This window comes from Protopterus annectens, chromosome 9.part0 (genome assembly GCF_019279795.1).
Source record: "Protopterus annectens isolate FY-2018-M chromosome 9.part0, PAN1.0, whole genome shotgun sequence".
Classification (NCBI taxonomy): Eukaryota; Metazoa; Chordata; order Ceratodontiformes; family Protopteridae; genus Protopterus; species Protopterus annectens.
In genome coordinates this window covers 1,643,016,967-1,643,089,055 of record NC_056743.1, presented here as the reverse complement: position 1 = coordinate 1,643,089,055, position 72,089 = coordinate 1,643,016,967, and positions in this window count along the sequence as shown.

Sequence of the window (72,089 nt, the reverse complement as noted above, 5' to 3'; positions counted from 1 at the left end):
TTCAGTTTATTCTCAGCCAAATAAAAACACTTTTCACAGTCAAAAAGACAAACAAATCAAAAAAGGAAACTAATTATCAAACCCAAACAGCATGGCTCAAATGATGATGATCTTGTTACTACAACCAAGTCTTTCCTTTATACCATAACTACTATGGGATGTAGGAACTAAGCATGTGTGTGTGTGTGTGTGTGTGTGTGTGTGTGTGTGTGTGTGTGTGTGTGTATAAATATATGTGTGCGTGCAAGTGTGCGTGTGTGTGTTTGTGCGTGTGTGTGTGTGTGTGTGTGTGTGTGTGTGTGTGTGTGTGCAGTGTATGTGTGTGTGTGTGTGCGTATGCATATATGCATATATATATATATATATATATATATATATATATATATATATATATATATATATATATATATATATATATATAGTTTTACTATTAAAAAGTCGGCGTAGCATTGAACGCCTATAGAACTATTCACACTACAGATGTTCGAATAGTTCACGTAATCGAATGGAATCTTTGCAAATGGTCTGTGCATTCGCAAATATAACATTTGATTATGTACAGGGATCATGGTACAGTGCAGTAAGGCAAATACATCCCTTTCCTCACTGTAGTGCGATCTCAGAGTTGGAATATATAGTTAGGGGAGGTGTGGGGGGCACAGCCCCCACAGGGGGGTGCAGGGGGGCTTACCCCCTGCCTAAATGAGATGTTAGGCTTCCTAGTTAGAGAGTTAAGGGAAGGGTGGGATTGCTGTTAAGTGCCGCAAATGTCGTGTTCAACATTTTCGGCATTAACAGCTGTTTTTCGGCATTAAGACTGTTAGGTGATGTGTACTTTCAGCAAAACACTTCGCTCATAAGTACTTTTTTTTTTTCATTTTCGAGATTTTAATAGTAAACCATATATATATATATATATATATATATATATATATATATATATATATATATATATATATATATATATATACCCCCTTCTAATATTTAAAAGGCCATATCATCGAATTTCATTTTCACAAGATGAAAATCATGAAAATGAAATACCCTAATGGCGAATTTTTCCCATGGTAAGTAAACACTTGCCCAACATGCCCTTTTCTACACTGTAGTGTGATGCCAGAGTTGGTATATATAGTAGGGGTGGTGTGGAGGGTGCGGCCCCCCAACAAGGTGAGTTTTATTTACTCTAGGGTGTTTCATTAGAGCTTGGCCAAAAGTTTTCCGTTCGGGTATGTCATTTTTGCGATTTTTGCTTTGCAAAAATGAAATTCCATGATATGGCCTTTCGAATATTTTATAGATATATATATATATATATATATATATATATAGCATTGTCGCCTCACAGTTAGACATTGCCCATTTGATTCTCAGTTAGAGTGTCTTCTGTGTAGCGGCATGCGTGAATGGCTTTCCTTTGTTGAAGGTTGTGTGTTAGGCCCTGCAAGCCAGTACGTAAAAATCTACTGCCAATCATTAGCGGACAGGAGTTCCGCTGTGGCGACCCCTGAACGGAAAAAGCCGAAAGACACAAACAAATAAATGCACACACACACACACACACACACACACACACACACACACACACACACACACACACACACACAACCAATTAAAACCCTTTTTTCATGTCTATGTTCACTTAGATGCTTATGATTAAATTAATGAAAAAATGCATAAATAATGATGGAGAGCTGTATTTCAGCTCACTTCTGTAAGTAAGATACAGTTAAAGCCATTACACATCCATTCCCTTCCAATGTCTTAGTTCAAGAATCAGAGACAAATATCCAACAATCAGGAATAGCTTTAAATATTTATCTTATATAATTAAACATTTACGAAAATAGCTAACTTTGCATTAGCAAGCTTTTTATGAAGGGTATAAAGTTTGAACCTCACATGCTTGTCATTATTTATTGATTACAGTCCACATCAATTTGCCAGAAAGCTACACATTTTACAAGGAATTAACCAAAATACTTTTTAACTTGCTTACTCATGAATTATGAAAAAAGACAAAATGATGGGGGGGGGTGAACAAAGGCCCCAAAAGGGGATAAATTTAAATATCGTTTTGTTTTATCTGTTTGCTAACTGGGTAAATCCTCTGGATAAACTGTTTGTTTTCATGGGTGACCTCTGAAGCACTGTTTGAGTAACTTACTTAAAGTCACACAGTAGCCAAATGAAGATGGAAGGATTCCAACACTCTACTTTTGACTATAGCAAGCAGTCCATTAACAGGCCACAGCCTAAAGTGCCAGGTAACTTTAATTCAGTTAAAAAGGTTGGCAAAGCAATGGGTGATGCATGAACATGCATTTTCTAAATAATAAGACCTATGAAACTCTTATGAGTGGTATTATTGACAGACTGCAATACTCAGTAATTTAATAGAAAAACGTTTGTAAGTGACATGGCATAAATATGACATACAAATCTGAGATGTTCTACAAACTTGACGACAGATAGCAAGCAGAGTACTCTAATTCTCTTAGATATTTAACAGAACAATAGATTTTGCATTCATATGCATTTTCTGAACCAGAACTATAAAACTCTAAATGACTGGCATCACTGACTGTAATCTTCACTGAGATAGCAGCAAATTAATTTAATGAAGTTCCAGCAATTGGTTTAGAGTTTTAAGGCTACAAGCTTTTATTGAGCTGCTTTCTGTAAACAAGGGTACAGTTCTCTTTCTACTTCCATTGTGACTCTGAACATGTTATTTGACTGAATAGTGCTCTCAGACGTAATTAAACAGACACACACACACACACACACACACACACACACACACACACACACACACACACACACACGCACACTATATATATCTATATATATATATATATATATATATATATATATATATATATAGATATATATATATATATATATATATAGATATATATAAAATATATATATATGTGTGTGTGTGTGTGTGTGTGTGTGTGTGTGTGTGTGTGTGTGTCACTTAGAAATATACAAAAACCAAACACACACATACTTCTATTCTGATTCTGAAGAGATAAAGTCTGCACTAAAGAGGTGGCAAGCTCTGTTCTGGATGGCTATTACTTTCCTTTGGGTTAGACAGCTATGGCACAAAAATACCACTCTGCTCCTGGCTGCCTGTCCATTGGCCAGTAACTAAAACTTCCTGGTAGAGCAACATTCCAAAGAAACATCCTGTAAGAGCTGAGCTGAGCAGTACTCATGGTTAGGTTGCATCAACTGTGCTTTGGATTGATGGCATATTTTTTACATTTTTATGCCAGAAACAGTTACACTCATCACAGCATACCTTTCCATAGGGAGGTCATATGGCCCCTTTGTGCCCTACTGCAGTGCTGCCCCTGTTGATTCTTCCAAAGTATTCTTCCAAAGTAAGTCTAGTTTCTTCTGACCAATGTGGGTGAGATGCAGGCTTACTGCTAGCCGTAAACTCTATCCTTGAAGGAACTTCTCTCAAAGGATGTACAGTACCTTTTAACATATGTAATGCCGATTCAGACTTGCTGCTACAGTCCTAGGCTCTGTTTGAGATGTGGGCACTGGGTGAGTCTCAGGCCTATTGCTTTCCCAGTGCACTTGCCTTTATATCTGGCTACATAGTATTTCATGTACTCAAGGTACTGTAAAATCAGACTCATTTCTTATTATTACATTTGCTTGGATTTAATCAAACACTGTCAGCTGCTTTTTTCACTGCCCCTGTTCCAAATCCGTAGGGAATTCCATTGCATCTGAAAAGGAGTCCTTCCCCTAGCCCTACCTGTAGTCAGGTATACGTTCATAGGTTCATAGGTGTGTACTAGGCTAATGGCCCTGGTGCCTTTACAAGTCTAGCCCATAGGATTACCCTGGCATCATGCCAACCCTACCTTAGTTTACAGTGTATCTGTTGAGTAGAGCCACTGGAGTGATCCCTGGGATGAATTTTCTATTTCTCATCCACTCATCAAGATTTCTCTTGAAGAGAGCCAATGAGGTGCTCTGTTTGACATGTATGGGAAGTCTATTCCATAACATGGGCAGTCTCTGGGTTATAAAGATGTCCCTCCAGCACGTTCTTTTGATTGTAGTAATGAGGTTGAGGTCTCTGGAGCATGTGGTGTGGAGGGATTGGGATTTCTTTAGATGTAACATTTCTAACAGAGCTAGGTCAGATTTGGCTTTGTAAGTCAAGCAGAGATTGCCTCTAAGTAGGAGATATGAGGCAAAGAATAGTTGGAGAATAGTTGGAGTTTTTTGAGTCTGTCCATGTAGGAAATGTGTTTAAGGCCTAGGATCCTCTTTGTGGGGTACTTTAGTGGCCTCTCCAGTAGTTGCAGGTGTCTGGTGAGGTACATGCCAAATGGGGTGATGTACTCAATGATTGGCCTCATGAGGGAAGAGTAGAGGGAGACAATGACCTCTTTCTTCGTGGATGCAAAACCCTTAGTAATGAGATGTGCCACATAGAAGGACTTTCTGACCATAGTGGAAGTGTGGTGGTCAAAAAAGAGGTTTCTGTCAACCTGTGTTCCCAGATCTCTTATAACGCCTTCTGTGTTCAGTGGACTACCATTGCTATTGCTCAACTCTAGGCCAGATAATACCAATGCTTGATGAGGTATCCCTCTTTGGAAGAGTGATTTTTTACCCTGCACACAGACAAGGTACAGACCAATGAGGTAGTTTGGAAGATGGGGTATCTCTGGAAAACTCCCTACTATCATGCTGCTACCTCTGTTAGCTGTCTTACATTGCTTTTGTTCCCATGCTTGTCATTTTAAGTACTTGTATCATGCATGCCTCACTTGGTTACACTAGAAGCCCTTATTCCCATGATCTTGATGTGTACTAGAGCCTGGCATACTATACCTATCAGAAAACACCTTTGTTGTTTATGATTGCTGCTCTACCTATATTATTTGTAGAATACATAAATTAATCTTAAAACTGACCTTCAACTTATACATACAGTGGTTGTTATTACAAAGCACTTGTAATAGGTAGAACTAAGCTATGTATGTGTAGACTGCATAACAATGTTGCAATTAATTTTAAGTTTATAAAACATTACATACTTTATCATTTTATATATAATAAAAGCTCTTTATTAACCAACATTGAGCAACTCCATCAATGTATCACACATGCAAAACGTAGAACAAAAAAACAACAGAAGAAAGAAATGCTAAACACAAGCTTTGTACTTCTACTTATAAATAGTTTCTATCCAAAACAAACAATAATAATGACCATGCTTTATTCCAGCACTTCATGTTTGGATGTAAATTAGTCCATTTCTTCAACTTCTAACTTATTTTGTCAAAACTGTCCCTCCAGTTCCTGGGTGTACTTTTCCAATAATGAAAAATTAAGGTCACCAAAGCCAGTATAACATTACTTATCCTAATAAATGTAGGATTACCCAAATAATTTAGCATTTTATGAAATAGTCAGCTGATTTAGACAAAACTGTTGCTGGTTGGACCCTGAATGTTAGATCAAGCAATATAACAATTAGAAAACCCTGCATTGCTGTTAGTATTTGTTTGCAGCAAAAATAAATAAATAACAACATGCAAAATGAAGTAATTTAAAAAGATTTTCTATTTAGGTAGCAATGAGTTTAAATAAAGACATTTATTATTTAACATCATGGCTTTGTTTAAAAATGTTGCTAGATTGATTGAGATCCTGCCAGCTGGTCACTGATGACACTGACAAAAAAAAAAAAAGCATCCATGTACACACATGCACAGATAGAGCCACACACTCACAAACATGTTCAGAAAAAAACTGATATGACATGTTAAATACTTCTCATCTGATGTACAGACCTCAGGTTCCTACATGGAAATCAGAGTTAAGAGTTGCATGTCCCTGCATAGCACTAAATGGAATGGAACAGACACTGCAAAGTGGCTCAGATTTAATAAAAATATCTGTTATGGCCAGCATAACACTGAAATACCAAGCAAATGACTACATTGGTAATTGGAATGGCCATTCTATGAGGAAGAGCACAGTTTAGCTACCACAGTATTGGAATATGGTGGTGGTCATATGACAGATGTAGTGGATGCCATCATCAAAGCAGGGTATCCCAACCATTCCTTTCAAACTCTAAGTACAAGAATTCTGGACAAAGCCAAAAATCATAGGGGAGGGATAAAGACCCCAAAATAGAGACAATTTTTAAATATTTCTCTTATAAACTTAAACAAGTTGATAGAACAACAGGTTTTGTATTAGTATGCATTTTCTAAATAGTATGAATTAAATTGAAATGTCTGTCATTATTAAATGGCCTCAGTCCTCTATAATTTGGCAGAAAACCATGCATCTTATGAGGAACAGACCAAAAATATTAATCAAAACTATGGACATTCAGCAAAAATCTGGAGAGTTGAGAGGTATGATCACAGTGCAGTTCCACATGTGCAACAAAGTATCACATAGCTGCTACTGCATATACGCTGTAGGTGGTCAGCACAGCAAAGTGCTAATCCAGGTCATTATAGAAATATATATTTTTTATTTGGGTAGAGAGTCACATTTTCAATTTATGAAGGAGAAGAAATTGTTAGGTAGGTATAGAGGAATTATTAGGGAATGGAGAGAAGAATAGGTAGCGACGTCAGGGAGATAGATATAAAATGCAGACATGCATCGATTGGCATAGTATACACATGAATGGTGGGGATAACAGTGGATGAACACAATCTGAGAGGTTAGACTGCAAGAGATGGAAAACTTGGACAACAAGCATGGTATGGGGAATGACAAAATATGAAGATGAGCACAGGATGAATATAGGGCAGGGTCCATGGCCAAATTCCAAGCTAGTACAAATGAGAACAGCCTGTTAACTATTATCTCTGTGACTGATGCCATGGACAGGCTGTGCCTCTCATGGCCCAAAAGTCAGGTCTTATCAGTTCCATGACTTGTCATGTCAGGAGGCAATTCACTGGTGCAGGCATCCATCTGCTTGTGGTCTTTGGATGACGCCTGTCATCACAACTGATGCTATAAGATAATGGCACTCTCCTCCTGGCCACTCACAGAAGACAAACTCCTACCCTCCTCCTGAGAATATATAGAGGCCACTAATATTCCTTCAAGGACGCCTTCATCAGAATGATTTCTGTCCCCTTTGCTGACAAGCAGATCTGCTGTCCACTGACAAACTGACAGCCCAGGTCCAGAGATACCTCCTTTTTCATGCTGAGGTGACCACAACTGCTCCATAACCCACACCAGAACTAGACCTGAGGAAAGATGAAAAAAAAAAGACAACACAATAGTACACTCATATTGTACATAGAGAATGGCAGTTGCACATTGGGGTGCCAATACATACATGTGGTACATTTATAGTGGCAGTTAAAGCATGTGGTACATTTATACTGGCAATTATAGCACAGGATACCATGTATGGCATACATACCCTGCTGCCAGGAGATTTGCTTTGATCTCCTGCTACAAACTGTTGCATTCAACTTATGCTTGTTGGTCTCTGTAAATATGTACAGACATCCATATGCATGTATGACACGTAATACAACAACAGGAGGAAAAAATTGCTTAGAATACATGTTCACTCTAGCCTCTGCCTCCCACTGCTGATACAGGTCTCGCTGGTGTCACTGCAGTTTACTACACCAATGCCAACACTGCTCCCCGAATGGGTGATGTTTTTGACATCACTAACCATGACGACAAGTTCATACCAGAAATTGACCATGCACAGGGTCCATCCCACCTCCCCTGTCAGTTGTATGAAAAATTTCTGTGCAGTAAGAACCAATACAATTTTGTCCTCTGAAGCACCAAACTATAGTCTGTAGTTCATAGCATCTGAGGAAGCCATGACTACTTGCCCACTTGAGGAGCAAAAGAGTAGCCCTCTGTGTACAGATGCATATTTAGACATCACAAAATGTGCATCACAATGCAGCAAAAGGGCACTACCAAACCTTTCACAACATTGTGCTGTAATGCTACATGGTCACATGGCTGTATGAATAAGCATGCTAATAATATGTTTCCTTATGGCTGTACTGATCATGGCTAGTACCAGATGAGCTGGGTAGTGCATTGTATCATGGATATGATTCAAAGACAGTGGTGTTAAAGTGACTCATTAACATAACTAACATGCTAAAAGCCTGTTATTAGCATGATAAAAATTGTAGGCACTGTTTTGTGTGAGAACCCTTACAGACAGTCATCAGTAGCATACAGGGCTAGCTTGGAGCCTTCCACATGAAACCAGTATAAATGTTCACTTGAAGCTTGACAGCAAAGGAAGGAACAGGAAACTGTGGAAACTCTGATGCAGTCAATGTTTGAGGAGTGATAGGCTAGTGAGTTCCCATATGACAGACCAATGGATGGCACAGGATGTAATTGAAGAGAAGGTGCCACATGAAGATGCTATAGAACTTTCTATAGAATGCCTGCAGGAAATGGAAAACAAGGGATGTGCCCTCAGTCTGGAAGAAAATAAGTTAAGAGAAGAGTTGTTTGATTTAATAGACATAGACAGATATATCAAGATCAGTGAAAGAATCAGACTGCAGAAGGTTAATAAAACCCCAAAAGTCAGAAGTTTGATAAAACAAATGAACACAGTAATTAGGACTGTCCATAGAGATTCATGCAATACAACAGAAGTAAACAGAATACATTACTGTGCTGCTAAATTAATAACTGATAAAGTTCTACCACAGAAACACAGGGGTAGCAAAAGAAAGGAAGGGGCAAAAGTGAATACCATCATGGAAATTTCAAATGGAGGAAACGATAAAGCAGCTAAGACAAGAAGTGTCACTGTTAGAAGATTATATAAGAGGAGACAGATCAATAAAAATACTGCTTCTTCTGGCTTTTCCCGGTTAGGGGTCACCACAGAGGCTCACCTGTCTGCTCATGATTGGCAGAGGAGTTTTATAGTGTTGAATTGCCAGCCCGGTGCCCAACCTTCCACAGAAGGCACACATATGCACACACACCCACCTAGGGCCAATTTAGGGTATCCAATTAACCTACAGCATGGCTTTGGGATGTGGGAGGAAACTGGAGCACCCAGAGGAAACCCACGCAACCACAGGGAGGACATGCAGACTCTGCACAGAAGGCACCTCAGCCGAGGATCGCACCAGAGAACCTCTTGCTGTGAGGTGGCAACTCTAACCACTGCACCACCGTGGCTGCCCCAGATCAATAAAAATACTAAGAAAGATATATGTGATAAAAGCAATGTGCAGTATTAGAACAGAGCAGGATCTATCATGTACTATCGCAAATTAATTATAAATTTCAGCACAGGCGGAAAGACTTAGAAGATAAAAAGATAAATATAAAGGAAAGGTACAAAACAAGCAATTTATTGGGTATCCAAAAAATTTTAAAGAGAATTATGAACTAAGGTAAAAGGAATTGAAAGACTGCCAGAAAAAGAAGAAATAGATACATTTTGGAGAAATATATATGAAGATCATGTGTAACATAACAAAGATGCTAAATGGATAGAAGAAGTAAAAGAAAGAATAAGAAGGTTAAAGGTACAGGATATGAAATGGTTATTAAGTAACAGCCAGAGAGATTGAAACAAAGTTAAGCAAAGCCTTTAATTGAAAAACCCCAGCCCCAGATGCAGTACCTAACTTTTGGTTGAAGGTATTAACATCTTTGCACGAGGATTTAGTCATGAGTAAGAACTATTTGTATGCACACCCCAAACAGACACCACACTGGTTAACAACAAAAAAAATAATGCTCTTACTGAAGAGTGAACCTGCAAGCTACCCTAAAAATTATAGACCAATAACTTGTCTTCCAATGACGTATAAACCATACATCGCTCGTTCTACCAAACACTTTAACTTAGAATTATTTCAAACTGAACTTAATGCCTGTGACTGGAACCCTTTAAAAACCCTTCCACTTGAAGAGGCTGTAAAGTACTTTAAATTCCTATCTATCCTAGATACGCATGCACCTAAACGGTCCATCAGAATGAAGTCCAACCCAGCCCCATGGCTCTCTAATGAAACCAGACATCAAATCCTGCTTAGAAACAAAGCATGGGCTAAGTGGAGAGGAAACAGAAATATCTCTGATCAACTAAATTTTAAGCAATTGAGAAATAGTACAAAAAAGGCAATACTTACAGATAAAAAGAACTACTACTTTAAGCTGCAGCAAACACATCAACATAATCCTCAAAAGTTTTGGGCTAGTATCAATAAACTCCTTTCCGCAGGCCACTCTCAAACACCTACCCCACTTGACGCCGATCCAAATACCCCCCATCAAACTGCCAATACCTTTAACTCTTTCTTCACAGACACCATACAATCTCTAGCTAGACAACTTATACCAGACAATTCAAGCCTTCCCTCTACCCCATCAGGCTCTCTACCTACATTTAAACTACAACCCATCTCTACTACTCTCATCTATAAATTCATTCAAAACCTGAAGCCATGTACTCCTTCTGCTGACCAACTACCATTACAATATCTCCAAAAAGTAGCCAAAGCAATTGTCCACCCTATATCTATCCTTATAAATAGAACAATCAAAGAGGGTACCGTTCCAATTATTTGGAAAATCTCTCATATTATTCCCCTACATAAAGGTGGGAACTCAAATGACTACTCAAACTACCGGCCTATAGCTCTCTTATCACCCCTAGCAAAAATTTTTAAAAAATGCATTCACAAACAACTTTTACATCATCTGTCAAAATATAACATAATAGCAGACTGCCAACATGGCTTTAGGCCATCTCATAGTACCACTACTGTCCTTTTATCCTTTACAGATACTATTAATAGAAACCACAATAAAAACATCCTCTCATCTGCACTCTTCATCGACCTTTCAAAAGCGTTCGACATGGTAAACCACACCCTCTTAATCAATATTCTTCAATCGCTTTCCTTTGACTCTCAAGCTGTTAAATGGTTCAGATCCTACCTCAGCAACAGGCAACAGGCAGTTCTCTGGGAAAATCAAATTTCATCTGTTCTGCCAGTTACCCTCGGAGTCTCTCAAGGCTCTATTCTTGGACCACTGCTTTTCTCATTATTTATCAATGACCTCCACATAGCAATTCCTCAAGCCACCTGCATTCAATATGCAGATGATTCAATACTTGTATGCTCAGCAACCTCCCTATCCGAACTTTATTTGCTTACTCAAAAAGTTTTTAATACTGTAGAAACATGGTTTACAAAGTGCTGTCTCCTCCTTAATGCCAAAAAAAACAAACTCCTTCTCTTTTCCACCACTACCAAGTCCTCCCCCTTACATTTCCCAGTCTCTTCCAATAATGGCACTGTCATATTCCCTGACTCTACTACTAAACTGTTAGGAATAACCATTGACAACTACCTTACATTTGATCACCATATAAATAACACCATTAAAACAGTAAACAGAAAAATAGGCTCCTTATATAAAATAAAACCTTTCCTAACTCCAGTAGCCAGAACCAGAACTGCTCATTCCCATCTAATCTCTACTCTTCTGTATACCTCACCTATTTATACCAACCTAAAGAAACATAATCTCAACAAACTAGCAACTTCCTACAACAACATCGCCAGATTTGCCACTGGCAATCCCTTTAGAACCTACCACTGTTTGAATCTTCGGCAACTAGACTGGCTTGAATTCCAAAACCAACTGACAATCTCCCAACTTACGATTACCCACAAAATATTTTATCAACCCAATGCTACCCCTATACTCTCCAGTCTCCTTATCCCCTATAAAAATCTGAATTCCCTACGTTCTTCTAGCAAACTCCTCGCAACCATTATAAAATCTAACAACATGGCTGGTGACTCTCTGTTTACTAACACAGCAGGAAAAAAATGGAACTTGCTACCTACTGAACTAACCTTAATCGCATCCTTGCCTCTCTTTAAACAAAAATTTAAAAAATACCTCAAAATTCACTGGTTATGCCCCTGTAACAACCCCGACTAACCACCCCTTCTACCCTCTCCCAACTCTGTACTTTATTTCACATTCCTTACTAACTTCAAAACTTTTAAATTCTTATACTTGCAAGTAAGTCTTGCACTGTTTCAAACTCTAATCTATAAACTGCTGAATAATGTTCTACTAGAAGTGAAAACTTCCTTATGTATCTTACTGTGCTACATTCTATTGTTGATTTTCCAAGTATATATATTATTTACTGATGCTTTTTCAAGTGTAAATACTTTTATTATGTTATAATTCTTGCTGTATTTTTTAATCAATCCTTTCTTTTAACATGTAATTACATTTTAATTTTTTTCTATCTTGTTGGAGCTTTTCACCCCGGGCCTCTACTGAAAATGGAAATATATCCAGCTAGACCAGCCCGGTTAACAAATGTAAAATAAAATAAGTAAATAAAATAATTGACGCCGACAGAGTTTATAATCATTTGGAAGAAAACTCAATTATGGCAGTAGAACAAAAGGGCAAGAAAAGAAAGTCATATGGAGCGCAGGATCATTTGTTGTTAAATAAAGTTATAGTGGAGAATGGTAAAAAGGGGAATAATCTAAGTATGGCATGGACTGACTACATAAAAGTATTTGATAGTATCCCACATCCATAGATAAAAGAGTGCTTAAAAATGTATAAGATACACCCTACACTGATTGACTACATTACAGCAACCATGAAACAGTGGCAGACCTGCAATCAAGCCATAATAAAGGACAGATTATTATCCCAGGGATAAAAATTCAAAAGGGGAAACTCCAGGGTGACTCTCTGTCACTGTTGCTATTCTGTCTTGCCATTAATCCATTAAGCTGTTTACTTAACAGCTTAGGTCATGGCTACAATCTGGCTCCTAGAAAACAACAAAGTCTAATGACTTCTCATCTTCTCTTTGTCAATGATTTAAAACTGTATAGTTCATCAGATGAGGAATGGAAAGCATAGCTGCAGGTTGTCAAAACTTTTTCAGATGATATTGGAATGTCATTTGTTCATGATAAATGTGCAAAAGCAACCTTTAATAAAGGAAAACGACAGCATCAGGAAAACATCAGTTTGGGACAATAATGCGACATAAATGAACTTGAGCAAGAGGGATTGTATAAATACTTGGGAATTAATGAAGGATCAGCAATAAACATGAACAAATGTGAATAAAACTCAGTAAGGAATACTTTAGAAGACTTAAATTAATCCTGAGAACAGCATTGACATCTACGAACAAGATCCAAGCTATAGATCAATTTACTCTTTCTGTCCTAACTTACAGTTTTGGAGTGATTGACTAGCCGCAAAAAGTGTTGGATAGATTGGATATTAAAACAAGAAGGATGCTTCATGCTCACCAAATGAATTATAAAAATCAGTGTATACCAAGATTTTATATTCCCAGTTCCGAAGGTAGGATGGTTGAAACTGATTAGACGTGTAGATCTGCAATCATGGGACTCCACACATATCTACTGACGTCACAACATCCAACTGTAGTGAAAGTTTTGAAACATGAGGAGAATAAATCTAAGATGATGTCTCTGCTTAATGTAGTAGAAGCATATCGATGTCAAGCAGAAATGGAAATCAAACCAGAAGTGGATAAAAACCAGGCAGCAACTGAATGTGCCAAAAAACACATGGTATAGACTATCTGTAGGCTTCTGAGCCCCCAAGCCCTTCTGTGTTGGAGGGAAGCCTTCTAGCTTAGTTTTTTTTTCTTTTAACTAGCCAGTTTTCTAGTTTCAGCACTCAAATCTGTTTCTTTGATCTCAGCACTTGTTCAGAAAAAAAAAAAAAATGTCATCTGCTTTTACTGTACTTGTGTTTCTACCTACTTTTTTTACTTTTGCATCATCTTAAAAGTACTCAATTGTATTTATTACTGCTTGGTGTAACTCATTCTAAGCCTTTTGGTTTTAAACACTTGGGCTTCAGACCAGTTGTTTTGCACTGAGAGGGTTTGTGGTCTGCACTGTAGTGGCAGAACAGGTAGCTTAAATCCTTCTAGGTTGGGAACTGCTGATTGAGGGCTCAGTGTCTGTTATTCTAAAAGTGTATTAATTCTGGTTTAAGCACTTGGGCTTTCAGGCCAGTTATTTTACATTAAGAGGGTTCGTGGTCTGCACTCTTGTGGGAGGAGAGGCTGGACTCTGCCCTTCTGAGCTGGGAATTTCTGGTTGAAGGCTTGTAGTGCATGCATATCTGAACTGCTTCTTACTGAAGTTGGTGCGCCTTGTTTGCTGTGGCATAGACTGGATTCGGGCCTGCTGGATCTAGCTTTGTTTGTGTAACTTGAGCACTAATCCAGGCATTCTCTAAAGTATTCAATTGTATTTACCACTGCTTGGTAGTAACTTGATTACAGTGTAGCTATCATTCTAAGTCTTTTGGATTAAGCACTTGGGCTTCAGACCAGTTGTTTTACATTAGGAAGGTTTGTGGAATGCACTGTGTTGGCAGGGCAGGTAGCTTTCATCCTTCTAAGTTGGGAACTGCTGATTGAGAGCCCAGTGTCTGTTATTCTTAAAGTGCATTAGTTCTGGTATAAGCACTTGGGCTTCAGGCCAGTTATTTTACATTAAGAAGGTTTGTGGTCTGCACTCTTGTGGGAGAAGAGGCTGGACTCTGCCCTTTTGATCTGGGAATTTCTGGTTAAAGGTTTATAGTGCCTGAATATTTGAACTGTATCTTACTGAAATTGGTACACCTTGTTTGCTGTAGCATAGACTAGATCCAGGCCTGCTGAATCTAGCTTTGTTTATATGCTTGTTGACTGTTTGCTTGTTATTTCCCTGGAATGCTAATTCCACCTAATACGCGGCTTCTCAGCGCTTCTGTGGATCACTAGTGATATCTGCATTGCTTACTGTACTTATTTCCTTGTTTCACTTGTAAGAAAGTTACTGTTTGTCGTTTTTGCATTTAAGTTAGCTGTAACACATTGCACTTAAGTTACCTGGCACTTGCTCACTAAAGCAATCATATAAGTCAGCACTAAAAATTAAAAGCACTACACCCTCACTCCCCACTGGCCCTGGTTGTCAATTATTAAGGAATTCCCAATATTATTCTAGCATGTCCAAAGTTCAGTTGTCAATCTCCTCTCCGGTCCAGCTGGTGAATCTGGGAATCTTGAGGCAATATTACAACTGCCTCATGTACACAGACAACCCTCTCCTCCTCCCAACAAATTCCAACACATGTGAGAGATGCAACCATATAGCCAAACTGGAGGATAAGCTCTCTCAACTCAGTACTGGCATAACCAGTCAGGAGGAGAAGGAAACCACACTCACTACAATTCCAGTCTCGCATAGACCTACCACGACAGCAAACCAAACACATAATCACACAAAAACATACTCGGAGGCTCTAAATAAAGATCTGCCAAAGCAGCAGAGACCTCCAAAGCAGACACCCAAGCAGCCGCTACCCCAAAACAAAACACGTGCAACACATATCTCACAAAGCCAGTGTGCCAAACAGTCACAGCCCTTAAGACTAAACAACACACCTGATACACTTGTAATTGGTGACTCTATCGTCAGGCACACTGACGTCCCGCTCACCAGGCTGAAAAAGGAGAGGGTCACGGTGAGCAGCCTGTCGGGTGCTAGGATCCACCACATAACACAAGAACTCAGGTCACTCCAAGGCAAGTACAAATATGACTCAGTCATTGTCCATGCTGGTGTGAATGACCTGAGACGTACCTCCCTGGACTACATGAAAAGAGACATAAAGCAGCTCTCTGAGCATGTAGCCCAGGCCAGTATGACCCTGACCTTGAGTAGCATCTTACCCTCACCAAGAATGATGCCACAATATGAAGACAAGATGATCAATTTCAACAATTGGTACTGGTGTCATTCAAAGGGGATCCAGTGCCTGTCAGCTTGGGATGATATGCTCAACAAGCCACGATGCTTCGCTAGGGATGGCTTGCACCTGTCACCCCTGGGCTTTCGGATATTGGCAAAGGCTCTTGCTACCCCCATAGTGCCTTTTTTAGGCAAGGCTCAAAAGACAAACCCACCTCCATAGGTATCACAAGGGATAAGAAACGAAGAGTAATACTACTCAACTCCAGAAGTCTAAACCTCAAGATGCATGCACTCGAAACTCTCCTTAGCATGGAGAACATCGATATCTGTGCAGTAACAGAAACCTGGTTCAGGGCTCCCGAGAGCACCCCAGCACTACCAGGTGATAACTCATACCATACTTTTCGGCCCCAAAACTTGGACTGAACCACAAAAGGAGGGGGAGTATCGATATTCATCAAAGATACCCACACCTCCAGGTTGGTGGCAAAGCACGAAGTAGCAGAGACTATCCATGTGCAACTAACAGTGGGTAAAACTGCCTTCCAGTTTATAGCCTGCTACAGACCACCCTCCCAAACCCAGGAACCCCACTTGGCCTTCCTGAGAACACTGGAAAATATGAAGGTCTCTCCAAACACCATTATATTGGGCGACTTCAACTACCCAAACATAGACTGAGAGCATTACTCTAGCTCCAACACCCTAGCCCAAAGGTTCCTAGAATTTATAAACTCAAATACTATGGAACAACTTGTTACCACTCCCACAAGAGGGGAAAACATACTGGACCTGATCATCACCAACATGGGGACTCTATGCTCCAGACCAGAAGTGTATCCCTCACTGGTAAGATCAGACCATAAACTAATCTCACTGGATATTCACATCCCGACCCCACCCCTTGCCCAGAAAACCACAGTGAAAAACTTCTCTAAAGCAAATTTCACACTCCTCAAAACTGAGGTGGAATCCTTCAAAGCCCCCGGGCCTGTGGAAAATACGGCCCAGACCGCAGAATCCTTTATAAATGCATTCTATGAACACCTTCAGGAATGCATGGATCATGCGATCCCAAATAAAACCAAGACCCAATCCTCCAAAGGCAGACATCCTGTCTGGTGGACCCAAGCCATAAACAAACTATACAATAGAAGGAGGAAGCTACTAAATGATAGAGCAAAATCCCAAAAAGGGAAGGCATCACTGATCAGTATTAGCAAAAAACTACGGGCACACATAAAATTGTCTAAGGCCAGCTTCGAGAGAAAAATTACACAGGACACTAAGGATAATCACAAGGCTTTCTTTAGTTATGTTAGGAACCTGGGTGGTAATTCCCAGATATGCTCAGAATTAGTCCAAAATGACAAAAATACACCGAACTCACAGACATTGCCAACATTCTAGCTGACAGGTTCAGCGCAAACTTCTCCCCCCCCTCCCCACCAAAAGGGCAAATATCTATCCCAGCAGAGTGCTGCCCCCCTGACATCTCAGATGCTCAGGTAAGAGCCGCCCTCTCCAAAGCAAAAAACACAGCATCAGTGGGACCAGATGGTGTCCTGGGCTGCGTCCTACATAAACTCCAAGAAGAGCTAAACCCAAACATAAAACTACTGTTCAATCTCAGCCTTACTACAGGATATGTATCCAAAGAGTAGCGTACAGCAACAGTGGTCCCTCTCCATAAAGGTGGTGCCTCAACAGATCCTGGAAACTATCGCCCCATAAGCCTGACTAGCTTGGTCTGCAAAGCTATGGAAAGGATCATCATGGACCTCATAAATAAAGATATTGGGGACCTACACACACTGGATCCTACCCAGTTCGGCTTTGTTATGGGCAGATCCTGCCTCTTAAACCTGGTTGATTTCTTTGAAACAGTCACCAAGGCCATTGACGAGGGGAAGGTGGTCCACACAGCCTACCTGGACCTTGCAAAAGCCTTTGATACAATACCCCACTTGGGCATTATAGATAAGCTCACCAGCTTAAATATAAACCCCTATGTCACTAGATGGATTGCAAACTGGCTCAAGGACAGAACCCACATGGTTAGAATTGCTGGAGCCATGTCAGACTCCAAACCAGTTACAAGTGGTGTCCCAAGACTCAGTCCTGGGACCTCTCTTCTTCGGTATATATTTCCGAGGTACAGGCCAACACGGAAGGACTGTGGCTGACCAAGTTCACAGATGACTGCAAACTGGGCCCATAATCGACTCTCCAGCCGACACAAGCATCCTCCAAAAGGGCCTCATAGAAACAGACAACTGGTGCCAGAGCCATGGCCTCAAGCTAAATGCCAAAAAAGTGTATAGTCATCCCTTTGGCAAAAACAAAGTGCCCACAAATTACCACATAGGTGGTAATCCATTAAGTACAGAAGAAGTAATTAGGGACCTGGGGACCCAAGTTGATAGCAATCTCTCATTTGACAACCACGTGGCCAAAGTGGTTAGAAAAACATTTTATATAGCCCACCTAATCATGAAGGGATTCACATCTAGATCGGGGAGGTCATCGTGCCTCTTTACTCATCCCTCATCAGGCCCATAATTGAGTACAATGCCCCTTTTGGGATGTACCTTACCAGACACCTGCAGCAACTGGAAAGACCCCAAAAGTACCTCACCAAGAGGATCAAAGGGCTCAAACAGATGCCATATGCTGCCTGGTTAAAGAAACTCCAGCTCTACTCAGTGGCATACTGCCTGTTCAGAGGAGATCTGTGCCTGACGTATAAAGCCATGTCCAACCCGGAATTAATGGACATGCTGCACCTCAGAAAATCCAAATCCCATCGAGCTACGCGCTCGAGAGACTTGAACCTCAGCACTGAAATAATAGGACATGCTGGAGGGACAGATTCATAACCCAGAGGCTCCCTTCACTCTGGAATAAAATCCCAGTCCAGGTTAGGCAGAGTCCCTCATTGACTCTCTTCAAGAGGAATCTTGATGAGTGGATGGGAGATCGTAGGTTTACCCCGGGTATCACTTCTGTGTCACTGTTAGACAGAGGCACAGTATACTAACCTTGAAAAAGGGCATTGCAAAATAAATTTAAAATGGGTGGCAAAAGCCAAACACATTCTGGCTAGGCTTATAAATGCCCTAGGGCAGATAGCCTAGTATGAACCTATGAACCTATGAACAAAAGAAAGAATATAAGGTGAAGGACCAGATGAGAAGGCAAGAAATGTGGCAAAAACATAAATATAATTGCAAGTATAGAAAACTTCTGGAACAGCCTCATGTTGATCAAGAACGAATGCAGGAATGGTTAAGCAGAGGCGAATTTAAACCAAGAAATGAAAGGTTAATATTCACAGCCCAAGATAGTGGGCTATGTACATGCTGGCTTACAAATTCCATTGAAAATTTGGGAGAAAGAGACAAATGTAGTTTTCGTAAAACCGAATTGGAAACAGTCACACACCTTGTTGCTGGTTGCAACACACTAATGGCAGAAGGACTGTATACTGAAAGGCATATTAATGTAGCTAGACTGTTGCAATGGGGATTGTGCAAACATTATGATATCAAAGTAGCTGAAAAACAATGGAAACATGAGCCACAAAGCATCATAGAAAATTATAAAGTTTATATCACATGGGATCACCCATTACTAACAGTTCAAAAGATAGATGCTAGAAAACCGGATATAGTGGTCCAAGAAAAGAAGACAAAAGTAGCATTGATCATTGAAATTGCCACACCCAGTGACTACAGTGTCTTGCGTACAGACATACACAAAGTCATAAAATACCAGGATCTGCAGGTAGAAATGAGAACCATGTGGAAGAAAGATACCCAGACAGTTCCATAGTAGTAGGAGCAACGGGTCTTATAAAAAAAGAATTTAAAATCGTATTTGGATATGTTACCAATCCATGTAACCCTGTATGAATTGCAGAAGGAGTCATTACTGGGCTCATTACAGGTGCTGTGAAGAGCACTACTAGCTGACATCAAAGATTGAAACAATACTAATTTCATGAACTTTAATTGTACTTTGACTTAGGAATGCGGTCCATTCCCGTCATGCTATTAGAAACCCAATAGACTTGGAGAAATGAAAAAAGGCTATACATATTAACTCTGGAATTATGTATACATAGCAAACCCCCATAATCTACCTGGTAATGTAGCCCAAAAAAGTATTCAACATGTGTGGCATGTCTGAGGTGTCATGTCCAGCTGTAATGGTGTTACAGGCCATGGACACTGGGCAAATCAGAGAAGAAAGAAGACAAAAGGCAAAAAGGGCCATGTATATAGTAATAGGGATGGCAATGCATTAGAAGGTGGCTGGGGCACCAGGATATGCTTGCCACTAATGGGCCCAATTCAATAATGCATGATAGGATGTAAAGCGGGCAAAGTGTACATGGGGATGGGGGGGTTGTGTAGAGGACTACAGGCATCTACTAACCATCTGCAGAATGGGGGGATTTAGTGGCCATAAATAGATTACAATCACCGAGTACATGACATACCTATTCATTAGCATGAATAATTCCCAGCTGTACTGAGTTTGTTATAAGCCTCTAGGTGAAGAAATGAAAAAGTTGAAATATCTATACATGGCATGTGCATCCTGGGAAAAGGTGCCATGAACAAGCTGTATAAGCTGTATAATAATTTACTATGGCAGGGAGTAGTATACTACATGAATGTTATAAGAAGCCACAACAGGTGTCTGCAACAGGTATAATGAAGGGTGACCATTATAATACCCCATGCAAAAGACAAGTCATGAGATAATGGCATGGCAGAAATATGTTCATCACATTGGGTGGACGTCTAAAACTGAAATGACCTTTATGTGTTCAGCTGGCCTTGCAGTGACCACACAGGTATCAGTACTAACCATTACACATCTGTTTGGTACAGTGGACTATATGAAGGGACTGATTCATCAAGGAACTTTTGCGCCACTTTCTTTTCCTGTGCTTATGGGTTGCAGATGCAACAGCCCCACACATCAAGATGTGTATGCCTTCAAATGCTATAAACATGTAGAGTTATGATTATGCATGACACAGTGTGAATATAGGTATATGTCAGGATGCTTCCATAGGCGATTATTTGTTCATGCTTTCACCGGTCCTTTTGGGTGCAATATCAGCCAAACAGGTCATCACATGCACAATCTCAGCAGGTCTCCTGTGGCAGATGATGATAATGATGATGGTGGCAACATTCATATGGCACAGTCTGATAATATAATGGCACTTTCTACAATACTAACATAGGAGGGCTTCCTCATATCACCAACAGCACTGGCTCCTGCAGAAGTATTGGCTGAAAATCACAGGATTACTAATGCAATGAGTATATGTCAGTCATCTTGTGTGTGAGTCTCAATTGAGGTTCTCATGAATCCCCATCCCATGCAAAATTTGACATCTGCATTGCCTACGACATGTGCATAACTACCGTAGGGGAGAGATGGTGGGTTGCAATACTGCCAATACTCTAAATCATTCACTGATCTGGGTACAGTACTCCACAAAAATCATCAAATGTACAAATATATGGATACACAAATATCACATTTTCAGAATCCCGAGATTATAAAGCCGAAAGCTCAAAACTCAGAAACCCCAGGAGCATGAATTTCAAAATCCCTTCTGGTGTTGGGGTGTGTGAATGGATAGGTGGAAGTTCAGGTAAGTATTTATGTGTAAGGGTTTTGATTAGGGGCATTAGTGTGTGGCAGTGTGTGCTGTGACTGTGATGTGTGTGTGTGTGTGTGTGTGTGTGTGTGTGTGTGTGTGTGTGTGTGTGTGTGTGTGTGTGTGTGTGTGTGTGTGTGTGTGCGTGTGTGTGTGTATGCGTGTGTCCGTGTGTGTGTGTGTGTGTGTGTGTGTGTGTGTGTGTGTGTGTGTGTGTGTGAGAGGGGAATGTAGGTGTGTGGTGGTGTTTTTGTGTGTTTTTCTGTGTGGTGCAACCTTGGAGATAGTATATTTAAGTAGGGGGGTGTGGGGGCACAGCCCCACATGGGGGATGCAGATGTGATTGCCCCTCTGCTTTTATGTAGTGTAGGTTTGTGTGTTTGTGGGTGGGGGAAGGTGTGTGTATGTGTATGTATGTGGTGTATGGTTAATGTAGGATTCACTTCTGGGGTTTCGGGATTGTAAGGTTTCAGCTTTATGATCTCAAACTTCTGAAATTCTATATTTCAGAATTTTAGGATTATAAAGTGAACATATATATATATATATATATATATATATATATATATATATATATGTATGGGTCTACTTAATTTGCCCTAGCTTTCAATTGCCCGACACCCAGTGGACTGAGACCAAATGACTTAAATTTCATTTGACTGACACTTCATTTGACTGACACTTCATTTGACTGACAAGTATTATTGGCAGTCTCCAATTAAATTGTATATGTCCCCTTCCCCACTGTAGTGCGACCCTGGAGTTAGAATATACAGTTGGGGAGTGTGGGGCACAGCCCCCCACAATGGAGGGTGGGGTGTAGCCCTCCACTTAATTTTGTTTTACTAAGCAATATTAAAAAAAACAAACAATATAACATGAAATTTAGTGGGGAGCTTCACCCCATACTCCCCTAACTATATATTCTAACTCTAGGGTTGCAACACAGTGGGGAAGGGAACATATTCTATTTACTTGCCTTACAGTGCTCTGGAGACTGCCAGTAATATTTGTCAATCAAATGAAGTGTCAGTCATGAATTTCAGAAGTTTGAGATCATAAAGCTGAAACCTTACAATCCCGAAACCCCAGAAGTGAATCCTACATTAACATCAGTCAAATGGGGTCAGTCAAATGGGTGTCAAGTGGAAGTTAGGGCAAATGTAGTAGACCCAGATATATCAATATATATATATATATATATATATATATATATATATATATATATATACATATATATATATATATATATATATATATATATATATATATATATATATGTAGTTTCATTTCAGAATCTCGAACTACTGAAATATTGAACTTCAATATCTCAACACTGAAGTGTCGAAACTGCACTTGCACAAAAGTGCAGAATCCTGAATGCGAAAATGTCAAATGCGTGGTTGTGGAGTCATGTATGTGATGCGGGATTTCCTGTGGTCATGATGTGTGGTGTGGTATGTGGATGTATGTGGAGATTAAGGTAAGGGATGTTTTGCTAGGGGTTTTGGGTATGGATTTTAGTGAGTGTATGTGTGTTTGGAGTTTTGAAGTGTAGGTTAGGGTAGGTAGGTGAGATTGTAAGTGTGTAAGTGTTGAGAGTGGTGGCATTTATATGTAACTGATGTGTGCAAGGGGAGTGTAGAATGTGTAGTCATGGTTTTTGTGTGTTTGTGCTTTTAGTGTGAACTTGGAGTTCATATATATAAGTAGCAGGGGTGTGGGGGGAGCAGGGGTGCTTGACTTCCTACTTATATGTAGGGTACATGGGTGTGTTTGTTTTATTGTGTTTGTGTGTGTTTTTTGGTTTGCAGTGTAGGGTGGAAGGTGTATGTGTGCTTGTTTGCGTGTGGAGTGTATTTGTGGGCAGTCGCTATTTTGAATTTTGAGCTTTTGAGGTTTCAGGTTTTTCAGTTTTCGGCTTTGCAGTCTTGAGATACTGAATTGTGATATAGATATATTGATATATATATAGATATAGATATAGATATATATTGATATATTTTTCTCTTTCTACTTTAAACATATTAAAATCACAACCACCAGTCCCTTTTGTCATAAACTTTTGCAGTGTCCAGTTCTTCTTTAAATAAACTTTTCAAATGTCCTTTCAAATTCTCTCTTTCTTCCTCTGTTCAAAATGTACATGCATTTTCTTTTTTGTTTCCCTGTTAAATGTTGTTATCACATAAATATTCCATGGGTTGCGGTCTTTCTTTTTTCATATTCCCCCAGAACATTTTCCATGGAAAAATCAGTCTCAAGCATAGTGTCACAAAATGTCTCTTTGTTAATAATAATAAATGATCTTACCACATGTGTTTTTAACCCAATTAAGCTATTAAATTGTCCCATACATCATATCTCTCCATTTCTATGTCTTATTTTTACATTGGATCCTTACCATGTACTTCTGTTTTTCATTTTTTATCTGCCTTCTTTTTCTAATACTCCACTTTTGTCTTCTTTTATTTGGTCTGCTTATGTTTCCTTTTCCATCTCACCACTATTTTTCAAGATTGTCTCTACATCCTTCTTTTGTTATTTATCTATAATGTCCCTTAGGACATATCTCTTTCATTTTCTGTCTCACTCATTACCACCATTTCTTTAAGCAAATCATCCTGCAACTATCCTGACTGGTGGGTTGTAATTATACATCCATGATTTGCTGACTCCTCTCTAACAAACAGATTTCTTTGGAACATCACCTCAGAATCCTGCATACATTCTCTGATATTGATATTTGCTTTCTCTGTCATTTCTTTCACAACTCTGTCATTTATTTGTCTCTCCATCTGCTTCCCAGTTTCTCCAAGCCACTTCTGTACCTGGAATGGAATCAGGAAGTGCTCCTGCAAAATTGGCCACATGCACAACAATGAAAAGTAGGCGTTCTTTATTTATATACAAAATATTACTTATTTACAAAATATTTACACATTTACAATTATTTACATATGTACAAATATATAAATATACAAATGATTTACATATATTCATAATTTCCTGCACAATCATGCTAAATATTCATCTTTATTAGAACCCCACTATTTTTTCCATAACCACTATCTAATTTTACTTGATATTGTTGCTAAAATTAATTTACCATTAAACACAATTTAATTTATTCTTTTACTCCATATAACCCATATAAAATAAAATAACTTTGTATCTATTCTTTTAACATATTTTTTACTTCTATTATTTAAATATCCATATTTAATCATATCCATATTTTCTTTATCCTCTTCTTTTATATCTTCAAAAAAATCTTCTTTACATATTTTCCCCATAACTCTTTTTACTCTTTTACATGTCAAAAACACATGTTCTGTAGTTTCTTCTTCTCGACAATGTAAACATATTTTATCTCTTTTCTTTTTATATGGCATATTTCCTTTAATTTGCAATTTATCTATTACCAGTCTCCACAAAAAATCTTAACAGTCTACTTTCTGATTACACCATTCACTTCTTATTTTTATAGCTTTAATTTTTTTGTCTGCTAGATTTGCCCATGGTTTTACATAGTAATATTTTAATATTATATTCTTATACCATACTTTTCTATCTTTTTCTATATCATAAATATTTATTTTCACAAACATTTTTATTGGTAACATTTTATTTTTTCATTTATACACCATTTTTCTCTTTTACATTTTTTTTCATGTCCCAAAACTTATACTTATATTTATAAAGTTTTATACTAATCTCTAATTTTTTCATTTTCCACTTTAACACTTTGTACAAATTTAATGAAACAGCATATAACACTGGGTTAATTAATCATAAACCTCCTTCTTCTTTATTTATATACAATACTCCTTTTTTGTTGGGTTTAATCTAGAACTCCATATAAATGAAAAGAAAATCTGCAATAATTCTTTTTCAAATACTGTTGGCAATGTAAATACACTCGCTAAATATGCAATTTTTCCCATCAGTACTGAATTAATGAAACAAGCCATTTTTTCTGAATGATAATTTATATGTTCTCCGGAAAAGACATGTTTGCTTTATTTCTTCTATTGTTTTTTTCACCACTAAATTCTACTTACATCTTTAATCTCAAATTTTTACCTAACACAGAATGTTCATTCATTGTAAAATATATACCCTGATCTTTACTACATCACCTAAACCTTTACTTTTCTAATTATTTAAAGCCATCCCTATCATATTAAACATTAATTTATGCAAAGTATTACTTATTTTATCCATGTTTTTTTTTTGGGGGGGGGGTTCACAATTTTTACAATGTCATTGGCTTATAGTAACAGAATTGGAATTCTTAACCCTTCAGCTGTTATATACCCTCCCTCCATAATTTTGTAATTTATTTCACATACTATCACATTAATAACTAATGCAAAGAGTGCAGAACTCATTGGACATTTATGTCTTGCAGTATTCTTTATATGTACCTCTTGGTTTAACCAGCCAAATATTTTTACTTTATTATTGCTATATGCTGGCACACATAATTTCCTAACTTTCTCACTTATATTATTTTATTATTACCCATAACATTTCAAGTCTAGTTGTGTCAAATGCCTTATTAAGGTCTCTTATCATGATTTCTACTTCTTATTTTCTATTCATAATATCATCCACAAATTCTCTATATCATTAATAATTCTTGACAACCCTTCCCCTTTATACTATATATGCTATCTTCAATATTATTTCCCATTTTAGTTTCAAATCTCTTTTGTATTATTTTCATAAAGATCTTATAATCATTATTATTTAATACTATTGGTCTACAGTTTTTTTAATTCTCTTCTATTTTCTTTCTTCTGTGCGAATTTAAGTATTCCACTACATAATTCTTTATACATAAAACATTTATTTAACCATTCATTCAAAATATTTAAAAATATTTTTTGCTAATCCCTTAAATTTTTATACACGCCATACCCTATTCCATCTGGGCCTGCAGCTGAATCTATATTTACTTGTCCTAATACTTTATTTTGCTTATTTAAAGACATCTTATTTTCCAACTCTTTATTCTTTGTTTCTGTTTAGTATTTTAATGTCCATGTTTTTTTACTACCTCCTTTTTTCTTTAAACATTTATTGTATATATTGCATTACACTATTTATAATCTTTTCCTGAGTTCTTTCTATTTCACCTTTTACATTTTTTATGTCTCTCATTACACTACCATCTTCCTGTACTAATTTGCTTAACAAATGTGATACTTCTCTTTTATCCTTGTAAAAATATATTTGCTTATATAACAATTCTTGTATTTCTCTTTATTTCTTTCATATATTTCTTTTTGTTTGTCAAAGGACTTTCAATCATTATGTTCTAAATCTTTCAATGTATCATTATGTGTTATTTTATATTTTTCTTTTTCTACTTTTCTCACATCATATTACCACTGTAAAAACATTTTTATATATTTTTTAAATAACACCAGTCATTCAGACCAATTTATATAAAATGTTCTCATAGTAATATAATCTTTCCATAACTGCATTACTAATTGTTTTCCTTCTTCAATCAATGCTTTCTCATTTATCCTTTTTATTCCTTTGGCTATTTCATATATTTCTTGTTTTTCTTTACCTCTACCCATATTGCAAGATGATCAGAAAATCCTGTTTCAACTACCCCCCCTTCTCCTATAATTAAACTTTCTGATATAAATTAATCTACTTCATTTCCATGCATACATTTTTGTTAGATTATGAATTTTTACCCCAAAGTTTTAACTTACCACAACTTCTAACTTCTATCATTTTTCTTATATCATGTCCTTTCTTTTTTACACTTGTCTTTTAAATCACAACTAAAGCCACCTATCATAATATTCATATTTATTACTACATAGTCTAAAATCTCATGAAATAAGTTTTCTCTTTCTTTACAGTTATAAGCATACAATGTTATAATTCTATAGATTTGTTCATTCCATTTTAAATCCACAATTGCTAATCTTCCCATTTTTGCTAAAGTTACATTTAATATCTTTACTGGATTGCTACAGAATATGGCTATTCCGGAACATCTCTCAGTTTCCAAATTCCAGATTATCTTTCCTCCCCATTGTTTCTCTGTTTGCAATCTTTCATTTGATAAACATCATGTGACTTCTGGTATAATTACACCTACATAACATGTATTACACCACTCCAAATGTCCTATTCTTCTTACTTTATTCTTATTACTATTCACATTTATAGAAACCTCTCTAAATTTTTCATTTCCTCTTTTCCTTAGATTCATGGTTTCATACATGCATAGGTAACTACTGGGCTATCTTTCTTAATAGGCCATTCTAAGCGTAATCAATTTTCTTTCACAAAAATGAGAATCAAACTCTGTACTTTGTATCTGTGAGTCAAATACCTTAACCATTACACCAAACCCGAATCTTTAGTTGTATATATTCATTTTCATCCATTTCCTTTTTCTTCTTTTTTGTCTTTTGCCCTGTTAGCAATAGAATTCTTTTTTACCCTTAACTTCCTCCCAGTTTATTTCTTCTTCATCATTTATTTCAGAACCTTATTCTGCACCCTCATTAGTTTTTTTTCTCATCCAATTTGTCTTCTGTTTCTAGTATTTATAAAATGTCTTATTTTTTGTTTGTTTTCTTCTCTTTCTGTTTCCTTATTGTTATTTATTTTCATTTTTGCAATCCACCCATGAATGTCCATGTTTGTTGCACTTATAACAGTTCAATTCACATGTTTGCAACATGTCCCATTTCCCCACAAATATAACATTTTCTTGTGTCACAGTTACATATCAAATGCCCACTTTTCCACATAAAAACATGCTTTGGGTTGTCCCCAGTATTTTACAACACCCCTATTCTTCTCCACATTTATCATGCTTGATATTTTTATCATTTTTTTATTTTTATTTTTAACACAATATTACAGTCCTAGCCACCAGTTTACAAACATTTTTTTGTCATGAACTTTTGCATTGTCAAGTACTTCATCACATAACACTTTCAAATGTCCATTCAACCTCTGTTTTTCTACCTCTGTTTGGAATTATATGTGAATCTTCTTTTTGTTTCCCTATTAAATGCTTTTATGACATAAATATTCCATGGGTAACAGTCTTTTTTTTCATATTCTCCAAGATTTTTTTCCATTGAAAAAACAGCCTCAAATATAATGTCACAAAATATCTATTTGTTAATAAGAACAAATGCTCTTATCTCATGTGTTTTTACACCCAAATGAGCTATAAAATTGCCCCAGACTTCATACCTGTCCATTTCTTTGTCTTCTTTACTTTAAATTCTTACCATGTATGTCCATTTTTCATTTTCTTCTATCTTCTTTTCTACTGCTTCACTTTTGCCTTCTTTTACTTTCTCTGCATATGTTTTCTTTCCATCTCACTACTATTATTTAGTACTGTCTCTGCATCCTCCTTTTATATTTTCTCCATAATGTCCCCCCCAGGAAACATCTCCTTCATTCTCTGGCTAACTCTGTACCACCATTTTTTTAAGTAAATCACTCCGCAACCCTCCTGAATGGAGGGCTATAGTTAATCATCCATTATTTGCTGAGTCAACTCCATCAAAAACATTTCTTTGAAAGAGTTCCTCAGAATCCTCTCTGGTCCTGATATTTGATCTTCTCCTTCATTTCTTTCACTACTCCATCACCTCCTTCTCTCTACATCTGCTTCCCTGTTTTTCCAGTCCACCTAAGTGCCTGGAAAGGAAACAGTAAGTGCTCCTCACAAATGGGTCCCACTCACAATAATGATTAGTAGGCTTTCTTTATATAAATATATATACATACACTGCATATTATTTACATTATTTACAGCTACTTACAAATCGCCATACAGTATAAACTTCCGTCGAAGCATTACCCCTACTCTTTTATCCACAACCGAAACATGATTTTCTTCAGAATCTTTGTCAAAGTCCATTTTCCATTGTACTTAATTTCATTTAGTCTCTTGTTCCATATAGTCAATGAAGCATAAAATATTATTCTGTCCATTTCCTGTTTTTGTGCACCCTTATAACCAAATTCTATTATGTTCATATTTATTTTCTCAAATTTTAACAGATTTTTCATCCTATCATGTCTACACATTTCTTTCCACAAATTATTAACTCATTCACATTTCAAAAACCACATGATCAACAGCATCAAACTCTCCACATTTATTACATATTCTATCTTGCTTTTTCTTGATTGGCATATTTGCCTTAACCAGCAATTTTTAATAGACAATCTCCATAAAAATCATTAAATTTTGTATTCTTTTTATAGTTATGATATCTCATAATTATGCTTTTTTCTTATCTATTTCTAAATGTTTCCATAGATTAATGCAATAAAATGATTTCATAATATTTGAGCACCATTTCTTTCTATTTTTCTCACATATATTCTTTTTTTTATTTTCCATAACACACTTTTGCTTTGGTACTCTTTCATTTCTTCATTCACAATGATTTTACTTCTTTTTTAATTCATTCATTCCTTCCCACAATTTTTTGTATTTATAATATAGTATAATTTCTATGAAGTTTTCATTTTCCTTCATAACTCCTTTTAATACCTGATATAAAATTAAAGTTTCTACATGCACTATTGGGTTTATCAAATCCAAGTATCCTTGCTCTTTTTTTCTTTTATAGAATCAGTCTCTGGACTGGATTCAGTCTAGAACCCCCCCATATAAAAGAAAATATAATCATCTTTAGTTCCTTTTCATACTTAATAGGAATCATATAGATGTCAAAAACAAAAACAATTTTCCTATTGCCATGGTCTTCAACAAGTGTGTTTTTTTCTATGTTAAAATCTATACAATTCCCCCAAAAAATAGACATACCCTTTAATTCTCTGAGTACATTATCCCATTGTTGTTGTCTGTATTCATTCCTTCCAAATATTATTCCTAATACATCTATATATTTTCCATTGAACTCAGTACCTCCTATCATACCTTCAAAACCAAATCCTTTACTTTTCTCTCTATTTATACTTAAGCCATTTTTTAATTTATACTTAATTTTTCATTTACTTCTTCTATCCATTCTTTATTTTTAAGAATTATTACAATATCATCCACATGAGTATACATTATTTGCAATTGTACTTTTTTCTTCAATTTGTATCCACATTTACTTGACATTTTATTAATTTCCTTCACTATTACATTCATAACTAATGAGAAAATTATACTACTAGCTGGGCATCCATGCTCTATTCCACATTCTATTTTTATCTTTTCCCCAATCCAGCCATTTACATTAAGTTTCACATGTTTCCTTTCATAAACAGATTTTATTATTTGTAATATGTTTTGCTAACATTATATCCCTGCAAAATTCCCCATAATGATTTATACTGAATATTATCATAGGCTTTACTTATATCTCCATCATAGCCTTTGCTTCTACCTTTTTATTTATATCATCAATTATTTATCTTGTCATCCATAATAACCCTTGACTTCCTTTTCATTTTCTTTCAAATGCATTTTGGTCATTTATTCTATCCATTTTTTAACCTTTAATTCAAAAATGAAGCAGGACCAAAAGATACTCCACAGACAACTTTAATTTAGTACTTTTGTTGACAGTACGCCAATGACTTCATCAGAATAAACAATTAGGCACTCCTACTGTGTACAAAGAGAGCATCTGGGAAACAGAAAAAAAAATAAGCTTGTTTCCTGCCTTTCCTGTTAAGTAGTATAGACTATTTGTAGGCTTCTGAGCCCCCAAGCCCTTCTGTTTTGGAGGGAGGCCTTCTAGCTTAGTTTTTTTTTTTTATATAACTAGCCAGTTTTCTAGTTTCAGCACTCAAATATGTTTCGTTGATCTCAGCACTTCTTCAGAAAAAAAAAAATCATCTGCTTTTACTGTACTTGTGTTTCTACCTAATTTATTTTACTTTTGCATCATCTTAAAAGTACTCAGTTGTATTTATTACTGCTTGGTGTAACTCATTCTAAGCCTTTTGGTTTAAACACTAGGGCTTCGGGCCAGTTGTTTTGCACTGAGAGGGTTTGTGGTCTGCACTGTAGTGGCAGAACAGGTAGCTTACATCCTAGGTTGAGAACTGCTGACTGAGGGCTCAGTGTCTGTTATTCTAAAAGTGTATTAATTCTGGTTTAAGCACTTGGGCTTTCAGGCCAGTTATTTTACATTAAGAGGGTTCGTGGTCTGCACTCTTGCGGGAGGAGAGTCTGGACTCTGCCCTTCTGAGCTGGGAATTTCTGGTTGAAGGCTTATAGTGCATACATATCTGAACTGCTTCTTACTGAAGTTGGTGCGCCTTGTTTGCTGTGGCATAGACTGGATTCAGGCCTGCATGATCTAGCTTTGTTTGTGTAACTTGAGCACTAATCCAGGCATTCCCTAAAGTATTCAATTGTATTTATTACTGCTTGGTAGTAACTTGATTAAAGTGTAGCTATCATTCTAAAACTTTTGGATTAAGCGCTTGGGCTTCAGACCAGTTGTTTTACATTAGGAAGGTTTGTGGCATGCACTGTGGTGGCAGGACAGGTAGCTTTCATCCTTCTAAGTTGGGAACTACTGATTGAGAGCCCAGTGTCTGTTATTCTTAAAGTGTATTAGTTCTGGTTTAAGCACTTGGGCTTCAGGCCAGTTATTTTACATTAAGAAGGTTCATGGTCTACACTCTTGTGGGAGAAGAGGCTGGACTCTGCCCTTCTGATCTGGGAATTTCTGGTTAAAGGTTTATAGTGCCTGAATATTTGAACTGTATCTTTCTGAAATTGGTACACCTTGTTTGATGTAGCATAGACTAGATCCAAGCCTGCTGAATCTAGTTTTGTTTATATGCTTGTTTGTTTGCTTGTTATTTCCCTGGAACACTAATTCCACCTAATACGTGGCTTCTCAGTGCTTCTGTGGATCACTAGTGATATCTGCATTGCTTACTGTAGTTATTTCCTTGTTTCACTTGAAAGAAAGTTACTGTTTGTTATTTTTGCATTTAAGTTACCTGTAACACATTGCACTAACGTTACCTGGCACTTGCTCACTAAAGCAATTATATAAGTCAGCACTAAAAATTAAAATCACTACACCCTCACTCCCCACTGGCCCTTGTTTTCAATTATAAAGGAATTCCCAATATTATTCTAGCATGTCTAAAGTTCAGTTGTCAATCTCCTCTCTGGTCCAGCTGGTGAATCTGGGAATCTTGAGGCAATGTTACAACTGCCTCATGTACACAGACAACCCTCTCCTCCTCCCAACAAATTCCAACACATGTGAGAGATGCAACCATATAGCCAAACTGGAGGCTAAGCTCTCTCAACTCAGTACTGGCATAACCAGTCAGGAGGAGAAGGAAACCACACTCACTACAATTCCAGTCTCACATAGACCTACCATGACAGCAAACCAAACACATAATCACACAAAAACATACTCGGTGGCTCTAAATAAAGATCTGCCTAAGCAGCAGAGACCTCCAAAGAAGACACCCAAGCAACCGCAACCCCAAAACAAAACATGTGCAACACATATCTCACAAAGCCAGTGTGCCGAACAGTCACAGCCCTTAAGACTAAGCAACACACCTGATACACTTGTAATAGGTGACTCTATCATCAGGCACACTGACGTCCCACTCACCAGGCTGAACAAGGAGAGGGTCACGGTGAGCAGCCTGTCGGGTGCTAGGATCCGCCACATAACACAAGCACTCAGGTCACTCCAAGGCAAGTACAAATATGACTCAGTCATTGTCCATGCTGGTGTGAATGACCTGAGACGTACCTCCCTGGACTACATGAAAAGAGACATAGAGGAGCTCTTTGAGCATGTAGCCCAGGCCGGTATGACCCTGACCTTGAGTAGCATCTTACCCTCACCAAGAATGATGCCACAATATGAAGACAAGATGATCAATTTCAACAATTGGCTTAAGTACTGATGTCATTCAAAGGGGATCCAATGCCTGTCAGCTTGGGATGATAGGTTCGACAAGCCACGATGCTTCGCTAGGGATGGCTTGCACCTGTCACCCTGGGTTTTCGGATATTGGCAAAGGCTCTTGCTACCCCCATAGTGCCTTTTTTAGGCAAGGCTCAAAAGACAAACCCACCTTCATAGGTATCACAAGGGATAAGAAACTAAGAGTAATGCTACTCAACGCCAGAAGTCTAAACCTCAAGATGCACGCACTCGAAACTCTCCTTAGCATGGAGAACATCGATATCTATGCAGTAACAACAACCTGGTTCAGGGCTCCCGAGAGCACCCCAGCACTACCAGGTTATACCTCATACCATGCTTTTCGGCCCCAAAACTTGGACCAAACTACATAAGGAGGGGGGATTATCTATATTCATCAAAGATACCCACACCTCCAGGTTGGTGGCAAAGCACGAAGCATCAGAGACTATCCATGTGCAACTAACAGTGGGTAAAACTGCCTTCCAGTTTATAGCCTCCTACAGACCACCCTCCCAAACCCAGGAACCCCACTCGGCCTTCCTGAGAACACTGGAAAATATGAAGGTCTCTCCAAACACCATTATATTGGGCAACTTCAACTACCCAAACATAGACTGGGAGCATTACTCTAGCTCCAACACCCTAGCCCAAAGGTTCCTAGAATTTATAAACTCAAATGCTATGGAACAACTTGTAACCACTCCCACAAACTGGGAAAACATACTGGACCTGATCATCACCAACATGGGGACTCTATGCTCCAGACCAGAAGTGTATCCCTCACTGGTAAGATCAGACCATAAACTAATCTCACTGAATATTCACATCCCGACCCCACCCCCTGCCCAGAAAACCACAGTGAAAAACTTCTCTAAAGCAAATTTCACACTCCTCAAAACCGAGGTGGAATCCTTCAAAGCCCCGGGGCCTGTGGAAAATATGGCCCAGACCACAGAATCCTTTATAAACGCATTCTATAAACACCTTCAGGAATGCATGGATCATGCGATCCCAAATAAAACCAAGACCCAATCCTCCAAAGGCAGACGTCCTGTCTGATGGACCCCAGCCATAAACAAACTATACAATAGAAGGAGGAAGCTACTAAATGATAGAGCAAAACCCCAAAAAGGGAAGGCAGCACTGATCAGTATTAGCAAAAAACTATGGGCACTCATGAAATTGTCTAAGGCCAGCTTCGAGAGAAAAATTGCACAGGACACTAAGGATAATCACAAGGCTTTCTTTAGTTATGTTAGGAACCTGGGTGGTAATTCCCAGATATGCTCAGAATTAGTCCAAAATGACAAAAAATACACCGAACCCACAGACATTGCCAACATCCTAGCTGACAGGTTCAGTGCAAACTTCTCCCCCCACTCCCCACCAAAAGGCCAAATATCTATCCCAGCAGAGTGCTGCCCCCCTGACATCTCAGATGCTCAGGTAAGAGCCGCCCTCTCCAAAGCAAAAAACACAGCATCAATGGGACCAGATGGTGTACTGGGCTGCATCCTACATGAACTCCAAGAAGAGCTAAACCCAAACATAAAACTACTGTTCAATCTCAGCCTTACTACAGGATATGTGCCCAAAGAGTGGTGTACAGCAACAGTGGTCCCTCTCCATAAAGGTGGTGCCTCAATGGATCCTGGAAACTATCGCCCCATAAGCCTGACTAGCTTGGTCTGCAAAGCTATGGAAAGGATCATCATGGACCTCATAAATAAAGATATTGGGGACCTACAGACACTGGATCCTACCCAGTTTGGCTTTGTTAAGGGCAGATCCTGCCTCTTAAACCTGGTTGATTTCTTTGAAACAGTCACCAAGGCCATTGACGAGGGGAAGGTGATCCACACAGCCTACCTGGACCTAGCAAAAGCCTTCGATACAATACCCCACTCGGGCATTACAGATAAGCTCACCAGCTTAAATATAAACCCCAATGTCACTAGATGGATTGCAAACTGGCTCAAGGACAGAACCCACATGGTTAGAATTGCTGGAGCCATGTCAGTCTCCAAACCAGTTACAAGTGGTGTCCCACAAGGCTCAGTCCTGGGACCGCTCTTGTTCGGTATATATTTCTCGGAGGTACAGGCCAACACGGAAGGACTGTGGCTGACCAAGTTCGCAGATGACAGTAAACTGGGCACCATAATCGACTCTCCAGCCGAAACAAGCATCCTCCAAAAGGGCCTCATAGAAACAGACAACTGGTGCCAGAGCCATGGCCTCAAGTTAAATGTCAAAAAGTTGATAGTCATCCCCTTTGGCAAAAACAAAGTTCCCACAAATTACCACATAGGTGGTAATCCATTAAGTACAGAAGAAGTAATTAGGGACCTGGGGACCCAAGTTGATAGCAATCTCTCATTTGACAACCACGTGGCCAAAGTGGTTAGAAAAACATTTTATATAGCCCACCTAATCATGAAGGGATTCACATCTAGATCAGGGGAGGTCATCATGCCTCTTTACTCATCCGTCATCAGGCCCATAATTGAGTGCAATGCCCCTTTTGGGATGTACCTTACCAGACACCTGCAGCAACTGGAAAGACCCCAAAAGTATCTCACCAAGAGGATCAAAGGGCTCAAACAGATGCCATATGCTGCCTGGTTAAAGAAACTCCAGCTCTACTCAGTGGCATACTGCCTGTTCAGAGGCGATCTGTGCCTGACGTATAAAGCCATGTCCAACCCGGAATTAATGGACATGTTGCACCTCAGAAAATCCAAATCCCATCAAGCTACACGCTCGAGATACTTGAACCTCAGCACTAAAATAAATAGGTCATGCTGGAGGGACAGATTCATAACCCAGAGGCTCCCTTCACTCTGGAATAAAATCCCAGTCCAGGTTAGGCAGAGTCCCTCATTGACTCTCTTCAAGAGGAATCTTGATGAGTGGATGGGAGATCGTAGGTTTACCCCTGGTATCACTTCTGTGTCACTGTTAGATAGAGGCACAGTATACTAACCTCGAAAAAGGGCATAGCAAAATAAATTTAAAATGGGTGGCAAAAGCCAAACACATTCTGGCTAGGCTTATAAATGCCCTAGGGCAGAGAGCCTAGTATGAACCTATGAACCTATGAACCTAAATTCAGCTCAATAAAACCTAACCCCACTAGCTGTGGACATGCATGTTTTGGCCTTGTTTTGACCTCGTCAGCACAGCACATGTGGACTATTTGACTAAGCAACAGAAACACTGGGCTGTTATACCCCGCTGATGTCCTTTAATATTAGGGTGTCTGCAAATATCCCATCTAACAAACTAAAACAATGAGTGAAAAGATAGAAAAAATAATCAGTAAAACTAAGATAAAATTCTAGCCAAGCTAGATCTTTTCACTCATTATTTGAGTTTGTTAGTTGAGATATTTTGCAGATACCCTAATGGTAATGGACATCGGCTGAGTATAACAACCTTGTGATTCTAATGCTTAGCCAAACAGTCCACTTGTACTTTGCCGATGATGTCATAACAAGGCCAAAATGTGCATGTCCTTCAAACAATCTCCTCTGAAAGTTTTCTTTTGAATCAATGTCTCTTTCAGCTAAAATCTCTTTTTCCTTCACAATGTCCTTTTTTCTCCAATGTCACTGTTTTTTCTGCACCCACATCATCAAAAAAAAACGTCTGGTAGCAATTCTACAATTTCAACTACATTTTCACTAATTTTCATTCCAGTTTCAGCACAAGCTGAATCAGCCATGTTTTGTCCCTGTCTCTCCAGGTCACCTCCTTGCCTGGAACTGGAACAGGAAGTCCATTGTGTCACACACAAATGCTTCCTCCTACTACCAGGAGTAGAGGAAGTTCCCCGGTGTGCTGACTAAATTTTCCTTAGTATGTGTACTGCCTTGAATCTCCTCTGAAAAGAGTGCATTGGCCTTTGCCCTACTGGGATTAACCAATTCAACAAAATGTAAATAAGTAAATAAGTAAATAAATACATAAATAAATAAACAAGCGGCATACTTGTTCATTGCCATTGCACATGTCAGTGTGAGAAAGCTCTCAAGGCTTTTGCCATGGGACACTTTATGAAAATATATGCTTTTAATCCTGTAGTTCTCTGCTTTCTTATCTATTTCCAAGACCACAGACCACAACAGTGGACATTACCAGTAATCAGGATATAACAGTTCAATCCCCTTTATAACTCTACACAACCTGTGATGGCAGTGAGAATGGCTACATAATTCATATTACATGATCGATCCTATATTATAATGTTGAAGTCAGCTACCATTGTGTCACCCCTACAACCACTTTTGCAAGAGATGATGGCTATACGTTTCTTACCCTGTGACTCCCAGGACTTCATGGAAATGGGTTATGCTGCAAAACTCCTAATAGGTGTTGCCCCCCCCCCAACAGTCATGGGAAATCAGATTTTCTGCCCTACATGTGATAGCATGATTTCAAGGCACTGAAGTGGAATACCTGAGGCTGACACGTCATCTGCCTACTGAGTCACCTGTTGGTCTCTGAATAGTCTGTGCAGCTAAGATGGTTAAGGCTACAAATGCCTTTGCATCCTTTGGGACAGGCATTCCATGCACCACTCTTGATTCCATTTGCTGATAACACAGTTTAACTTGTTCTTGTATGGTATCTGTGTGCACCCAGTATTTTCCTACTAGTATATAAGTTACTGATGGTACTTGCAATGATGCCACGAATTGTCTCAACATTAAATGCAATGAGTACTCAGATAATGGCCATTGTTACATTGTTTAATTATAACTGCTATTACTACAAATGTACCCACAGCATACTTCTAAATTCCTTGGTGTTCAGAACATATTTCCACAGTAGTGCAGTGAACCTATTTAATACATTTCTAATTCATTCAGCCATATTTGCTGTCATCATTTGCACAATTTGGATACTGCATTTGAATGGGATTCCTCATTTTCATATCATTATGTGATCATTTGCATGCCTTGCATGACCCAATAATTTTCACTTTGAGAAGGCTCACCATCTGCATCACAGAATCACATTTGCCCTATGTGTTATCACTTCTGCACTGTGCTGCACTTTACATAGAAATTCTGTGAATGCTGGTGCTAATATAGCTTATTAAAAACATTTTTCCTGTGTCGAGGGCAGTTTACAGAATTTGTTCTAAGGAAGTAAATAAAGCAGCTGCTTACATTCTACATTGGGTACATATCTGAAATTTTAAACAGAACACAATAGACTGTATAACTAGAACATTTATTTAACTTGGGTAATATTTGTCAGGTAATCAGATCTAAAATCAAGCACAGTTTTTTTATGAAAATTCTTAGTTTTCCTTGCTTCACTATTGTATTATGGGATGTTTCTGTCCCTAACATCGATGCCTGTTGCCTCTGTTGTACACATTTCTTATACTAACAATTATAGAATTATCTCTCCCTATGTAACCATTTCCCTCTTCCTGCTTATGATCCATGCTCATCCTACCTCTCATTACTTCACCCTCTTAACATGGAAAACTACAAATCTCCACACTATCTGTCCTCCAGGCTTTCCTCATAAAAATACTAACTCATTCCTCTTTTGTTTGCTATGTAAAATAAAAAACTTACTCATAAACATTTCTTGTCAATCCTCATATATATTGTGGGACGGATTCACGATGGCTTGCACGGAGTCTTAAGAGTAGAGTAAGACTCCATGCAGCCATCATGTCCGACGAGCGATCCAGGAACAGCCTGTAGGGGAGTGTAAGAGAGCTCCTAAAATGGCTCTTACACGGACAGGGCTGGGATATGCAAATCACCTCAATTGCAGGCGAAAGGCATGCAAATGAGGTAGATTTGCGATTCAGGAAACCCGAACCTGTCCAAGTAAGAGCAGTGTTATTTGCAGAAATTTACTCAGGTGACAACTGAGTACCATTCTGCAAATAGCAAAACGGAGCCATGACAGCTCCAAATAAAGGTTGCATCCAGTGCGGGAAGCATGCCAATGGCCAAATATACGACCACTGGAAATGTTCCTTGATGCAAAATTAAAATAAAAAATAATTTTATTTTTTTCGCCGATTTCCGATGTTTAAGCATAGTGCAGCGCCGTGCAAACAGACTGCATTCTAAAACACAGAATACTACAAATTAAAACCCACAAATGTGGATTTTATTGAAAGTGGTAATGTACAATGCAAGGGAATAGCAGGCTGAAGACAAGATGACTACCGAGTAGAGGTTGCTAAGGGGGGAAGCTCAGTCTAAGACATGTAACCAAGCATTAGTAGGCAATCCTATGTAAATGAGTGTTAGGATAGTGAATCGCTAGTGTACATATCAAATGAGCACAGTCAGTGGAGTGTAGGAGTAGGATATGGGGAGTAACAGAGTAGAAGATAGGTGACATCATGAGGGGGATACATATGAAAGAAGTGAAGCTCATTGGAGCAGTGGCATATGTCCACTGTCATTTAGACATCATGGAAAGAGGTGTGTCAACAGGTAGGCTAGGTAAAGCCAAGAAATGGAAGGTGTATGCCGTGGATAACACCAAAGTTTCTTGCTGAGCGGGTATGCGCGCGTGTGCGCGCCTGTAAACCCGAGTAAGACAGAGTGCGCGTGTGTAAGCGTGAGTGCACACGTTTAAGACGGAGTAAACCTGTATAAGGCTGTTTAAAGAGTTGTAAGCGCATTTGCGCTGGTGTGTGCGCGTTTTAACCTGAATAAGCAAGTTTTAGTCCATGTAAGCATGTGTGCGTGTGGGTTAGCAGCTGTGCGAGTGTTTGCACTTGTGTGAACAGCGCTACCCCCTGAGGAAACAGAAAGGAAAAAGGAAGCACAACAAATAGTAGGAAGCTACCAGGGAGTACTAGCAGAGCTTGCAGGTGAAAACAATCATAATCAGGCAATTACACAGGCAGTACACTAGCCCAGCCCAGCCTAGCACTTAAAATTCTGTCAACAACAGTCCATTATGTTTCTCACAACAGACACTACAGTAAGCTAATAGAAGTGAAAACTGAAAAAGCTTTACTGAGACAAAGAAATGTTAGGGGCTGCCATTGCTGTTATAAGGCAACATATGCAACATGCTTAGGGTGGTGACAATGGAAATGCTGCTGGACAACTCACAGTGAGGAGACAGAGAAGAGTGTACAGGCCCAGGGTAACCTACCAGGGGCTACATGAGCTGGAGATAGTGAAGCGCTATAGAGTGGATATAGACCTCCTGCAGCAAATTGTTGAGCTGTGCAGGCCACGCCTCACACACAGAACCAACAGAGGGGAACCCATCCCAGTGTAAATCAAGGTATGTGTTGGCCTAAGAATACTAGCAACAGGTACCTTCCAGAGACCAACTGGTGATATGATGGGGATATCATAGGCATCAGCATCCAGGGTACTACCCCAGTTCCTGGATGCCATGTCAACACATGTCGGTGATCATGTATATTTCCCCAATTCCAGTGAGGTATATGCATCTCTTCCAAATAGCGGAATACCCTGAGGTAGTGGGTGCAATAGACTTTACGCACATATGCATCAAAGCACCAGCTGGCGAGCGGGGTAGGGTCTACTTCAACCGCAAGGGCTTCCCCTCCATCAACTGCCAGGTCATGTGTGATGCCCAGGGCATAATAATGAATGTGTGTGCAGGCAAGCCTGGAAGCTACCATGATTCCCATATCTGGCATCTGATGCATCTGTACCAGACATTTGCCAGTGGGGACATCCCACATGGTCACCTAGTGGGGGATGCTGGCTATGCACTGGAGCCGTGGCTGATGACACCCACCAGAAATGCATACACACCTGAAAAGGAACGCCACAATGAGGCACACGCACAAACACATAATGTAATAGAGCGTGTGTTTGGGCTGCTCATGTCATGGTTCCAGTGCCTGGACACATCTGGTGGAGCCTTGCAGCACTCACCAACTACATGTACCCAAATTGTCATGGTATGTGCTATTCTACATAATATGATTCTGCGAAAACAGCTGCAGCAGGACCAGCATAGGCCTGGGCAAACAGCACCCCCACCATTGTCAAGGCCATCACAGGCAGAGCGTGACTCGGAGGAGGAACAACCTGAGCCTGCCCCAGTAGGCAGAAGGAGGCGTGCCCAGTATGCTTTAGCCTTGGCAAAGAGGCAACGCATAGCACATACACTGGATCAGTAGGAACTCTGGAAATTATACCCCTCTCTGACTCGCACATAAAGTAAAAGGGATGCCTAAGTTGACACTACCTGCTTCCAAACATGTGCAGGGAGTGTAGTATGTGCATCCGATATAGGCAGCCCTGCAGCACCACCTAAGGCATGAATGCCATATGTTAAGCAATATAAAGCAGAGCTAAACAGCAATTACCACCATGTAGTATATGCAAACAAAATTGCACACACCAACTAGCACAACTGTGGTCAATGTTGAGTAATATTGGGCAACGTCCAGCAATGTTGGTGAATATTGAGCAATGTCGGGCAAGCCTGGTCTAAGTAGGGCATAGCTGAACAAATGCCAACATGCTCATATATGCTTAACAGGCCCTTAAGCAGTCCGGTCTGCTCAGTATGAAAATAAAAAGCACTGATGGGCCTCAAACCCAGGATATTGTGCACTATAGCCAGAGTACTGAACCATTAAACCATGACAGCATTGCAGTGGTCCACCTTTATGACGGAATGTTGATAAGTCTATGCAAAGTATTCCATGGAAATCCTGCAGGCACAGCATAATCCTTGTTGAGTTATGACACAAAGGTGAGTCCTGCAGTGAGAACAGAACCTGACTTCCAACAAACACAGTATAAATGTTAATAATGGTCATGTTCGCACACATCAGCAAATGTAGTGGACCTCAGATAGCAACATACTGAAGGGTCACACTGGGCATGCTCACACCCTTGAATAAATGAGACAAATGTCAGGCAACAAAACATGGAATGGTAGAACTGGACATGCTCACACACTCAGGCCATGTCTGAGTACAGCAGTGGGCCACGCATATCTGGCAATTGCATGTGTTAACCCAGGAACCTGTCACTATACATAATCCGCCCTGTGCACACAATTATATGACAACAAACACATCTATAATATAGTGGAACCCTGTCATAATCAAATATGTTCTGCAGATACCAAAGTTGTTCATGGAAACTGGTGAAGCAAAGATGATAAAGACCTGCAAACAGTATCAGCAATAAACATTGTGCATCATGAACATTAGCATAGGTTCAGAGGTCGATACTAGGCTGTCTGCCCTAGGGCATGTACAAGCCTAGCCAGAGTGTGTTTGGCATTCACAACCCTGTCAGATTACTACACTGTGTGTGTGAATAGTAGGTCACACAAGATAGCCCATGTACATTTAGGCTAGTGTGCCTCTGTCTAGCAGGGACACAGAGATATTCCAGGGGTAAATATACAATCACCCATACAGTCGTCAAGATGTCTCCAGTAGGTGGTCAGTGGGTGGCTCTGCCTATGTGAAACTGGGATTACATTCTGTAGTGAGTGGAGACTCTGGGATAAGAATCTGTCCCTCCACAATGTCCTATTAACATCTGTGCTTAGATATACGTCCCTGGAGTGTGTAGCTCCAAGGGAGTTGGATATCCTGAGGTGGAGCATGTCCAGTGATTCTGGTTTGGGTATATCTGTAAACAACAGGCACACATCATATCTAAGTATGTGGTAAGTGACTGAGTAGAGCTGGAGTTACTGCATCTGAACTATGCAGGGCATCTGTAAGTCCCTTGATCTGCTTGGTGAGGACCTTCCGTGGCCAGTACAGTTGCTGCAGGTGTCAGGTAAGGTACACCCCAAATGTGGCATTGTAACCAAGCATGGATATGATGAGTATAGGGGCAAAATGACCTCACTTGATCTAGATGTGAAATCATATGGGATAAGATGGCCCACATAGAAGGTGTGTCCAACCACTTTGGCATCGTGAATGTTAAAGGCGACAGTATGAACAAGTCATGTCCCCAAACCCCTAACAACTCCTACCATATGTAATGGAGTACTACCTATGTGGTAATGTGTGGGCATGTTGTTACTCCCAAAGGGGATGACTATGCAGCTAATGGCATTTAGCTGTAGGCCATGGCTCAGGCACCAGTCATCCATCACTGTGAGACCCTGATTGAGTATGCATGTGGCAGTTGGAGGGTTGATCATGGCACCCAGTTTGCAGTCAAGTGCAAACATGTTGAGCAATATTCCCCCTGTGGTAGCCTGTACGTAAGACAAATATATACTGAACAAGAGAGATCCCAGGACCAAGCCGTGTGGGATGCCATGTGTAACTGGTGTATAGTCAGACATGGCACCTGCAATTCTGACCATGTGGGTGCTATCCCTGATCTAGGTATCAATCCATTGTGTGAGACTTGTGTCCATATTGACGCTGGTGAGCCTATGCATAATGGGCCAGTGGGTTATTGTGCTTGAAGGGTTTTGCAAGGTTCAAGTAGGCTGTATGGACAGCCGTCCCTATGTTGATGGACCTGATAGCCATTTAAAGAATACAAACAGGTTCAAGAGGCAAGATCTGCCCACAATAATGCTGAAATGTGTAGGACACAGTGTCTGTAGGTTCCCGATGTCTATGTGTAGGAGTCCTAGGATAATATGCTCCATAGCTTTGCAGAACAGGCTGCATAGGCTTATAGGCCAATATTGTCTGTGGTCCATTGTGGCACCAACTCTGTGGAGTGGGACCACTGTCACAGTATGCCATTCCTTGGGTACATATCCTGTGGTAACTCCAATATTAAACAATGATGTAATGTGAGGGTTGTGTTTGTCATGATGCTCGTGTATGATGCAGGCTGGGACACCATCTGGTCACATTGATACTGTGATGTACACTGTGGGGAGGGCAGCACTCACCTGTTACTGTGTGATGTCAGGCAGGTTATACTCTGTTGGGATGGATAGTTGCTCCTTAGGGGGGATGGGTGGGAGACATCTGCTTTGAACCTGCTTGCCAGGATGTAGGCAATGCCAGTGGGTTCAGGGTAAGTTTAGCCAATATGCAGTAACTCACAGCATATCAGTGAGTGTCCACCCAGGTTCCTGACATAACTGAAGAAGGCCATGTGATAGTCCTGCATGTCAGTTGCAATTGTCTGGTAGAAGCGGCCCTTAGAAAAGTCCATGAGTGATTGTAGCTGTCTGCTAGTACAGATCACAGATGTCTTCCCAGTCTGGGATTGTGCTCTATCATGTAGTAGCATCCTCCTGATGTTGTACAGCTTATTAATGGCGGGTGGTCTACCAGACAGGTCCCCTGCCATTGTAGTAGTGGGTCCTGTTGTTATTTGGGATAGCACAATCCATGCAGTCCACTAGGTGTCCATAGAATGTGTATGTAAAGGATGCAGCAGTGTGAGCCATATATGGCACTGTCTCAGGATCTCTGAAGGATACCACCCTGCTTTGGTGAAGTGAGATGTTGGCTCATGTTCACCAAGATTACCCAGGATGGGTGTGTGGAGGGTATATGTATGTCCTGTGAAATGCATGTATGTTCTGACCTTACCAATGAGGGGTATATCGCTGGTGTGGAACATAGAGTCCCCATGTTGGTGATGAGCAGGTCCAATATGTATTCCCCCTTGTGGCTGTGCTGACTGGTTGTGCCAAAGCATATGAATACACAAATTGTAGTGACTGTTGGGTGGGGTTGTCGGGGCTTGAGTAGTATCCCCAGTTAATTTTTTTGTATATGAAGTCACATAATATAATGGTGTTTGTGGAGCCCTTCATATTTTCCATAGTTCCCACGAAAGCCGAGTGTGGTTCCTGAGTTTGGGAGTGTGTTCTGTAGCAGGCACAAACTGAAAGGCAGTATTGCACAATGGTAGTTGTATATGTATGGTCTGTGATGCTTTGTGCATTGCCACTAACCTGGAGGTGTGTGTATCTGTGATGTATATGGATACTCCTCCTAGTTGTGTTGTCTGTTTCAAGTCTTGTTGTCAGACAACATGGTATGAAACATAACCTGGTAGTGCTGGTGTGCATAACCGAGCCTGAACCAGGCATCTGTCAGTGCACAGATATTGCTCTCCTCCATACTGAAGAGAGTCTTGAGTGGCCACAATATGAGGTTAACACAACTGTTGTTGAGCAGCATTACTCTTAGTTTAATTTAACCTGTAATGTCTATGGAGGTGGGTTTGTCTTCTGAGCCCCGCTTAAGAAAGCCACTATGGTGGTAGCAAGAGCCTTAGCCAGCACACCAAAGTCCAAGGGTGGCAGGTGCAAGCTGTACATAGTGAAGCTACGTGGCATGTTGAGCATGTCACCATATGCTGACAGACACTGCATCCCCTATGAATGAAACAAATTTGTTAGCCAACTGTTAAATGTGATATGTGTGTCCGTATACTGTGACATCATAATTGGTGGGTGTAAGATGCTAGACAAGGTCAGGGTCATACTGGCCTGGGCTACATGATCAGAGTGTACCTCCATGTATCATGTCATGTGGTCCAGGGAGTAACATCTAAGGTTACACACACCAGCATGGACAATGATGGTGCCAGTCTTGTACTTGCTTTGGAGTGACCTGACTGCCTGTGTTATGCGGCAGATTCTGGCACCCAACAGGCAGCCCAAAGTGACTATTCCCTTGTCAGGGCTGGTGATTGGTACGTCAGTGTGTCTGAACATAAGTGTCGCCTATTAAAAGTGTATTAGGTGTGTTGTGTAGCCGAAGGGCAGTGATTGTGTGGCACACTGACATTGTGAACTTTGTGATATGTGGGTGTTGTAGTGGGGTAGCAGGTATGTGTATGTCTGCTTTGGAGGTCTCTGCTGATTAGGTAGAGTACATTTACAGCATCTGAGTATGTCAATGTGTACTAATGTGGTTTGAGTGCTGTTGCTAGAGGATATGTGAGACTGATATGTGGTGTGTGTGGATACCTTCACCATCTGATAGACTGTGCCAGTCATGGGTTGAGAGAGTTCAGCTCCCTGTATGTCTATATAGGAGCATCTCACACATATATCTGAGTTTGTCGGGAGGAGGAGAGGGTTGTCTGTGTACATGAGGCAGATGTGACATTGTGTCAATATCACAATATCCACCAGCTGGACTGAAGAGTACACACAAAACCGACCCCTGGACATGCCAGGATATTATCATGACATACTCTGTAGCCTGATCACAAAAGATCAGTAGGGTGTTAAGTGTGTAAAAGAGTATAACAGGGATTAGTGCTCATGTTCATTAGTGTTTTGTAAAGAGGAGCTGAGAAGGACTCCAGACTGAATCATGACACCTCCTTCAGCTATGTCATAAATATCAATGTACACCCATATATGTCCTGAGTCAGGGCCAACTGTACCTGAGTGTCAATGCTGACATCATGACAGACAGGCCCATATGTACATACCTATCCCCCACTGACAATAGTCCACATCATCATACCAGGAGATATCACATGCAGAATGGATGAGCAGCTACCCCCACTGCCAAAAGCATGGCAGCAGGTGGAATACATTGATTCCCAATATGTGTCATGCACAAACTACAGAACAAACAGATCATGCACCTGAACAGTCAGCTGAGCCGCACCCCCTACACAGGATGTGGAACCATTGAATGTGTCACAGCTACATATGGCACTCCCCACAAGTGTTGCTGCACAACACACCATGGGAAATCAAGTCCAGTACACCTATGAGGTCTGATCTGCAAGGTCATGGAGTCCATCATGGTTGCAGTCATAAACAGAGCTATTGGAAGCTGACACACACACAACCATACCAACTGTGGTATGTTCATGTGCGGATCATGGTTCCCAAACATGCTAGACTGTTTGCAAGGCAGCCACCCAGGGCATACATCAATGAGCACATCTACACAAGTGTCACATAGACTTTGAATAGCCCTTTATCAACATCCCAGACACATGTAGTATCCACAAAACCAAAAAGCTGTGCATAAATATGTGTTGACATGACGGAATGTCAATGTGTCCACAGATAGATCACACAAGGTAAGAATTCTGAGGTCATGTTTAAGCTGTTGACATCTGCTGACCCACATGGACCATACCTGGAATGGCATAAAACAAAGTGTACACACATCACCATGTCCAGTCTGATGATGTCACCATCCTACTAATACTGCAGGAGAAAGGAAACCAGCCAGTAAAGCAAATAGAGCATTGTGTTAGTGTGTCTCTCTCTAGTATCATAAAATAGTTAGGTAGGGTTTTGAATCCTGCAAACAGTGAGTGTGTGTATGTATGCGTGCAATTGTCTTTGAAAGGAGTGCCCTTTTTGGAGACTGTGAAAACACACTAAAGGAGGTACATTCATCTTTGGAAAGTCTGATGATGTCACCATCCTACAAATACTGCAGGAGAAAAGAAACCAGTCAATAAAGTGAATAGCATGCCGTGTTAATGCATATCTCTCTCTAGTATCATAGCATAGATAGGTAGGGGTTTGAATCCTGCAAACAGTGAGTATGTGTGAAATTGTCTTTGAAAGGAGTGCCTTTTTGGAGACTGTGAAAACACACTAAAGGAGGTGCATTCCTCTTTGGAAAGCCTGATGATGTCATCATCCTACAAATACTACAGGAGAAGGGAAAACAGCTAGTAAAGCAAATACTGCACCATGTTAGTGCATTTTCTCTCATATCATAACATAGTTAGGTAGTGGTTGGAATCCTGCAAACAGTGAGAGTGTGTGTGTATGCATGTGTGCAACTGTCTTTGAAAGGAGTGCCCTTTTTGGGGATTGTGAAAACACACTAAAGGAGGTATATTCCTCTTTGGAAAGTCTGATGATGTCACCATCCTACAAATACTGCAGGAGGAGGGAAACCATCCAGAAAAACAAATAGCGCACCGTGTTAATGCATGTCTCCTTAGTCTCATAACATAGTTAGGTAGGGGTTTGAATTCTGCAAACAGTGAGGGTGAGTGTGTATGCATGTGTGCAATTGTCTTTGAAAGCAGTGCCCTTTTTGGAGACTGTGAAAACACACTAAAGGAGGTACATTCCTCTTTGGAAAGTCTGATGATGTCACCATCCTACAAATATTGCAGGAGAAGGGATAACAGCCAATAAAGCAAATAGTGTGCCATGTTAATGCGTGTTTCTCTCTAGTATCATAACATAGTTCGTTAGGGGTTTGAATCCTGCAAACAGTGAGTGTGAGTATGTATGTGTGCAATTGTCTTTGAAAGGAGTGCCCTTTTTGGAGAGTGTGAAAACACACTAAGGGAGGTACATTCCTCTTTGGAAAGTCTGATGATGTCACCATCGTACAAATACTACAGGAGAAGGGAATACATCCAGTAAAGCAAATAGTGCGCTGTGTTAGTGTGTGTGTTTTCCTAGTATCATAACATAGTTAGGTAGGGGTTTAAATCCTGCAAACAATGAGTGTGTGTGTATGTATGTGTACAATTGTCTTTGAAAGGAGTGCATTTTTTGGAGACTGTGAAAACACACTAAAGGAGGTACATTCATCTTTGGAAAGTCTGATGATTTCATCATCCTTCAAATACTGCAGGAGAAAAGAAACCAGTCAATAAAGTGAATAGCATGCCATGTTAATGCATATCTCTCTCTAGTATCATAGCATAGATAGGTAGGGGTTTGAATCCTGCAAACAGTGAGTATGTGTGAAATTGTCTTTGAAAGGGGTGCCTTTTGGGTGTGAAAACAACTAAAGAAAGCATTCTCTTTGGAAAGCCTGATGATGTCATCATCCTTCAAAAATACTGCAGGAGAGGGAAACAGCTAGTAAAAAGCAAATATACCCACCATGTTGTTTTCTCTTCTCTCATCATAACATAGTTAGGTAGTGGTGGAATCCTGCAAAAAGTGAGAGAGGTGAGGTGAGTGTGTATGTATGTGTGAAATTGTCTTTGAAAGGAGTGCCTTTTTGGAGACTGTGAAAACACACTAAAGGAGGTACATTCCTCTTTGGAAAGTCTGATGATGTCACCATCGTACAAATACTACAGGAGAAGGGAATACATCCAGTAAAGCAAATAGTGCGCTGTGTTAGTGCGTGTTTTCCTAGTATCATAACATAGTTAGGTAGGGGTTTAAATCCTGCAAACAATGAGTGTGTGTGTATGTATGTGTACAATTGTCTTTGAAAGGAGTGCATTTTTTGGAGACTGTGAAAACACACTAAAGGAGGTACATTCCTCTTTGGAAAGTCTGATGATGTCACCATCCTACAAATACTGCAGGAGAAAGGAAACCACACAGTAAAACAAATAGCGTGCCATGTTAGTATGCCTCTATCTAGTATCGTAACATAGTGAGGTAGGGGTTTGAATCCTGCAAACAGTGTGTGTATGTATGTATGCAATTGTCTTTGAAAGGAGTTCCCTTTTTGGAGACTGTGAAAACACACTAAAGGAGGTACATTCCTCTTTGGAATGTCTGATGATGTCACCATCCTACAAATACTGCAGGAGAAGGAAAAACAGCCAATAAAGCAAATAGTGCGCTGTGTTAATGCGTCTCTCTCTCTCTAGTATCATAACATAGTTAGGTAGGGGTTTGAATCCTGCAAACAGTGAGTGTGAGTATGTATGTGTGCAATTGTCTTTGAAAGGAGTGCCCTTTTTGGAGACTGTGAAAACACACTAAAGGAAGTACATTCCTCTTTGGAAAGTCTGATGATGTCACCATCCCACAAATACTGCAGGAGAAAGAAACCCAGGCAATAAAGCAAATAGTACGCCATGTTATTGCGTCTCTCTCTCTCTCTCTCTCTAGTATCATAACATAGTTAGGTAGGGGTTTAAATCCTGCAAACAATGAGTGTGTGTGTATGTATGTGTACAATTGTCTTTGAAAGGAGTGCATTTTTTGGAGACTGTGAAAACACACTAAAGGGAGTACATTCCTCTTTGGAAAGTCTGATGATGTCACCATCCTACAAATACTGCAGGAGAAAAGAAACCAGCCAGTAAAGCAAATAGCCCGCCATGTTAGTGTGTTTCTCTCTAGTATCATAACATAGTTAGGTAAGGGTTTGAATCTTGTAAACAATGTGTATGTATGTATGCAATTGTCTTTGAAACAAGTGCCCTTTTTGGAGACTGTGAAAACACACTAAAGAAGGTACATTCCTCTTTGGAAAGTCTGATGATGTCACCATTCTACAAATACTGCAGGAGAAGGGAAGCCATCCAGTAAAGCAAATAATGTACCGTGTTAGTGCATGTCCCTCTAGTATCATAACATAGATAGGCAGGGGTTTGAATCCTACAAACAGTGAGTGTGTGTGTATATGTATGTATGCAATTGTCTTTGAAAAGAGTGCCCTTTTTGGAGACTGTGAAAACACACTAAAGCAGGTACATTCCTCTTTGGAAAGTCTGATGATGTCACCATCCTACAAATACTGCAGGAGAAAGAAACCCAGGCAATAAAGCAAATAGTGCGCCATGTTATTGCGTCTCTCTATAGTATCATAACATAGTTAGGTAGGGGTTTGAATACTGCAAACAGTGTGTGTGTGTGTATGTATGTGTGCAATTGGCTTAAAAGGAGTGCACTTTTGGGAGAATGTGATAACACACTAAAGGAGGTACATTCCTCTTTGGAAAGTCTGATGATGGCACCATCCTACAAATACTGCAGGAGAAGGGCAATCATCCAGTAAAGCAAATAACACGCCATGTTAGTGTGTGTCTCCCCAGTATCATAATATAGTTAGGTAGGGGTTTGAATCCTGTAAACTGTGAGTGTGTATGTGTGCAATTGGCTTTGAAAGGAGTTCCATTTTTGGAGAATGTGAAAACACACTAAAGGAGGTACATTCCTCTTTGGAAAGTCTGATGATGTTACCATCCTACAAATACTGCAGGAGAAAGGAAACCAGTTAATAAAGCAAAAAGCATGCCATGTTAGTGTGTGTCTCTCTCTCTCTAGTATCGTAACATAGATAGGTAGGGGTTTGAATCCTGCAAACTGTGAGTGTGTGTGCATGTGGATATATGTGTGCAATTGACTTTGAAAGGAGTGCCCTTTTTGGAGACTGTGAAAACACAGTAAAGGAGCTACATTCCTCTTTGGAAAGTCTGATGATGTCACCATCCTACAAATACTGCAGGAGAAAGGAAACCAGCTAGTAAAGCAAATAGCATGCCATATTAGTGTGCCTCTTTCTAGTATTATAACAAAGTTAGGTAGGGGTTTGAATCCTACAAAGGCTGACTGTGTGTGTTTCCCTGTTGGTCAACGCAGTGTTGTTTTTGCTTTTACTATGGTATGAAATAGTATGGTGACAACAGTAAGTGCATTGCAGACATCAGGTATCTGCGTGGCAAATATATATGTGTACATGTCCCCTCAATCAGTACATAGGTGTGAAGCATGCATACTACATGAATACATTTGTTTCCATTGACAGGTTGTGCCACTGCTTCTCAAATCATACGTCACATATGTATGTATGTGACGTGGCTGTCCACTGTCGTGTTCGGTGGCCAAGGTCATCTGTGGCACACACACACCCATGACAGTTACATAAGAGTAGTGTGAATGAGGGTATATGCCAGGGGTATATGTCAGACATGGTCATACACAACAAAGTCTGCCAAGAATGGACAGTTTTTATAGGTGTATGACTGCCTTGTGGATATGCATTCAGGCCTCTAATGTCTTATGTGATACACCTTGGGACTCCACAATACCTATAGATATGTGGATACCAAGGGACACATGACATAACATGGGTCTGTATGTACACAATGGTACCAGACATACATGTTGAGGGCTACTACTTGTGTGGTACTGACGGGATAGTATGTTTAGTACATGAGAATGACTATGCCATAGTCGGCTTACTGCTATACAGCATGTATCACACAACAGGCATCTGTCTGTATGATACCCTTGTGTAGGATATGTGTCCCATCCAGGGAATGCATTGTAGGCCAATCCATGCATCCCCAGATTTGGATGGACACATCCCTAGTGTGTCTGCATGAACCTAAGGGGGCTATATGACACACAGGTGTGGTCACAGTAATGGGTGGCGGTCATCACCACTGGTCAGTGTTATAGTGTAGCACCGGAAGGATCCAATTGATTCTATGTTACCTACTACTGTATGTCATTTGTCAGGGCATCATCCAATGATTGCTTATAGTCATGCTGTTGAGGTTGTGTATGCTACCAGACCGCAAATCATTGACTGATATTAACGGTATCATCCGCAGCATAGTGTCAACCCATGTCATACACATGTCTACCTATGTTAGTACATAACTGTAGTAGAATGCATACTGGCCATTGAAAGATGCAATGAGATGTTAACAATGTGTATGACAGGGTATGCCACACATCCCATGTGTCCATTATGCACATACATCCAGACAGTGTGCACCCAGCATGTTCACAGATGTACACTGGCTAATCTGTACTGCACACATCACACACGTACTGTCCACTCACTAACACATGCTGGCAACACATCACACATCAGCCAAGTGGCACATGGGTGGATAATAGATACTCAGACCTAACAGTGGTGTAAACAATGCTACACTGACAATCAGAGCTTTGATGCATAATGTCTGCTCAGATATACCTACAAGGATGTAGTTACACTTCCTTGTTGACAACTTGCTATTATTGCTACACTGCTATAGTGTCACCCTGTGCATCAACACCATGTTAGCCTGTCCCTCCGTCGATAATGCAGATGACAGGAGGCAGCACAGGTATCATCATATGCACAGGGCATTTTGTTGTTTGCCAGAGCCTGACATTGACCCATCCAATCGACATGTCTGTGTGTGTGTTTGTGTATGTATGTGTGTGTGTGTGTGTGTGTGTGTGTGTGTGTGTGTGTGTGTGTGTGTGTGTGTGTGTGTGTGTGAGGGACAATGGTACAGCATGGGCCAATGTTGATGTAATGCGTGTGTGTGTATGTGTGAGCCCTAGTTGTTTGCTTAATGTGTATGTGTCTGCATGCACACAGCTCCACCATGTGGCTGCCTTATACGGTGGTTTGTGGGACAGCCACAGACTGTACCTGCTTGGCTATACAGATCACTGTCTCCGGCCTGGCAGGGGTGCTATGGACAGTATTGGGTACCAACCCTGATTGGGTACTGACATCAGAGGCAGAGGTATGAAGACTGGACCCATGTCCCTGCTGGGACTGACCAGAGCCACGTGCACGTGGTCTACTGGGACGGACAATGGACAGGCCAGCCCCAGCATTGCTGGGGCTGGTACTGCCACTACAGGAGAGGCTGTGAACTGTGGGCTGTCTGCAACCACTGCCAGCTGTTGCTGGCATGCATCCGCGTCAACGTCGCAACCGTCCCGTGCGGTCCTGGCTCGAGGAAGACATGTTGTGGAGGGCATCTATTGTCTCCCCCCAACGTCTCTCAATGACCTCAGTGTACGTCTGGATGGCACCGGCAAGGTCATGGATGCTGTCATTGATTGTGTAGTAATGTGCCCTCAGCGCCCTAAGTCCCTGCCTGGTGTACAGTTCCATACGTGCCTGAGCCTGCATTACAGCCCTGAACATAGTGGTCATCATAAGACTACGGCTATGGCTGCTGTGAGGGGATGCAAGTGCCATGGGTACCACACTCTCCTGGTCAATGCCAACTGTATGCTGTCCCTCCCCTATGGCCATTGGTGGTGAGGGATGTAATGGCAGTATGAGTATGCGGATAGATGGGGTTGAACGCTATGTACTGTCAATTGGCGGACCAACGACAGACCCAGTCAAATCTCCCTGTGCCAAAATACATGTGTCATCATCACCACTATTCGTGGCAGTGGCTTCAGGTCGCCTGCTGCTTTCGCCAACCCCTACCTCAGCACCTGTGAGAGGAACACAGGAAACACACATTATGGTCTGTACATGCACACATGCGCACATGAACACATGCACACATGAACACATGAACACATGCACACATGCGCACATGAACATATGCACACATGTACACATGCACACATGCACACAGGAACACAGGAACACATGCACACTCCTCACTACAGCAGATACACACACACAACAGAAATCCTAATCATACTCAATACTGGTTGAAGGTGGGTGACAGTATCACAAGGCAAACAGTCACATCACACGTGTCAGCATGCAGAATAAGTGTTGATCAAGTCCATGCAGTGAGAGTGTAGACAGCCATAGTTAATGACAGTGTACATGTCTGTGGTGCATGTGTGTACATGTTCAGTGATTGCCTATACCCTGGAACACAATGTGTACAAGGACATGACATTTCTGTGCAAGTATTATAAGCTCTGCAATGTCCTGTACACCATCACACACAGGTATACATACCATGGCTGCATGTTTTATCTGTGTGTCACATGGATTTCCATGTCTGATTGCAGTGTTTGTGTCTGTAGCAGATAAATGTGGACACAGGTGTAGCACATGCATGCTATGTACACACACGGGATGAGTGGTGGATGTATACGTGATGGGATACCAATCCTGGGCATGGCCATTGTAACAGTATGGGGTGTACCATTAGCCATCATCATCATGCATCATGTGGTCACTCAAGGCCACTAAAATGTGCTAGACCACCGCCTAGCATGCTGTACCTGAACCGCAGTGCCGTGGCTAAGTTTACAATTACACAGCCACATTGCACAAGGGTGTGTGAAGTGCCCAGTAGGGAGCATTGCCTAACATGACTGTGTTATGTGTTGAGGAGTGCTGCACAGCCCCATGCTAGGCCCTTACCCCTTAGGTATATTATGTGTGGTGTGTGGATGACATGTGGGATACTGAAGTGTGACCTGGCAGCGGGTGTCCGGTTGCACTATGTGTAGCATGTTGAGGTGTACTGTGTATGACAAATGTGTTATATTGCGTACATGTGTGTCACCTATGCCTATCCAATGTGCAGTACAGTTTTGCCACATTTGTGTCTGATGCTCTGTGCATTGCATGTGATTGAGGCAGCTACTGACTTTACTGAGATGTTTCACGTCTCACTGCAAACATGCACAGCATGCATTATGCATAGGTGTGTTATGTGTACATGGCCTAAACCTCACCTATGACATGCACAGTTCAATACCAAGTTTAAAGTGTTAACACACTCACCAGCATGTATCGTCTGCCCTGCTGTCACACCAGAGGGACCTGCAAGAATATGACACGGTTTGTCAGTGGCCACAACTGTGGCATTGCTACTGTGAGTGTGCTAAACTACAGTAGAACAACAGACATAAGTGTACAGATACTATTCAAATTATCAGTATTGCATACAATAGGCAGCCCAACTGCTAAACACAGTACACACCTCACATATGCATAATCTAACAATACAGTTACCTGCACACTCCATGTCACCATGCTGGGTGGCTCTGGCCTCCATGATGACACATGTGTGATGTTGTTGCTGCTGTAGGCCAGGAGCCACCACACTTAGCAGCAGTTCCTCCACTCTGGTGAGGGGGGGATGTATGGCCACCCCACCACCTGTAGCAAGCTGTTGCCTGTGGATATCAAACACATGCAGCCGGACATGTCTAATTAAATCACTGCAGTGATGGCATGCCTGCTCATATGTCCGGTTATGCATGCCTATGTCATTTACCCGACGAACAAGTTCTTGCCACAGTGCAGAACGCTAGTGCTGAACCAGGCTGTGGTGGATTTCCTGTTCCTCTGTGGCTGTGTATGAGGGATTCCTGTGATGAGCCATAAGCCTAGAAGACAAGTAAACGATATGTGTGAGCAAGTCATGTGGCACACTTAACATTATACAGTACAGATATTAGTTAACTGCCATATATAGCATCTGTTCATCTGTCAGAGGATACACACATTCAGTACCACATATCAGTGCTCAGCCCACAACTGGCTGACAGTGCCTGCCACATTCCATATAACACACCAGTATACACCAGTACTCAGTACACTGTTTGGGATCCAATGCACAGCCTTGCCAGGGGGGTACATATTAAGCTAATGCATGCAGAAATATGTCATCCATTGCAATGAATGTGAAGTACAGTTACAGTATAACCAGTAACCCACCCTAGTCGTTGATGCCATACCCCTACCTAACATGTGTGCACAGTTGTTAATATAGCTGGTATACTGCTGTAACAGAGTATACATGTTGCTAGGTACACACGCAAACCCTGCATCACACATGTGATTGCCGACATGGTACAGGCATCATTACACACACATCAGACATTCATACAACACACAAATGTATGCTGACACAGATAAGCATTTCCTGTGTACCTTACAGTACTGTATGCCCCAACTTACAGATACATATGTCTGAGGTATGTAATCTGTGCAGACTACAGGAAACACTCAAGACAGTGTTACCAGGGAATGTGAACATACACCATACTGTGCTGTTTAGGCCTACAGCTTAAGGTGGTATAATGGTTCAAATGTCGACTGGATTCACCAGCAGTACCACTTACTGAGCATACATGTATTGCTTCAGCCTATGATGGGACACCACAGTCATACAAAAGGAACTACGTCACAACATATACCATCCTACTATGTCTGCATCCCAATAACTGACACATCTTACTCTGGCCTCACACCTAGGACACAAACGACCATGACAGAAACAACCTCACACTAAGCTATCACACAATTACAGACCTTACACACATTCACTGTCACACTCATTCCACCTCACATAGCAGGTATTGCACTGTGTACATGTCTGTGTGCCTTGTGTCATAAGTAGGTAATATGCTATTGGCCCTGGGGCCTACAGCAGGCTAGCCATATGCTACCCTGGCCTTTGACACACATGTAATTAGATTTCACTTCCTCCTGTCAACCGGATACACAGAGGTGATTCCCAGGGCATGTTACCTATCCCCCAGACAATCATCAGCAGTATGTATGACATCTGCTACTGAGGAGCCCTGTTTGTTCATGCTGGGTGGTTTACTGCAGAGTATGGCATATTTGCCAGTAAGAGCCTATCCCTCCAGCACGTGCTGATTAGTAAGGTTGCGGGGATTAGGGACATAGGCCGTGTAGCCCAGTGGGATTGTGAGGTGTTGACATGGTGGTTGTCTGACTGCTATGGGTGTGGCATACCTCTGTATGTTCAGCAGGGGTAACCTCTGGGTGGCCGGTATGCAACGCACTGTAGCTGTGGTTATGTGAGTCAGTCTGCATAGGGTATGTGTTTCAGGGCAGTATTACCCTTTGAGAGGTATGTCTGTGGCCTTTCCACTTGCTGTAGTTGTCATGTGAGGTACATACCACATGGGGCATTGTGATGAGTACAGGGGAACACTGACCTATATTTCCATACATGACACATCATTTGTGATGACACGTACCTCGTAGACAGATTACAAGACTAGTGTGGCACTGTGAATATCACAGGGGAGGCTACTGTCCACCTGTGTCCCATGTTCCCTTCTGACACCTTCAGTGTTAGTCAGGCAACCACCTATCTGGTAGTTAGTGGGTAAAGTGTTTTGGAATGGGGTATGGCACTGCAGTATCAACACTGGTGTTCAGTCCATGCCTTGGTCACCAGGCACCTGTTGCAATACATCTGACCCTGTGTCTCCCTCTCTCACTATATATATATATCTATCTATCTATATATATATATATATATATATATATATATATATATATATATATATATATATATATATATATATATTTATATATCATATATATACATATATATATATATATATATATATATATATATATATATATATATATATATATATATATATATATATATATATATTTATCTATATATATATATATATATATATATATATATATATATATATATATATATCTATATCTCTCTATATATATCTATATATGTATATATCTATATATCTATATATGTCTATATATGAATATATCTATATATCTACATATCTATATATATCTATATATGTATATATATATATATATATATATATATATATATATATATATATATATATATATATATATATATATATATATATATATATATATATATATATATATATATATATATATATATATATATATATATATATATATATATATATATATATATATATATATATATATATATATATATATATATATATATATATATATATATATATATATATATATATATATATATATATATATATATATATATATATATATATATATATATATATATATATATATATACACACACACACACACATACTTGTAAACATCCACTGCTGTACATATACATGCACATATATGCACATATACTGCCCACCTTTCATGGTGGAAATATCAATTATGGAACAGTTGTGAGACATACGATTATGTAATAATATTGCACAGTGTTGTGCAGAATGCATTTCGCTGTCCTCAGGCTGTTTAGCCGTAGCAGACCTCACTGGCTGTAACTCAGTCCCACAGCATTTAACCACCACATGACTTATACCTGCACTGCTTGCTGTTTTCAATGCCACACACTACAACCTACATAGATATGTGCACATAGCAACCTTCAAATACAGATATATGTCCAGCCTTCACTAACAGTTGCAGTATGTCCCTTGCCCTATGCACATCTGAATATACATATAGATACAGACTGCTACCACATAAGGAGTATTCACAGTATGTAGAGTACCCTTCAGGCACATCATTCGGATGCCAGCAAATACATCAGTGTTACATACCTTAATTTTGTATTTCTCACCTCAGTCTATTGTACCTGTTGATGTTTTCTTTTTGTTTTTTTTTTGTTTTTTTTTAGGTTGGTCTTCAACTGCCTCTGTTTGTTTGTTTTTTGTTTTGGTTGGTTGGTGTCTCCAACTGCCTCTGTTTGTTGTTTTTCTTTTGTTTTGGTTGGTGTCTCCAACTGTTTCTGCTTGTTTTGTTTTTTTTTGGGTTGGTGTCTTCAACTGTTTCTGTTTGTTGTTATTTTTTGGGTTGGTGTCTCCAACTGCCTCTGTTTGTTTGTTTGTGTTTCTGTCTGTCTGTCTGTCTCTCTCTCTCTCTCTCTCTCTCCAGTTACTGCGATGATATTATTGCATGTGTGGACAGCAAGTACAGGCTGCTTTTGTAGGTATCTGCACATGTGCATGTGATGGCCTCTGCACCAATTGGTGCCCATCATTTAGTAATTGCATGTAGCCTGCTGTGTGGTAATTGCAGTTCTCATTGTGATTTCAGGACACTGCTATAAAATGATAGGTTCGGTAGGCATAGGCCTTTCAGTTTTGCAAGGTGGGGACCATGCTTGTTTGCTGTGGACACTGTTGTGTCAGTCAGAAGGTTGGTATATGTCTCATATCTGAAGCTGGGTTGTAGCCAGTGAAATGCATGTTGTACTGAAACCTGACTGTTGCTTCATCCAGTACACTCTTCTCCATGTGTAAGTTTACTCACACCTCCTAATGCTAGTACTGGATACATGGGAGTATGTGCTTTCATTTGGAATTAGGGAATTAACTGGCATACAACAGTAGTTATTGCAATGCATTCCTATGGCTTTCCTATTTTCCCTTTACATTAACTCCTTGTAATGCATGTTATATTTCTTGATTGCAATGTATTCCTATGGCTTTCCTGTTTTCCCTTTACATTCACTCCTTGTAATGCATGTTATATTTCTTTCAGCACCAAGTTATTGTATATCTGCTGTGGCTTAGTGGTACATCATGCAGACTAGTGAGTCCAAGGTGTGGGGTTTGAGACTGACAAGGGTATTTTATTTTACTGCTGAGCAATACAAGGGCCTTGTCATACAAAGTGACTAAGGCAATTTTAAGCAGTTGTAAGTGGGTTTGCACGGGTTTGCGTGATGCTTAGCGATGCTTAGCTATGCTTAGCTGAGCTTTTTGTATTTTAGCAATACTAAGCTAAGCTTAGCTTAGCTCATTTTATGTTAGCAATAGTAAGCTAAGCTTGGCGTAGCTTATCATATCTTAGCAATGCTAAGCTAGGCGCACACATGCACACACTGGTTCAAACCTGCTTACTACTGTTTACAAGTGCTCACTCCCACTGACCCCCGTGCTCATGTCTTTGACAGAAAAGTAAATGGGGAGATAGGAATGTGGTGATAAAGGGTGCTCAAAGAGTGGAAGACAGTAGGGAAACTAGCTTGGGATGTACACAATGGGTGTGGAGAAGGTCCATAGCTGCTCATTTCTTTACCAGCAACAGCTGTGCATATGCAATACATTAGGTGGGATATTTGAAACCTTCCACCCCTGAGAGACGGATGAGGACATCTAAGTATGTTGTACTACCAATTATGAATATCAGGCACATGCACTGTTTGTGAACTGCTATACTGTCATTAGTATGTTACTCACATCTGAACAGTTTGGGGTTTGTGTTGACATTAGCACAGTTTTCTCAGGATGACTGGACATATTTCTGTACTGTGTATGCCTACCTACACCCTTGGTTGTGCCTGACTACACAGGTATATAGTACCTTTGGGTAGGGGTGCAGAACTGCAGTGTGCATTATTTATTATCACGTGATGTTTATCTTACTGAATATGCAGAGTTGCTGTGTACCTGTAAGTCTATGAAGGCTTGTAGTCTGTCTGAGTAGCTCCCACCTGTGGACATATCCAGATGGTAGACAGAGGTCAGCCTAGTATTTCTTGACTGTGCACCACAGCAGTCTTTTCAGCACCTGAACAATGGCATTGTCACTGGTGGTTGCTAGCAGTTCATGGCTACATCCTTTGCTACTTCTGTGTTGTACTGCTACATAAGGGCATGCTTGTGGGATTCATTCTACAGCTTTTTGCAGAGTGTGTAACAGCAGACAAGCTGATGTGTCTGTGTGTTTCTGACTCTTCCAGGCCTCAGATACTCTCACATATATATTTGAACAGCCTCAGGTAAAGGTACATATAACTGGGATACACCTGTCATATAGTTCAGACATTTTGCAGTTCAGACTTTGGGTGATTCAGAGCATTTCTATTACTACACCTTTTCTGACGTGCAAGCGGTGTCTACACTCACTTACTGACATTTGTTATTAAGTGAGATTCAACACCTTTCTGCCTACTTTTAGTACATTTCACAGGGAGTCAGAGGGGCACAGCTAACATTTGTTTACAAATCAGGGTCATCACTGTAGAGCAGTCACTGTTGGGAGGCCTGGCCTGTGACCTATGCAAATATGCCAGTGTGTATCCTGCTCTGATACTGTGTAGGGTTTGTAAGCTGCTACTGTAACCTTATTCCCTACTAGCATGGCTGATTCTCTTTTCACAGTCATGTCATGCATTTCAACAACACCTGCTGGTTAAGGCCCACAGAACAAGATTTGTGTTATGCCATTCCTATTTTCCCTTTGCATTCACTCATGGTAATGCATGATAAATTGCTTTCAGCACTAAGTTATTGTATATCTGCTGTGGTTTAGTGGTACTTCATGCAGACTGGTGAGTTCCGGGTTCGAGACTGACAAGGGTATTTTTATTTTGCTGTTGAGCAATACAAGGGCCTTGTCATACAGAGGGACTAAGGCACTTTTAAGCAGTTGTAAGCGGGTTGGCACGGGTTTGCCCAATGCTTAGCAATGCTTAGCTAAGCGCACACAAGCTCACACTCGCGCACCCCCGCTAACTACTGCTTAAAAGTGCTTACTCCTGCTAACCCCCGCGCTAATTTCTTTTAAAGAAAAGAAAATGGGGAGATAGGAATGTGGTGAAAAAGGGGGCACAGAGAGGGACAGACAGTTGGAAAACAAGCTTGGGATGTGCAGGAAGGGTGTAGGGAAGGCCCATAGCTGCCCATTTCTTTAACAGCAACAGCTGTGCATATGTTGAAAATTTGGAGTGAGTTTGAGACCTTCCACCCCTGAGAGAGGGGTGAGGATAACATAGTTTGTTGCACTGCCAATTAGAATTATCAGTGTACATGTCCTATGGACATGAGTGCTAAATGGGAAGCTATGTATGGGGCGTAATTTTTTTTCGGGTACAGATTGCCCTTTTTTTTTTTTTTTTTTTTTCAGGTGAGAGTGGTAAGTGATGTAGGGAAAATAGGTATATTTGGGGAGGTAGGGTGGGGTGGTAAACAGACCAGACAAACAAGACGCATACAGGGGTGGAATTTGACACATGGGGTGGGTGAACACAATTGATGGGGAAGGTTGTTTGGAAATCGCAAGCCCATGAGCCCACAGATGGCAACAGTGGAACTGAGATCCCTACCCATGGGCAGTCACCACTGCACCTTCACAGCCCCAGGGGTGACTGTGCTAGGGGCTGAGTAGGACAGGCAGGCTCACCCATGAGACACGCCACTCTCGCCTCAAGCTGACGTAGGGGATCAGCAACTGAATGCTGGATCTCCCTACGCACCACAGCCCAGACCCTTCGAAGGGTGACGGGTGGCCCTTCTACGCCCACGCTTGCACAGGGGAGACGAGCCCCATCCCCTGCAGCGCTTCCACCCAAAGGTGGCACAGGACCAATGGAGGAGGGGAGTCCGGGCTGGGCACCAGAGCCACTGGCACCAGGTGCACTCGCCAACTGAGGAGGGACAGGTGGGTCCGCTGGGACCGGCCGTCCCATACATTCTGTGATTCGGTGTGTTTCATTACAACATAAACAACAGCATTCCAGATTAGTTTTAACAGCATGCAGTAATATTCCCATTAACCCAACACACCACAGTTCTAACAGTTGAACTGCAGACATAACACATGCATATATTGAACAACAGTGGTTATTCCAACCGCATGCAGGGATGATTGGTAGCAACAGGCCACCATGAACATGGTGTTTGAACAGGGAACATGCAGCAACATGAGTGCAAATATTTATGGAACAATAGGACATATATCCCAACAAATATTTAAGATTACACATACCCATTGAGGTGCAAAATTGCATGGTTTATGCACAAACAGTAGGGTGTAGAAAAAAACTCCATTATCATCCTATAAACACTTTTACTCTACACTACATTCCTAGTGACTGCAGGTGTATATTCCCTACATGTATTATTACAGTTGCCACCATGAATTAGGTTGTGTAGTGGGTTTGGCTAGTTCAATCTATACTTGACCTATATCTCACATACTAACTGTCCAGGATGCAGATGTTACTGCTACATATTTCATGGTTGCATTTATATTTCTTTATCTACATATCTGGATGTTTTCACATGACATTTTCACTTCTAATTGTACAGAACCCTGCATTTATTGAAGCACACTTACATTTCTGGGGAACATATTAGCATGCTACTCGTGTGCCAGATTTACTTATGCATTCCAGCCAGTAACTGACTGTTGAGGACTGTATATTTACTTCACAGCTACTAGCACTTCCATCACCCACTTTAGATGGGACTGCAGAACTCTGGGTTGCCAGCACTTTCTAACACATTACTATTTGTATAATGCAAGGGTACAACATTTCATACTAAGTGAAACAGACACACTCTGGGTTTTAGACCTTTATTAATGACATTACACACTTTTCCACAGGCTCACTCCTTTATTTGTTTTAACGGTATATATAGCAGACATGTTCACGACATATTATACCTTTATTAATAGGTTAGCACACTCTTTTTTCAGGCTCACTCACATATTATTTTATATGACAGTGCCTGCAGAGATATTATTCCAGGCATTTGTTACCTTTCTTAATGGGTTACTACACTCTTTTTCTGCCTCTCTAACGTTTTTATCTGACAGTACATGCAGAGGACTTATTCAGTCCATTTTATGGCTGTATTATTGGACTACAACACTTTCTTTCATGCTCTCTCCCATATTTTATATAACAATACATGCAGAATAATCACTAACCTGCCTGGTGGTGCAGCCTTACCTGCCTATCAGCATAGGCTTGCTGATTCGTAACACGGTCACCTGCAGCTGTAAAGTAAATGAAGGGATATTGAGACATTCCTATCCATTATACATACTCCATTTTAAATCCTTACATACTGCATTACATGGCTACATACTCAGTTGTGGGGCATCCTGCATCCCACGGGCCTCCTGTATCCACTGATTCAGGCGGTCCTCCTTTCGCCTCTTCAGGTCCGCATGGTGGTGACAGACCTGCTCACCAGTCCAGGGGAACGCCTGTGGCACTGGTGAGGTCACGAGTTAACCGGTTCCAAGCCTCTGCCTTCTACTCCATCCCTTGTAACTGGTCCTGCAGGAGTCTTGCCTCGTGATAGTGGACTAGGAGCCAAACCATGTATTTGGACTCCTTGGTGCCTCATCTCTGCGCTCAGAAGCACACTCCCTCTCCAACACCAGACATTCTGACCACAGATGTGAGCTAAAATCAGTTATGGCGTGTATTCCCGCCTGTGGGGCTTAAATATGCCGCATTTCCTGCACTTTTTGTGACTGGCTGTTTTGTAAAATTCTTGGCTGACTGCAGACCTGCTTAGTAATGGTTAAACTACCATTCCTAAGTTTATGTTAATAGTGGCTGTTTCCCCTATGTTGTCATGGCTTAGTGGTTCTGTACTTTGATTATTATGCAAAAGGTCCTGGGTTCAAACCTTGTCATTCTTTTATTTTAATACTGTCTAGACATGCTTGGGAGTGTGGCTGTGGTTAAGCAACTTAGCTCTACGTTGCTCCCCTGTGCCCTACGGTGTCCTGGTTGGCGCGGCGCACACGTCCGCACAAACACATTGCACTGGGTAAAGCATTTTTAAACATTGGGCAACTCTATTGCGCTGGATAAAGCACTGTTACACTATGGCAACTCTGTTTAGCTGGATAAAGCACTATTAAACTAGGGGCACATCTGTTTAGATGGGTATAGCGCTATTAAACTATGGACACCTGTGTTTAGCTGTGCAAAACGTTGCTTAACAGCAGGCTATTATATATCTGGGTCTTTTCAAAATATATATTTTGTTCACTGATACATTGGCCATGTCACTGCTTTTAATAAAATTTTAATCATACTTGTCTGGTATTATTTCAAATACTGATTTAAAACATAAGAAGGGGAGTGGTGGGACTCAAACCGTGAATGCCTTCACTTTGTGCATACGCTCTACCATTACGCTACTGCTATTTGGAATAATTTGCATAAGTAGTTCTCTCCAAGGCAAAAAACACAGCATCCATGGGACTGGATGGTGTCCCCGGCTGTGTGCTCCATGAACTCAATGAGGAATTAAACCCACAGTTAGGACAGCTGTTTAATCTTAGCATCACCTCAGGATACGTACCCAAGGAGTGGCTCATGGCGACTGTGGTCCCACTTCACAAGGGCGGTGCCTCCACCGACCCTGGAAATTACCATCCCATTAGCTTGACAAGCCTTATCTGCAAAGCCATGGAGAGGATCATAATGGAACTCATAAATAAAGACATAGGGAACTTGCAGACTTTGGATCCAACCCAGTTTGGCTTTGTCAAAGGCAGATCATGCCTTTTAAACTTGGTTGACTTTTTCGAAACAGTCACCAAGGCCATTGATGAGGGAAAGGCAGTCCATACAGCCTACCTCGACCTGACAAAGGCCTTTGACACAATACCCCACTCAGGTATCATCGAAAAACTCATCAGCTTGAATGTAAACCCATACATCACAAGATGGGTTGCAAACTGGCTAAGTGACAGAACCCACAGGGTCAGAGTTGCTGGAGCCATGTCAGACTCAAAGCCTGTCACAAGTGGTGTACCACAGGGCTCAGTCCTGGGTCCACTCTTGTTCAGCATCTACTTTTCTGAAGTACAAGCAAACACAGGAGGGTTATGGCTGACAAAGTTTGCAGATGACTGCAAACTGGGCGCCATAGTCGAAAACACTTCTGACACAGATATCCTTCAGAAGGGCCTCACAGAAATGGATAACTGGTGCCAGAGCCATGGCCTAAAGTTAAACGCCAAGAAATGCATAGTCATACCCTTCGGGAAAACAAGGTTACCCCTAGCTACCATATAGGTGGCAATCCACTGAGCACAGAAGAAGTCATCAGGGACCTGGGGACCCAGGTTGACACTAGCCTTCGCTTGACACTCATGTTACTAAAGTAGTCAGGAAAACCTTCTACATTGCCCACCTGATCATGAAGGGATTCACATCTAGATCAAGGGAGGTCATCGTCCCCCTGTACTCATCACTCATTAGACCTATGATTGAGTACAATGCCCCATTCGGAATGTATCTGACCCGACACCTGCAGCAGCTGGAAAGGCCCCAAAAATTCCTCACCAAGAGGATAAAGGGTCTCAAAAATATGTCTTATGCTGCCCGACTGAAAGAACTCCAGCTCTATTCAGTCTCATACCGCTTGCTCAGAGGTGACCTGTGCCTGACATATAAGGCCATGTCAAACCCAGATTTTCTGAATATGCTTCACCTCAAAAAATCTAGATCCCTCAGAACCACAAGGGCGGGAGACTTAAACCTTGACACGGTTATTAATAGGACATGCTGGAGGGACAGATTCATCACCCAGAGACTCCCTATGCTGTGGAACAAAATCCCGGTACATGTGAGGCAGAGCACCTCGCTGGCCTTGTTCAAGAGGAATCTTGACCAATGGATGGGAGATCGCAGATATACCCCAGGGATTACTTCAGTGTCACTGCTTGACAGAGGCACAGCAAAATAATAGGCACAGTTTTATTCAAACTAAAGGGGTGGCGAAAGCCACATATCTATGGGCTAGGCTTATAAATGCCCTAGGGCAGATAGCCTAGTATGAACCTATGAACCTATGAACCTATATGCTCTTCAATGTCACAATTGCTAACTGTGGTTAAGCAATGGGCACGCCCGCACAAACAAGTGCAAATACAGGCAGCTATATCGTGGATTTAAAAAAAAATATTTTCCGTTTTATAACTCTGATGGGGGTTTACAGTGTCAGGGAGTGTGGTGTTGGGTGCAAGTACATTTGAGCGGACTTGCTCTTGTCTGTTGACATTATGCTTTTTAAAACCTTGCAGGGGCGTGGACTTTTAGACTGCTCGGCAGTTGGACACGCCCCCTGCTTGCCTACTCAGTCTGTGTAAGAGTTACGGATGAGTCAGCGTGCCCTCATGAATATTCATGGCATGCTGACATCATACCGTTCTACTGCTGCCTCCGAGTAAGACATATTAAGTCTTACACGGAGGTTTCGTGAATCCGGCCCTGTGTCATTTTACTAGTTTGATTTTTGCTGTGAAATGTAGACTTGTTTTCATTTGTTATGCCACAATATCCTATGCTATGTTGCATTACATTATATTGTGCTATGTTACAGCTTGTCTCCTCTCTAAAAATAGACAGTGCCTAACAGGGCTAACCTGTTCATCAAAATGTGAATATAAATAAACACATAAAATAAATTAATACATAAATGAATGAATGAATAAAAATAAACAAACAAAATTAAGTAACTAATTAATTAAATAAACATATACAGCTAGCAGAAATGAAAGGGCACAGGCCATTGTAAAAGTGCAGTACTAAAAAGGTGAAACAGCAAATTTCTTAGCTCACTGTCTGGGATTCAGAAAATTTAGTGTGAAGATGAAGCTCCATGTGTGTGTGTGTGTGTGTGTGTGTGTGTGTGTGTGTGTGTGTGTGTGTGTGTGATATGGAGTCAGACTAAGAGATTAAAGGTCAGTATATTGTTAGTGTAGTAAGCGGATACAGTTTGTCACTTAAGTTTCATATTAAGGCTGCATTAGGAAAAAGTTGAAGAAAGATTTGAAATGTTGATTGCTTAATTGGCTATAACTCTAAATTATTTAAGAGTTGTGAATGCCATATCTATCTAGTAAATAATCTGTATATACATATATATATATATATATATATATATATATATATATATATATATATATATATATATATATATATATATATATTAAGAGATATACAGCTATATATAGATATATATCTACATATACCTGTATCTATCTGTATCTATCATCTATCTATCTGTGTGTGTGTGTGTGTGTGTGTGTGTGTGTGTGTGTGTGTGTGTGTGTGTGTGTGTGTGTGTGTGTGTGTGTGTGTGTGTGTGTGTGTGTGTGTGTGTGTGTGTCTGTGTGGGCACAGTATTGCAGCATTGTCAAAAAGTTTACTTATTTATTTAAATAAACATTGCATACTAGCATCATAAAGTCAATTTTTAATGTTGACTTTATCGCACAAGAACGTGCTGCATAAAGAGAACTATGTTTAAAACTCAGACTTTTGGTTTCCAGTTCAACATGGACTGTATATTAATCAATGAACATCACACAAATGTTATTTAGAACTCATATCATCGTATGTTTATCTTCTTATGCTTTTGTTTCTTTATGGTTGCACAATTTATATTTTAATTTGATTTATAATGTTTACATAACTGTTGTCTTTGCATTCATTTTGTTGACCTTGGTTTTAACAAGAATGTCATGTGTAAATAGCACTCATCCTCTTGTGCAAACAGATGACTAACGACATGAAGATGAATATTCTTAGTCCTGTATCTATGGGAATAAATATGCAGTGGCAAGAAACTGCGATTGTAGCTATGTTCAGTTTGAAATATGTAAAAACCTACAAGTTTGCTCTGCTGTTTGAATTGTTTAAGTGAAAACATGTAAACTACCTTTGCTGGTATTCATAGACAATGTATTGAACACCATAAATTAGCGTGGGTTGCCTTCATGTGTTGGATGGAATAATTCTAAGATACAGACATTGTAGCCATCAAATGGTCAAAATAGCTCTCTATTCAGCATATACTGACTGCATAATGACCTATAAATGGGCAACCCAATGTAAATGAGACACATGGCTTATGCAGTGAAGCAACACAAAATGGTGGACTGATACAGACATGTATAAAATATCATGTCTGTACAGGGGCCATACCAGTTTTGAATGGCAAGATTCATGGTGTACGTGGTAGGTGCCAGGCTGAAAAAAGCAGCAGCAGTAGCATAGCAGTAGCATGTCCTGGGAACCACTGCCAGAGCCACATGATCACAATGTTGTATATCAGGGCCATCCATGCCAATGGCAGAGGTGCAAACAGTACCTGATATACCACTGAATGATAGACTAACAAACTGCACACTGTTTCTGAGTGGGCAAGGATACTGTAATGGACCAAGCTGAATGCTGTTTCTCACAAGCAGAATGATGAAAGATGTGCAGTATACCTCATATTGTGGACACAAAGTTATGTGCAGCATTAGCAAGTTAGCTGCAGAGACTGTCTGGGTATAGTTTATGATATTACAGGTGTCTGTCTCAATGTCTAAAGGAGTTCCTTGTCATTATAGATTCAACTTGTGAAGGATCATACCTGGTTTCTCAGGACAATAGAGGAAATAGCCAAAACCATGTGGGCCTTTTATTATACAGCCAGTTTCCCTGAGAACCAGGGAGCCATATATTCCACCAATTTTGCTTTCAAGGCCCCAGATGATCCAGAGGGCCTGTTATATATTAACGGAAAGGGTTTCTGCCCCTTTAATTATCAGGTGGTCTGTAATGTTCAAGGCACTGCATGATGTTCTTATGCACCACCTGGGTAATTAACAGAAGCGATACATTTGTCACACACCTGGCCTATAGCAACAATTTTTTGTGAGAGGACTTCCTACAGGTCACTTGGTTGGTAGGAGCACACACGGCGTAGATAGACAAACCTATACATATAGTTTCTTTGTATGCATAGAGCAGACTGCATATAATTTGTTGTTACTTGTGTGCTTCAATTGGTCCAGACAGTCTCTACAGCCCTGGTTGATGTCCCTGACATGCAACTCCCAGACCATGCAGAAATTGGTCTAAAACAGTCAATGGGGAAATACCTGTCTAGTAAATGGGTGCTTCTGATGTCAAAACACGTCACGAAGTACAATATCGTTCAGACATATGCAGCAAGATATTTGCAGTGCCATACCCCACAACATGATGCTATGCAAGCAAATAGTGGAGCAGTTGATCATTATGCAGCAAAAGTCATACAAGCAGCAGAAGGCAGAATGAGAGCAAGGGAAGGAATGTGTGAAAGCAGTATTACAGCTTAGGCAGAAGCAGGAGCAATACATAACAGAATTGCCAAAGAGGTGGTGTCTTCTCCACAACTATGGGCCATGACAGAAACAATGCAGAATAAAATGATGCATGCAGTAAGATTCCCAGGCTATCAAAGGTAATATGTCAACTGGCCACATTTTGTCTCAGGCATCAATGCATCCACACATCTTAGAGGGTGGGCAGGGCAAATTCATCATCATTAGTTGCACAGGTAGGGGTACAGTGATTGGTGACTGCAACACTATCATAGGTTCATAGGTTCATAGGGTAGGGATACTGGAGGTGAACATGGTAGCCATTAGTGAGGTCATGCTGCCATGATGTGACCATTGCTAGATCAGTGCTCGATTGCAGGGGAAGGGATACATGCAGGCACACTCAGATGATGCAGCCCGAGGAGCTGCATTGTCCAAGACCTGGATGATGCACAGTACCAAAGGTGGCAGGCTGTGTACCCATTGGTGGCACTGATGCCATCTCACCTGTGTCTGTGTCTATGCTGTCAGCTTGGGATGCCCTGGGCATGATTACTTCACATCTGAACCCTCTCATGTCCATATACTGCATGGTCTGAGAAGGCAGATAGGATGGTAGTTACAATCTGTCTTATGAAAACATCAGTGACAGCAACATATATCAACTCACTCAGCAGCACAGTGCATGCCCAGTCCCAGTATTCCATGTCACTGGACAACTGGTACAAGCCTTCCTGTACACTCACCATTTCCACAATGACATGGGTAAGTACCATTATTATAACAGTGTGAAGGGATAGCTCCCTATATGCAACGTGTTAGAGAATATGACAAGTAGCTACTGATGTGGTGCAAAACTGGCATTAATTTACAGGGCAGTAAGAGCATAGCAGCTTCATAAATGAATGTCAGTGCTGCATTTGTGGTTGTAGTTAATGTCAGTGTGTGCTAGAAACTGTTGCTTGTTACACTTGTAGCAAGTAGAAAAGCAGTTTGCCACAAGGAGAGCTGTTAGCTTGCCCTTCACCTTTGAGAGATTTTTTTTCCATTTGTTTTTCAGAGGAACTTCCAGGTCATTAGATGAACTAGGTACAGCTCTGCTGTGGGTAGTAGTCATCTGTCACTGGATGACTGATCTGCATATCAGCTGGTTAATTACAAGTGTCTAGGCTTGAAGCAATACCCGGTAGGCAAATGGCTCTGCACCTGCACCATTCCTGGTTAAACTGGTACTAATATACCTATATGAATTTGTGCCATAACTTTCTGCTGCACAAAACATAATGTACTGTTATCACAGCTATAACCTCCTCTATTATCTCATTGCATCTCCTTCATCTTCTATGTGCCTCCTTCCCTCCTTCCTTTCTTTGGGCTGCCCTAAGTCTTTATTTTACCTTTCTTTGTCCTAAATTTTGAACAGGTCTTTATTGTAACAAATACTCTTACATAAAACCTGACAATCCATGCATACTTATGATATTGTACTGCATATACTTACCATACCTCTCAATCTGTTAGAGCAAGATACCTGGACAAAGCCGTAAATAATGGGGGGACAAAGGCCCAAAAATAGGGACACTTTTTAAATATTGCTTTTACAAACTTAGAAAGTTGATATATTA